Consider the following 72,089-nt stretch of genomic DNA (forward strand, 5'->3'; position numbering starts at 1 on the left):
ACCAAACATAGTCACATTGGGTGTTTCGGCTTCAACATTTGAATTTTGGGGAGAAGCAATTCAGTCTATAACAACTCCCCAAACTACATCTCCAGCCTGGACCTCTCTCCAGAGCTGAGATTCATGCATGCAACTTCTAACTAGGCATCTCGACTTGGAAGTCTGATGGGTGCCTCGGATTTATCAAGTCCCAAATGGCACCCCTAATTCCTCGCACCAAGATCCCCTCTTATAACCTTTCTCATCGCAAGGGCAAATTCCTTCTTTCAATTACTCTGGCCCAAAATCTTGGAATTATGCTCAATTCTTTTCTTTCTCAATTACCCCATAACCAACCTGTCCCTTTCTCTTTGCTTTCAAAATAACCCCGGAGTCTAACTTCAGTTCAAGCCATTGCCATCTTTTGATCTGGATTGTGGCAGTAGCCTCTGACCTGGTCTCCCTGCTTCAACCCTCATTCCCACTGTATTTATTCTACATCCAGCAGCTGGAGAGTTCCTGTAGAAATTCAAAGCTGGCCCTGTCCTCTCTCTGGTCTAAACCCACCAGTATCTCCCACCGCACTCGGAGCAGAAGCCAGAGTCTTCACAATGATCTACAAGGTTGTGTGTGATCCAGCCCTGGGGTATCTCCCTAATAACATCTTCCTATTGATCCTATCTACTGGCTGTTCCTTAAACCCACCAAGCAGGAGTCCACTTCACAGCCTTTGCCCAACCTGTTCCCCGTGCTTACAACAATCTTCTCCCATATGCCCCATGGCTCCCTGCTTCATCTTGTCCAGGTGTTTGCTCAAGAATCACTGCCCAGTGAGGTGTTCATTGGTTACCCCATTTGAAATTGCATCTCAGCACTCCCTTCTCCCTTCTCCCTTCCCTGTTTTATGTTCCTCCATAGCAGTCATCACCATCTGACATACCACACATCTCTCCCCAGAACATGAGATCATGAGAACAGGGACTTCATTTTGTTCACAACTGCACCCCCAATCATAGTGACTCACATTGCTTGTACCTTGCCATCCTATTTTAAAGGGCTTTACTGCATGGCTCATTTAACCTTGACAAGAGCCACATGAGATGGGTGTATCAGTTAGCTATTACTATAATTATGTTGCATAGCAAACCACCCCGAAAGTCTTTGGCTAACAGAAGCAAATATTGATTTCTCCCTCTCTCATCTGCAGTCATTTGGGGTTTGGCTGATCTTGTCTGGGCTCTGCTGGGCTTGGCTCCAGATCAGGCCTGCTACATGTGTCTTTCATTTTTCTGGACCAGTCTGTTTGATGCTGAGGATTTAGGTATGAACTACTGCTTCCCTCAATTGACACAGAACATTCTCTTCCTACCTATTTAGGTTCCTATCATTCAAAAGAGATGGGGTTCATGGGGAAAAAAAAAGAGAAAGTAATTTGATATAAACTAAACACCAAAATAGAAAACTATTCTTAGCATATACTTTCCTGTAGCAGCTTTGACTGGGATTCTGTTTCGAAAGCTGCAATGCACCAATGCCAGCTCTACCTCTACGGCAGAGGTAGAAATTCCAGGGTAGGGGGGCAATTAAAACCGTAACCTGATTTGCCTCAAGATATGTCATGCTATATCCCCTTTTCTCTCTCTCTCTCTCCCTTCCTTCCTCCCAACCAAACTACTTCTCTCCCTCCCTTCCTTTCTTCTTTCCTTCCTTCCTCCTTCCTACTCCCTCCCTCCCTCCCTTCCTCCCTCTCTCTTTCCTTTCTTCCTTTCAACAGATGAGGGAAATAAGGCCCAGAGAAGTCAAATAACTTTTTTGTCCATGATTATACTGCCAGAAAATGATAGAGGTAGATTCCAACCATGTTGGAGTCAAATTTACAAATGCCATGTATGCCAGACCAAGGGGTTTGGACTTCCCCAGAAGGCAATGCACTGCCACTGAAAACTTTTGAGCAAGAAAGAAACATGGTGGTTAATAAACTTTCCTCCAGCTACAGTGTGCAGAATGCGTGGGAAGGAGGGGAGGAGGAGCTCCCAAGGCAGTCACAGAACTTCAGGCCAGAATTGATAATGGGCTGGGCTGGGGCAGTATCGAAAAAAGGAAGAAAAAAGAAGCCACAGGAAAGGTAAAAATCAAAACGAAAAGACAGAGGTGAGAGACATTTTTAAAAGATTCTTTTTTCTTTATGGAGTGTTGAAATAAATATTCGTTTGTTGTACAAAACTGAAAACAAACCAAAAAAATGTGCTTAATGCAGACAGACATGTTTAAAGTAAAAGTTCCCTTCTCCTCCTCTCTTTAGAGATAAGCTCCCTTAATAGTTTGTGGTAAATCCTTCCTGCTTTTATGTAAAACTATACAACACATATACATCTACTCACTTTTAATGTGTTTTTTTAAATGTGTTCTGACCAAATTTTTGTTCTGTCTCTTGCTTTTTCTCTATGGCAGGGCCAGTTTTACAAGTCAGTATGTTATATTGTTCTCAGTTTTTTTGAATGGCTTTGCCACTTACTAGCTGTGTGACCTTGCAGTTTATTTAACTTCTCTGAGATTTGGTATGCTCACTCTCTAATGCTCAAAAAAAAATAGCTCTTATTGTTGTTAATAACTCCATATACAGCTATATCATAATTTATTTAACAAGTTATATAAATGGTCACTTAGTGTGATATGTTTTGTGCAAAGATGGCCACAATAATTCCGTCCATCCCTGTACACATGGCTATTTGCAATGTGACTTGATGCTTTTCCCATCAAGAAACAAGAGTCCAGTTCTTCTCTCCTTAAATGTGAGCTGGCCATATTATGGGCTTTGATCAATAAAATGCAGTGAAAGTGATCCTACAGCACCCCTTGGCCTAGGCCTCAAGAGGCCTTGTTGCCTTTGTTCTCTTCCTTTTAGAGGCCATCGTGTAAGGAAGCCTGAGCTAGCTTGCTGGAGAAGCCTCATGGAGGAGAACCAAGGCACTCAAGCCACAGGCCCAGTCAGCAGCCAGACCTGTGAATGAGGTCATGTAAGACCAGCCACCTTGCCAACTTGCTGACTGCAAGTGCAGGAATGAGCCCAGGCAACAGAAAAGAGCTGTCCCCTCTGAGACAAGCCCAAACTGCCAATCCACACAAACCACCAAGTAAGTGATTGTTGGGTTAAGCCACTCTGTTTTGGGATGGTTTGTTAAACAGCAACAGAGAGCTGATACATTTACATTCTTAGTGCAGTATGACCCAGTTTGAAATGGAAGTTCCATCTCTGGCATACGACCTTGCGCATGTCCTGTAATCTCTCTGAACCTCAGTTTCCTCATCGGTACAATGGGATACTTTTAGTTCCTATCTCTTTAGGCTGAAGTAAGGATTAACTTGGATGATGAACATTCAATGTGTGGCAGAGGGCAATTACTGTCAACATCTTAACTCTGGTTATTGCTGTTGTTGTTTGAAGGAAGTGTAGCCTGAGAGTTGTGATGCAGGGGGTCAGAAAGAGTAAATGTGGAAGATAATCGAGCTGATCTTTGGAGCCTCCATGACTAGTGGACATTGGAGACTGGGAACTTCTTGGGATCAGAGACCTATACCAGGCTGGCCTGGGAGATGGCAGGAGCTGGATCTCAACTGTGTCCTGCATAGTACAAAGGGACTATATGTGTGTGCCTGGGTAAATCCACTGAATTAGGTCATGGATAGAGGCTGGAATTGGGTGAAAGAATTAAAAATAACACTGTAGGAGGGGCTAAGATCATAGGAAAGGTGTGAGGGCTAAATCTTGGGAAATACCTGCATTCTTTTCAGATGAAATCCCAGACTCCAGTAAGAAATGCCCTTCCCACCTCTCCCACCATATTTTCTGCCTTCTCTCCCACACTCACAGTATATCAGCCACCCTGGGCTCCTTCAAATTTATCAAGTTCTTTCCTGCCTCAGGACCTTTGCACTTACTGTTCCATTCTCAGAGCAATCATCTGAACCACTCAGGCTAAAGTTCTCCCCCTTCTTATCTTCTCATCTACTTATGTTTTTCCTTCATACCAGTTATTGCTACCTAAAATTACTATTTTTATTCATCTGTTTACCTGTGGATTACTTGATTCTCACTTCAGAAGGTGAGCTCCATAAGGAACTGGTATCTGTCTTGCTCATGCCACATCCCCAGCACCTAGCACAATGTCTGGCTCATAGCAAGTGATTAATAGCTATAAACTGAATAAATGTGAACAAAAGTGGAGAAAAAGGAAACATGAGAGCCAAAAAGACATGGTCCAAGAGCTTAGTGGAAGGCTAGCCATTTCTTGAAAGACAGCTTCACAGAAACATTTGGATTATCTTCTCTAACTTCCTCAGTCCACAGGTGGGAAAACAGGCCCAGAGAGGAGGACTGACTAGCCTGGGATCACTCATTATTGTGGGTTCCCAGTCTACTGAGATCAAATGTCACAGACCTGCCTGACAATGAAGCCCAGAAAAAGAAAGTCATGGCCAGCTGCCACCCCACCCCCCATGATATCCCATGAAGTAGGAAATTGTCTCTTTGGGAGCAGAGGTGCCAGCCAGCTGACAAACTGCCATAGGAGGGCTGGAGCCGGTGGGAGGTTCATCCCTTGGCCAGGCAACTATTCTGGGAGAATAGCTGGTAGTACCAAAATAGCCCAGCCTCCACACCCTCGTTCCAGCCCTCACACCTCTGCCCCATCAGAGGTAAGACTACTTCTTAAATTCCTCTAACATTTACATATGGCCAGCTTTTAGCAGGGCCTGCAGGGGGCAGGGGACAGACCGAGCCCAGTCCACTGGGGGCTCACAGTCTGATGGAGGAGGGAGGCTAGGGACCAGTTAGCCTGCTGAATGATGGTCTGGGGGAACTCAAGCGAAGCAAGAGAGGAAAGGACCTTTCAATTATTTCAATGGACTTTTGTAAGTTAGCCAGTCCAGTAAGTAACAGCAACAGAAGGAACTGCCAGTGCGAAAGGAGTGAGGCAACACGAATAAATTCGAGGAATAATTTGCAGTTTGCAGTTTTAGTAGGTGGGAGCATCAGAATTTGAGAGGGGAGGGACAGAAATGGAAGGGGGGGGCTGTCCAAGTGATGTCGGTACCTGGATGTCAAGAGAAGAGATTTGTTGTCATTGGTGCACAAAGGAGAAGCTTAGGAGATTTTTAACCAAGAAGACGCCACGATCAGTTTTGCACGGTAGTAAGTGCCCTGTGGCTGCTCTGGGGATGTAGCCCGGGCAAGAACGGGGGTGGGGGCAGACCAAAGGGAGAAAACGCTATTCTGGATGAGAAGGTCTTAGGTCTCCTGTAGGAGGCAGGAATTGGGTATCAGTTTCTAGAAGGCCAGTATCGTCCCCTCCTCGACTTCTGTGCCACACCACTCCCGGGGTCCAACTTTCGTTCGCTTGCTCCGAACTCGGTTTGATAAGATAAAAATGTGTTGCTGGAACCCTAATCCTGGACGAGGGGTCCAAGCAGGAGACTTCAGCTCCCAAAATGCTTCGCTCTACGGCTCTGCAGGTCGCGCATGCTTCTTTTCAAGAAAGGCTGGCCGGCTTGAAGACTGATAGGACTCGTCAGCTTGGTGAAGTGCGGGAAACATAAGAACCGCCATCTTAGCTTGGGTCAAACCAATCGTACACTTAGGGGGAGGTTGGTGTTCACTCTCTCATCAGTTCTTAAAGTTACTGGAATAAAACGCGCTTAATTATTGCAAGTGTCTTTATTATACTTTACGTGGAGAACGCCTTCCAATTTTCGCCCTCGTTCGGAAGTGAACCCCAATGCTGCAATAAGACATGCCAGCATGGCCGCACTCACCGCGATTCTGCTAGGGGAGGAGTTTGAAGTAGTCCCGCCCCCCCGCCTGGTAAGAAGGTGTTTCCGCTTCCGCTAGCGGCGGGTGCAGCCTCGCTTTGGTCCCTGTGGCTGGCGGCCGAGCCGTGTGTCTCCACCTCCGCCGCCGCCATATTGTCTGTGTGAGGAGCGGGGAGAGCGGCCGCTACCGCTGCCGCTTCCACCACAGGTACCCTGGGAGCCGCCAAGCGAGGCCGTTGGGGGATCAGGGGTAGCCAAGGGTGGGCAGCCGCACGCGGCTGCCCCCTTGTTCTTCCAGCAGACTATCGATCGGCCCGTCGCCTTCCCCTGCCCCCCCCTACACACACACTAGCGGAGGCGCCTGCAACCCATGGGGGAGGCCTGGGGGGTACTCCACCTCAACGCAGGGCGGGGAATGAGACTTGGGGACAGAGGCTGATGTGAGGGTGGGAACTAGCTCTCGGGAGTCCAGTTTATTGGGGGGAAAGAGGGCTGCACTGGGGCGGGGACTAGGGGCCAACTTGAGGAGGGGGCCACTAGAAGAGGATGGAAGCTTTAGGGGTGGGGCCGCAGGGGGATGCTGGGGTCGGTGCCTAGGGGAATGGTGCCTGCTGGGTAGGGTGGGGTCGACCCCCCGGGGAACCTACCAGCTGGAATCGGGGCCTTCCAAGGGTCCCTGTGGGCGAGGCTGGGCGTCCCACCTGCTGACTGGTCTGCAAGGTGGAGGGAACTCGGGGCGAGGTCGGTGAGAAGAAAGGAGGGAACAACGAAGTGGGGGTAGACTGGGTTGGAGTTGGAGTTAAGGGGTAGTTGGGAGCCTGGGTAGAAGAGGCGAGGCGAGATATGTAGAATGAAAGGCTGTCTTAAGAGTATACATATTAGTTTTGACCTTTTGAAAGAGCAGGACTTTTATTTCGTCTCCCCAGCCCTCCCAACCCCCGGCGTTGGAACATTTTTAGCCGAGGCAGGTGATGGGTGGAGCTTCTGTAGTTGGTTTTTGGGAAGCAAAGTCAGGGTCAGGAGAAGTTGCTTCTTGGCTGTTGCTATTGTGGGAAGGAAAGAGTTCTGAAAAGGAGGTGGCAAATTAATTTGAGAAGACTTGATTGACTTTTGAACTGCTAAATTCTATGAGAAGGGTGTGTGGGGAGTGGGAATGAAAAGAAAGCTAGAAGGGGAAGTTTTTTCTAAGAGTTGGGAGACCCCTTCCATCTATGGGGATACAGGATAGGCCCAGTGGTAAATAACCAGACTGCCTGGGTTCTCAAATATCTGTGCTAGTAATACACAGTTGTGTGACCCAACCTCTGCAAACCTCGATTTTTCTGTCTGTAAGATGGGAGTGATAGTATTCTCTAGAGTAAGTTTATGGTGAGGAGTAAATAAGATTTGTGTCAAGTGGTTGGCAGGTTGTGCTGGATAGATCTTACCGTAACTAGTATTACAAGGGACTAGCTAGTATATTTGGGTAAAACATATAGTCAAGAACCTGACAGTGGGTAAGGCTTCCGAGTATTATCTTTGTAGTTGTTGCAGTGTTTTTGTTTCATTGTCTTTTGGATTTGGCTTTGTGGACCTTGAACTGAAAGATCACGACCAGTACTAGTTCTCCCTCATATCATTTTTAAAAGCTCACCTGCAGTTTTACCTGGATAGGCTTGTCCTCTTGTGACTTTGAAATAGGTGAGTTGCATTTCTGTTGGAGGGTGTCTGGTTTGAGTAAGGAACGAAAGCTTTGGAAGTTTGCTTGGAATGATTACAAAGTTAGGTCACCCTGGGGCAATTTAGGTCTAGTTGTGTCCTCTCGTACAGAATACAGCAGAGAAGAGAAGCATGCATTTAAGGGGGTGCAATGGGTTACATTCTGCCTAATGGATTAATTAATTGCCTTGCTCTTTGGGGATGAAACAAGTGGCAGCTTCTTTTCCACAGTGTATTTTTAAGCTTTCCTGTCACCTAGCCATTCTCTTCAGGGTGAGTCCTTGATTTTACTGTTGTCTCTATCTGAACATACACCTTTCTTTACATACTCTTGGTGAAAGGAGAAATTTTCTTTAGGAACTGAATTTAAAGCCTTACATAGGGTTTGGGTTTGTAGTAGGCAGAATGTCCTCTGCCTCCTGAAAAAATAAGGTGTTCATTCTCTAATCCCTAGAATATTTACATATGTGACATGGTAAAAGAATTTTGCGGATCTAATTTGGGTTAAGAATCTTTAAAATAGGACGATCGTCCTGGATTTTGTGGGTAGGTCCAGTCTAATCACATAATCCCTTAAAAGCAGAGAACTTTCTCCAGCTGGGAGTTAAAAGAGAGGGACAAAAGGGGAAATCGGATCTGAATCATGAGAGGGACTTCACTTACTGTTGCTAGAGGGGGCTCACAGAAACCATGAAAAGGAATGTGGGTGGCCTGTAGCAGCGAAGACCGGCCCTGACTGACAGCCAGCAAGGAAATGGAGACCTCAGTCCTACAGCCATAAGGAACTGAATTTGGTCAATGGCCTGAAAGAGCTTGGAAACGGAGTCTTCCCCAGTTTCCAGCAAGGAATACACCTTGATTTTGCCCTTATGAAACCCTAAGCAGGAGACACAGCCAAGTTCACCCAATTTCAGACCCACAGAAACTGAGAGAAATAATTTCTGTTGTTTTAAGTTATTGCATTTGTGGTTATTTGTTATGGCAGCAATAGAACACTGGTATAGATTTTGGTACCAGGAGTGGGGTACTGTTAGCTAAAAATGTGGAAGTGGCAGTGGAGGCCAGGAAGTTTTTGAGTATGATAGAAAGGCTTAGAACAGCAGATTGGTACTAGCAATATGGATGTTAATGCCTCTGCTAGTGAGGGCTCAGGTAGAAGTGGGGTATGCATTTGGGGACTGGAGGAAAGAGGATTCTTATTACAGAATGGCAGATAAGCTTAAAATTGTGTCATGTAGTTATGTGGAAAGACAATAAGTGATAAACATGGATATTTGGCTGAGAATATTTCCAAGCAAAGTCTTGAAGTTGCACCCTGGTTTGTTTGTGGATGTGAGTCTGTCTAATGGAGTGAACTCTTACGAAATGAATGTAAAGCCTCTGGCTTCTTAAGAATTTATACTAGCAGAAACAATGACAGCTTGGGTTGAAAGTGACAGTAGGAAGTTAAAGAGGGCTCTCAATCCCCTAAATTCTGTGGCTGGAAGCAGGCTGGTAAACTACGCAGGTGTAAATGTGCTGCTTTTTAGGATTTTTTTTTTTTAAAAAGTGGAACCAAGGGCACACAGAGGTGGAGCTGAATGCTACTGAGTTTTCTCTGGTTTTGAAATGGAATGGAGTTTACTCATGTTTTGAAACCGCTTTGGACTAGTGAATCTGTTTTCTTTTATATTTTCCCTGTTTGGATTGAAATGTCTAACATTGCTCTGTACCTGACCCACTGGGGGTTGTAGTTAATGTACTAGATGCAGAGCCTCATCCACACCTGATTTAGATGATGATATTTGGGACTTTTGACTTGATGAGCTTTAGTTGGGAGGCCAGAGGGTGGGTGTGGTAGTCAGAATGACATCCCCCACCCAAAGATGTCCATACCCTCATCTCTGGAATCTAAATTATTAACATTATGTGGCAAAGGGACTACAGGTAGAAAATTATTTTATTGTAGATTATCCTGGGTTTTCTGGATGGGACTAACTTATCACATGAAAGTAGAAAACTTTCTCCAATCACATGAAAGTAGAAAACTTTCTCCAGCTGGAGTAAAATTTGAAGCATGAGAGGCACTGGGCCTGCCATTACTTGAGGGGGCCACATGGAAAGCATAAGAACAAATGTGGGTAGACAGCCAGCAAGGAAATGGGCACATTAGTCCTGCAACCAAAAGGAACTAAATTCAGTCAACAATCTGAATATGCCTGGAAGCAGATTTTTCCCAGTTTTTAGTAAGGAATATAGATAGCCCTGTGGACCGGCCTTGCACAACCCTAAGTAGAGGACCCACCCTAAGTAGAGGACCCACCCACCCAGGCTCATCTGACTTATGACCTGTAGAAACTGTGAGATAATAAGGTTATATTTTATGTCTGTGGTAATTTGTTATAGCAACCGTAGAAAACCAATAGAACTGTTTTGCTGATTTTATTTAAGAATCTTTAGGGGATTCTTTTCTAGAGAACAAAAGAGGCAAAGATTACTCTGTGAAGTGATTTGGCCCTGGAAGACTTTGCAGAATAATGGGGTTGAGTGGAACCTATACCTCTTCCTTAATGTTTAAGTATCCTGTTACTGTCCTTATATGCAATTTGAGGAGGCTAGATGACCAGCTTGGTAGAATGTAGATTTTAGAGCTACAGGCCATTTTAGTAGGATTTCTATGAATTGTTGATTCATCCATGCCTATGATAAACATGTTGGGTAAAGGACACAATTTCTTCATTAATTTTTATTGGCTGAATAAAGCAATGAGTTTATGTGACAACCGTTTAAAGACTTCCTGTTTTTTTAGAGGAGATAGAAATGAGTGATTGTTTTTATGAATTGTTAACCACCAATACATATGGTGATCTGTCCTTTCACCCCTCCCATCCCAACCCAAAGGTGTTATGAGGTCTTTTCTCCCTGTTATTGATGTTAAGAGTCACTTTTCGGGATCATAATTGCAGAGTGGCGTTCTAGCTTTTACGAAAAAGTACCAATTTTGTTCTTCAGTATCCTATTGATTAGATTCATAACATGTGAACTCGCAACTTTACTGAGGGATACTTCAGAAAAGGGAGGAAATGAGACCGTATCCTTTTGAATTAGTTACCTGATTGCAAAATTAGAACATTCCAGGGTATGAATGATTTAAGATTATTGTTGGACTTTTGGGTTTAGAATAAAGGAAATTGGGTCACATGAAGGTTAAGTGGCCCAACCAAGTGGGTATCTCAGCCCTAGAGCTGGCCTAGAATCCTGGTCCAGGCAATGGAGATTCATGGCTTTTGAACTATAGCAGGTCCTCGAATAACATCCTTTCGTTAGAAGGTTGGTGAGATGACATTGAAACTTGTCTCCTGTTTATATCAGTTAGCCTGTGGTAAAATTAGATTACCTTTTTTTTCTTTTTAATCCTCACTTGAGGATATGTTATTGATTTTAGAGATTGAGAAAGGGGGAGAGAGACTGTTGGTTGCCTCTCGTACTCGCCCTTATTGTATGCACTCTGATCGGGAATCAAACACAAATTTCTGGTGTATGGAACAAGTACTCCAACCAACTGAGCCACCTGACCAGTGCAAAATTGGGTTTCCCTGTATGTCGTTTCACTTAAAGTTGTAGAACTTACAGGTGACATTAAGTGAGGACTTACTCTATATCCTTGTGCACCATTCCCTTTTGTCCTTTTTCTAGATTTTACCTTGTGCAGATGACCTCTCTGTGCCTCAGTTTCCTCATAGAGTTCTTGTTAGTATTGAAATAAGGCATGTAACATATATAGTACAGTACTTAACATAGTAAGAGCCCAAAAGATGTTAACTGTTATAAAATTTATGATTATTGTTTTAACAACTATGGGACAACTTTTGAATAAATATTACAGTTTGCATAAGTTCAGAAATTAAGAACTGATATGATTGGATTAGGTAAAGACTTGGCGTTTTAAGGTAATAATGCTTGTGATACTTGGTTTAAAATGAGAAAGTGGCCCTGGCTGGTATGGCCCAGTGGATTGAGTGCCAACCTGCAAACCAAAGGACCGCTGGTTCAGTTCCCAGTCAGGACATGTGCCTGGGTTGCAGGCCAGGTTCCCAGTTGTGGGCATGTAAGAGGCAACCACACATTGATATTTCTCTCCCTCTCTTTCTCCCTCCCTTCCCCTCACTCTAAAAATAAATGAATAATCTTTTTTAAAAAAAGAGAGAGAGTGGATTTGATCCTTAGTCTATCACATTTCCTTTGGTGACTGGGCCAAGTTTGTTTCACAAGAGTATTAGTGTATTCATACACCTAAATTTTCTTTGAACTCCTAAGATGGATAATTTCAAAGGTAGTGTATCATTTAATTGTTTCTTAATAGAGAGAAATCTAGGCCAGCTAGCTTTTCAAATGAAGAAATTCCTCTAGGACTATTAAGGAACTGCTGTCATTTGAACAAAGGATGTATTTACATTGGGTTATAGACCATTGGCAGTTTTTCTTAAATATTTGGTATGCTCCAGGGTAGATATCAGCAAATTTAGTTGTTGACCAAACTTTTTTTTTTCTTTTTACATCATAGAAATCCAGGATTGAGTCTTTAAAAGTTTAAGGCATTTCACTGGTTTCTACAAATTCTGTGTCTTAGACATGACACCTACTTAGCAACAGTTGCTATGGTGGGCAAGCTTTTTTTATATTGGTGATGTTAGTGTTTTCTTGCATAGAAAATATTGTGTTATCTTAAGTGAGAGTTTTAGGGTTAAATACCAGGGTATACTTAGAATAATTTTTTGTTTTTTTATGTGTACATCTTAATATTGGCCACTTTTTTCCTTTCTTACACTTCTTGTGGATTTTCCTAACACTTATTTGTTAGCTGAAACATTTTAATCTGTTTGGGCCGTGGTGGGGTGGGTCAGTTGGTTGGAACATCATCCCCATACATCAGAAGAATTGTGGGTTCGATCCCTGGTGGGGGGATTTCCTGGATGTTTCCCTCTCAGAGCCATGTCTGTCTTGTCTGTCTGTTTCTTTCTATCCCCCCCACACCACCCCTTCATTCCTCCCTTTCTCCCTTTCTCTCTAAAATCAGTAAGCATATCCTAGGGTGGGGGATTTTTTTATTTTTATTTTTAATTAATCTGCTTGGAAAAATGAACACTTGAAATTTTCTGAAGTTACAACTGATGCATTAATGGGCATTTCTCAATTTGGTTATCTCATTAACATTCTACAAAATTAAGAAAGCTCTGTTAAAAACAAATTGGTAAATTATTTTCCTAAAGAAATGAATCATGTTATATTACAAAGTACAAAATAGCTATTTTGGGCTATTGAATTTATAACCAGTCAAAAGATGTTACTCATTCAACAGACCCTCAGTGCCTACTACATTTCAGGTAGGTGCTGTACTAAGGATCTCTAGATTGTCCCTGTCCTCAAGTTTACAACTGAGGACGTTTTGTAATGTCTATATCATTCCACAACTTAGTAGTTTTCTGAGATGTTTTCTTATGAAAACTGCTACTGGCTTTATATATCAGGTATAGTTTCCGAAACAGCTATAGAAATTTGGAGGCGGGGAATGGAGAATTTCTCATTCTTAATGGAATTCTTTAACTGACATTGCTTTGCATAGAGTTCTTGGCATGTTGGAAAGAACTCTAGCTTTGGAGTGAGACAGACCAAGTTTGGGGACTGTTACTTAATGTCTCTCAAGCCTAGATTTTTGCCATCCAAACAACTGAGATAACTACCTTGGATAACTTAATTATTAACCTGTAAAATGGCGGTTAGTAGCACAAGTGAGGGTTAATAACTAAAGCAGCAGATAATGTTGTCTCAGGGTTACTGTGAGGATTAAAGGAGATAAATTATGAAATGCTGGGTACCTGACTAATAGGAGTTCTTTCCCTTGTCTGTCAGTGAAGACAATGTGTTCATTGTCAGTGCTGCTCCCCTTTTTTCTTTATTTTAATTTTCTGCTGCCAGTAGTTCTTATTTTTTTAATGAGGCCTATTGACCTTTACTTCCTGTATCTGGCATGGCCTGTTTGATGGGTGAGGTCCTGAATTGCTGCTGTTTAGGGGTGGATCATTATGTAATTTAAGCCCAGTGTTGATGCCTCGGTTACTCCTGTACAGTGCAAATTACCAGAGTGGTTATCTAGTCTTCATGAATATTGGGTTCTGTTGCTTCTATGTGGGAAAAATTTCAAAGTTCACTCACCTATAGTCTTGTGAACCTAGATCAGAGGTGTTATTTCTCAGTGGCTTTTTGATTGCAGTTTGGGGACTACTTGAACATTGTATGTTTAGGAATGTGTTTGAAGAACTTTATCTGCACTGGTATCATCTGTTTATCTTGTTCTCTCAGATAATGTACTAATTTGCTTCCTTGTTTGTGTGTATTGTTAAATCATACACTCCTTAGGTAGAGAGGGAACCTGTCTTTATCAATAATTTAAAGCAGTTAATGTGTTCTGTGTGTTTATGTTTCTATAGCATGAATACAAATAGCCATCAGCCTTGGAGTTTTTTCTTCCATCATTTAAGACCTGAATTTTATACCATAGTGGCCTCATGGAAGAGAATAAGGAAGACTCCTGATTGTTGAAACTCATATTCTCCAACCTTCACCTTGCCTCCACATTTAAATCAACCTGTTTTATTGTATTTATGATATGCTATTGAATCAGTGTGCAGAATTAGGGAGAGTTGAATTGGTGAAAATAATCTGTTTAGGTTTGAATTTAAACAGAGTGGGTTCAGATCTGGCCCTAGCCATTTAGTAATCCTGTGTCTTGGTAGGACATTTAATTTATAGACATGTTTATTTCTCAGATGGGTGTGTGCATCTAATACCAGGCCTGGCTTGTTAGAGGCATTCAAATGATAGCAATAATTATTACATAAATGCTGGATTATATTGTAGATTACTTTAGGTCTCAACTGAAGTTTTCTATATTTTGCTTCTAGAGAGTTGTGGACACTGGAATTAAGTGTCACATTGTGACTTTATTTTGCTTTGCTTGTGTTGCCTGGTAAAAATTCATACAATGATGTCTTTGCCCATCATTCATTATATTCTGTATTATTGGAGACAGTACTGGACTTCTGTCAGATGTTTAGGGTAGAACTGTATTAATTCATATCAAACTGCTTGGGTTTTCTTACAGTACTTCCCTTTGTTGGAAGACCTCCCACTGTTGCTATATTATTTATGTAACATTGGCAGTTTGGTTCCTTTTCTGGTTTAAAGGTGGAGAAATAAAATTCACAGAGAGAACCAAAGGTTTTTTAGTCTTTTTTGTTTTGTTTTGTTTTTAGTTTTTGGTTTTTTTTGTTACTCCATATATGCAGGTTTGTTTTATGGAAATGCTTGAGCCCCGGCTGGTGTGGCCGAGTGGATTGAGCCCTGGCCTGGGAACGGAAAGGTCACCAGTTTGATTCCCAGTCAGGGCACTTGCTGGGTTGTGGGCCAATCCCCATTTGGGGGTGTGGGAGAGGCAACTGATCGATGTATCTCTCGCACATCTATGTTCCTCTCTCTTTCTCCTTCTTTTGCCCTCTCTCTAAAAATAAATATTTTTTTAAATCTTAAAAAACAAAAATGCTTGCGTGTTTTACCTTTTAAAATAAGAATGTTGTAAATTTTGTCAGTGGGAATAAGAACAGAATGCTCAATGATAATGTTAGAATTATAATGTCTTAAATATCGTACAAGTTTAAGCAAGCAGTAACTTAATGAGTTGTCAGGTGGTACCGTGAATGTTTATATTCTGGTTTCAGCTCTTAGCACAACCAGGAAAACTTACATTGTTGGCTTTGAACAGGTTGTTTTCTTGCTTTACTCAGTGCGCACTTGGAGTTTGAGATTTGAAGGTCAGAATGAGTATGGGGAACTGTCGAGGAGTTTGATAGATGAGCAAGACTGTTCTTGGGCATGTTTACCACCTTAAGTTGAGACAGGAAAGGAGAATCATAAAGTGGGGGGAAAAGATATTTTTTGGGGGGTGGGGGGCTTATTCTTCCACGATAGGGTTAAAAGATTTAGTTTGTGTTTGTTTTGGGCTTTTTGTGCCAATGGCCTCCAAATAAATGATCTCCCAAAAGAGATGGTTGCTCATTAGTGTCATATCTGGACTAGAAGTTGCAAAGTTGATTGCATAGCTTTTGAAATAAAGGGAGTTATGAAATAGTTTTCTCAACCTGCATAGATTTTAACTGTTTAGCTCATGATCTCTGTAGGTCATTTATACCAGAAATTTTCAGCCAGTGTACTATATCAGGAGTTACAGATGTGTGGAGATACTGGTCCTGTCAGTCCTCTGGTCACTTATGGCAGGGTACAGGGCACCCAAGTCAATCACCTTAGGTCTGAAAGTCTTTTATCATTTATTCCAGTGTGCCATACAGATACTACTTTCTCTTGTGTTTTGACTTTTTAACAGGCTTTGAGCACTAATTTAAAAAGTTCAATAATAGTATCTTAACAGTTTTAAGATTCAAGAGACCACCAGTCTTAAAATAATCTTGGCTTTAAGTTCAGAAAAGACCATTTTTAAGTACCTCTCTGACCCTTAAGAAATTCTCTTTTCACATATAATTCAAGGGGTATACTTAAAAATGTAAGATACTAAATGATTTAAGTTTGGACACTTATGAAGAATTCAAGTTCTTATTTTTTTAAGCAGTAATGTGAATCAAAAAATAAAGTTTTCTTGTGTAAACTTGATGTCCTCACCTGACTGACTCTACAGCTGACATTTTGTTAATCATTCATCAAGCTTGGGGCTCATGCTGGAACATAAACTGAAGCCTAAGATACATTGTCTTCTCTTCCTTGGGGACAGAATGAGGTATACTTAGTTTGAGAAATTTAATTGTTTAATATTTGTGTAAATTAACAAGTTAACCTTTTAGAATGGATATTTTACAGTATTAAAAATATATGTTTCCTTTTGTCTGGATTCTTAATTCTGCTGGGGTTTACAGATTTCTCTGATCCTGTAGTAAAAGCCATAGACCTTTTCTTCAAACAAACAAATAAACAAAAACGTACCTGCACGTGCTGTTCAGTATATACTTGTAAGGGGTTTATGGACCTCTGATCTCACTGATGAACTCCATATTCAGTGTCATGGTTTGCATTGTCCAAATAATAGTTTCCCTGTCTTATTACTTTTAATACTGTAACATTTGCCTGATTTTGTATCTGTCACAGTGTTATTCTTTCAACAAATATTTCTGGGCCATGTTTACATGTCAGTGGTAGACTCCTGAGGACAGTTTTCTGCCCTTAGAGTTTTGTTAGCTAGAGATGGATGTGTGAACAATAATGGCAGTGCTAGTTGGAAGAGGTAAGCAAAGAATGCTGCTGGAATACAGAGAAGGGGTCTTGGCTATTTTATTTTTTCTGTAAATCCGTAGTCAGTTCTGTATTTCTTCTTTTCTTTTTCTTTATTTAAAGATTTTATTTTTTTAGAGAGAAGGGATGGGAGGGAGAGAAACATTGGTTGGTTGCCTTTCGTACACGCCCTGACCAGGAATTGAACTGGCAACCTTTTGCTTTGCCAGACGATGTCCAACCAACTGAGCCAGATGGGTCAGGGCAGTTCTGTATTTCTTAATTGACAAAAAGCAGTTGTGAACTGCTCTGATCTGTCTTTTTGAGGTTCTAATTGGACTGGTAATGGAAACTTAAATCAAGGAGCAAATAGTCTTAAATTGAAAACTTCAATGTGCTTGCCTTTGCATGTGATCATGCTGAACATTTTCTTTGCCCATATTTTTTCCCAGTTACCTTTTTTAAACATGTCAGTTTATTTATAAGTTTTTATATTTAGTATAGAGCAAGGATTGCTAACTCAAAACATCCACAGGATTTGGGCCAGTAAGCTAAATTAATAGAATTGCCCAAATTTACCTGTGTCATTTCCAGTGGTTGGGTTATAGAGTCCGTTGTGGGATACTCACAGCTCAGTAGATCAGAGTGATTTTGTCAGTGCAGGAATACAGAATCATTGTTGCCAGGTAAACCGACCCACGTCCTTTCTTCTTTTGAGAAACTGAGGTCAGTGTGGGCAACTAAGTCACACTTTAAAATAAGTTATCACAAGACATTTTTTAAAATTCTCACCCAAGGATATTATGCTCATTGACTTAAGAGAAGGGGGCGGGACAGAGGGAGAGAGACAGAGCAGAGACATGGATCGGTTGCCTCCCACATGCTCCCTGACAGGGGATTGTACCTGCAACCCTTTTTGTGTAAGAGACAGCTCTGGAGCCAACTAAGGCACCTAGCCAGGGCTATTAGAAAACATTATAACACATAATCCAACTTAATAGCTGATTCGCTTTCTAAAAACTTGAAAAACTTGTATAGGAATGTTCACAACAGCACTATTTGCAATGGCCGAAAGTGGAAACCCGAATGTCCATCAGCTGATGACTGGATGAATAAAATGTGGTGTACCCGTGTGGTGAATTTAGCCATAAAAAGGAATGAACTACAAGGAAACTGCAACATGGATGAACCTTGAAATCAGGCTAAATAAAAAAAAGATACACAAGGTCACTCACATATTATATGACTTCATTTATATGAAATGTCCAGGATAGGCAAATCCATGGAGACAGAAAGCAGACTAGTGGTTGTTGGGGAGTAAAGATGGGGGCATGAAGAATGGCTGCTGTGGGTTATTGGGTTACTTTTTGGGGTGATGGTAATGTTCTAGAATCAGATAGTGATGGTGGTCGCACACTGAATGTGCTAAAAACCACTGAATGTACACTTTAAAATGGTGGTTTTTATGTTACATGGGTTTTACCTCAATTTTAAAAACTGGGGGCGAAACGTACTGTGGGAGCCAAATAGGACATAAATGTTTGCTGTAGAGCATAGTGAATAGGCTGTAAATCTAAACAGACTAGTTTCAGATCACCTCTCTGACATTACAATTACTCACATATATTTGCCTTCTGTAAAATGGGAAGAATATTACCTAGGTCTTAGACTTGTTAGGTTTAGAAGTAATCAATATAATTCCCAAGAAGAAGTGACTGGCTCACCACAGGCATTCACATATATTTATAATCAAAAGCCAGCCAGTGTTTGCTGCCTTCAGTTCCAGCCTGTGTTTTGTTGGCAAGTCTAGGAAGACCTGCACTATTAGTTATTGTTTATCCCTCACCTTAGGAAGTATGGTTATCTCCTTTGTAATCTACCTCCAGGACAGTAAAGGAAGGAGTGGGAAAGAGTATTATTCCTTATATTCTGCAGTATATTCACTGTAATCAGATAGGTGAAATGACAGATCCAAAGTCATATTTGTTCTTAGTAGTTCCAAGGTTCGTGTCTTCCAGTAACAGTTCCTGCAGCTCTAACAAGGATTCTTGGACACTCTGCTCATCACATTAGGTTAAATCACACAACCTCATAAAAGCTTATGGCTCCAAAGAAGCATCTTTCACACACTGACTGGTTTCACATTTCTCTGGGAAGTAATAGCATGACTTTTACCTCTGGCGTTAGTTATGTGCATGATAACATTTATATGTAAGATTGAAGAGTGTCTTCAAAATCAGCTTCATATTAAATATCCACCATACAGCCAAACTGCACAGAAGGTCCATATGCAGGCAAGGTTAATTTTTGCCCAAAATATTATCTTATATTGTCTTGATACTAAATTCTTCAAACATTTTTGGAACACCATGCTAGGCACTGATAAATACAGGGCATATACCAAGAAAAATATGAGTCCAGGTCCTTGAGTTCATTACCTGCTGAAAGAGAAGTGTATAAACAAAATACATGTGATAACATAATGAGTATGTGGAAGTGCTTTGGCTTGAGAAGAAGTGCTTTACGTATTTTGGTGGGGTGTGGAAAGGCTTCATCTGGCTATAAAACTGATTCTGAAAGGGTGAGGAATTCCATTAGCAAGCAGGATTGCAGGGCATTGTAAAGGCACCGGTGGGGAGTGAGGGGAGGAGTGTATGAGTGTTTTGGAAGTGTTAAGCTATGCAGCAGAAAGGCATTAGGATAGAACAGAGATTGTAAAATGATATCCAGCTACAATACTGATTGAACTGGTTATGGGACTACTCGGGTTTTTTTTTTTTTGCGTGTGTGTGTGTGAGTTATGGTAAGTCTTTTTCCTTTAGGAATTTCAGATTTACAGGCATAAAGTTGTGCATGTTATCCTATGTTTAATTCTATGTTTTAGGACACAGGTTATGATAGGATTTTTCCCTTTAAATTTAATTTTTACAATTAATTACAATAAAATTGGTTCTAATTTGTGTTTTCAGTTCTATGAATTATAACACACATAGATTAAAGTAACCACCATCACAGCCAGGAGGACACTGAGCCCTTTTTAGTCCACCAAGTCTTCCACCCCTATTCTCTGGCAACCATTATTCTGTTCTCAGTTAATACAGTTTTATCTTTTCAAAAATATATAAATGAAACCAAACTATATAATATTTTGATACAGGCTTTAAAATTGTTTTTAAATTATATTTTATTGATTATGCTATTACAGTTGTCCCAATTTTTCCCCCTTTGCTCCCCTCCACCCAGCACCCCCTACTCCCTCGGGCAATCACCACACCATTGTTCATATCCATGGATTATGCGTATAAGTTCTTTGACTATTCCATTTCCTATATTGTACTTTACATCCCCATAACTATTCCATAGGTACCTATTTGTACTTCTTAATCCCCTCACCTCTTGACCCATTCATAACCCCCCACCCCCTTCCGATCTAGCAACCATCAAAACATTCTCTGCATCTGTGGTTCTGTCTGTTCTTGTTTGCTTATTTTTTAGATTCTGTTGTTGATAGATACATATTTATTGCCATTTTATTCATAGTTTTGATCTTTTCTTTACATAAATCCCTTTAACATTTTATATAATAATGGTTTGGTGATGGTGAACTCCCTTATTTTTCTCTTGTCTGGGAGGCTTTTTATCTGCCCTTGGATTCTAAATGACATTTTGGCTGGGTAGAGCAATCCCGGCTGTAGGTCCCTGCTTTTCATCACTTTGAATATTTCTTGCCAATGCCTTCTAGCCTGCAAGGTTTCTTTTGAGAAATCAGCTGACAATCTTATGGGAACTCCCCTGTAGGTAACTAATTTCTTCTCTCTTGCTGCCTTTAAGATTCTCTTTCTCTTTAACTTTTGGCATTTATTATGATGTGTCTTGGAGTGGGCCTCTTTCTCCTGACAGCCCTATGGTGCGAGTGTGAGACCTCTTAAAGTTGTCCCAGAAGCTGATTACACTGTCCTCAGTGTTTTGGATTCTTTTTTCTTGTTCTGATTGGTTGTTCTTTCGCTTCCTTATGTTTCATATCAGTGATAGGATTCTTGGTTTTATCCACTCTACTGTTGTTTCCCCGTAAATTGTTCTATACTTCAATTAGTGTATCCTTCATTTCTGACTGGATCTTTTATGCTGTTGAGGTCCTCACTTAAGTGTCTTGAGCATCTTGTAACCAGTATTTTGAACTCTGCATCTGATAGGTTGCTTATCTCCATTTCATTTAGTTGTTTCCTGGAGTTTTGATCTGTTCTTTCATTTGGGCCATATTTCTTTGTTTATTTTGGCAGCCTCCCTGTGTTTGTTTCTATGTATTTAAGTAGAGCTGCTATGACTCCCTGTTTTGGTGGTGTAGGCTAATGTAGGAGGTGTCCCGTAGGGTCCAGTGGCACAGCCTCCCCTATCACCCAATCTGGGTACTTGAGGTGCACCCTTCATGTGGGCTGAGTACACCCTTCTCTTGTAGTTGAGCCTTGGTTGCAAATGGCTTCTTTTAGTAGGCATATTGCTTTTGAGATTCATAGAAGTTGTATCAATGGTTAGTTCCTTTTTATTGGTAAATTTCATTCCATTGTATGGATGGACCACAGTTTATCCACTTAGTTAACATTCTTTGATTATGAATAGAGCTTCTGTAAATGTACATGTATAGGCTTTTATGAACATAAGTTTTTATTTCTCTAGAGTAAATAGCTATGAGTGGGATTGCTGGTCATATGAAAAATGTAATTTTAACTTTATAAGAAACTGCACCACATAGAGTTCCCACCAGAAATAAATTACGGAATTTGTTACTCTGAATCCTCTTCAGCTTATTGTCATTGTTTTTCATTTTTGAAAATTGTAGCCATTTTAATCTGTAGTATATCTCATTTTGATTTTAAAGATTTGTATTTATTTATTTTTAGAGAGAGGGGAAGGGAGGAAGAAAGAGAGGGAGAGAACATCAATGTGTGGTTGCCTCTTGCACACCCCAAACTGGGGACCTGGCCCATAACCCAGACACGTGCCCTGACTGGGAATCGAACTGGCAACCCTTTGGTTCCTGGGATGGCACGCAATCCACTGAGCCACACCAGCAAAGGCCTATTTTGATTTTAATTGGACTTCCCTAATGACTAAAAACATTATGCATCTTTTCATGCTTATATATCTTTCATGAGGTGTCTTCAGATCTCTTGCCCACTGTTTAATTGGGTTGTTGTTGAATTATTTATTATATGTTCAATTTCTTTTTTTATCTTTTTTTTATATAAGGTGTGAGGTTTAAGTTGAAGTTTGTAATTTTGCAAATGGATGTCCAGATTTTCCAAAAACATTTATTAAAAAAATTATTCTTTCTCCATTGAACTGCCTTTGTGCCTGTGTCAGAAATCAATTGTCAGTATTTGTGTGGGTCTTATTTCTATGCTTTCCATTCTGTTCAATTGATCTGTTACCCCTTTGCTAATATCACACTTCTAATAACTGTAGCTTTGTAATAATCTTAAAAAGTAGATAGTGTGATTCCCCCAGCTTTTTTATTTTTTTAACTGTTTTGGTTATTCTAGTTCATTTGAGTTTCTGTTTTAATCCAGTCTGTCACAGTGTTTATTTTACCTGGCTAATTTATTTCATTTATATTTAATATAATTAGCCATATTTCTGTTTAACTTCTCTCTGTGTCTATCTTATGTTCTGTGGTTTTTTCTTATCTTTTTCCTGTCATTCTTTGGATTCTTTTTATACTTTCATTTTTCCCTCTAATTTGAAAATACATGGCATTTTTGTTCAGTAAATAAATACCATCATCATAGATATTATAACTTGGAGCCATACATACTAAAGTCTGTTACTAGTCAATGACAGTGTTTATTTGAACTTTTACATAAAAGTTCCTCATTTTTGGACCTTCTTTTCTCTTTCAACTCAAACTTTACAAATGAGATTTTTCTTTATCTATTTTTAGAGATATTTACTGAATATAGAATTTTAATTTGGCAGGATTTTTTCCCCCTCAGCACACTGCAGATATTAAACTGTCTTGGCTTCATTGTTGTTTTTGGAAGAAATGTACTGTTATCATATTGCTCTTTTAATGTAATCTGTTTTCTCTGTTTGCTTTTTAGATTTCTCCTTGTCTCTTTTTCTGCTATTTTGTTATTACATGTTTAGTTGTGGATTTCTCTTTATTGATCTTACTTGTAATTTGTTGGTTTCTGGGATGTGATTGTATATGATGCTTCTGGGAAATTCTCAACTGTTACCTATTTGAATATTGCCTTTGTCCAGTCCTTTTTTCTTTGATTCTAGTACTAATTAAAAGTATATCAGACGTTTCACAGTGTTATTCCTTTCTTACTTATCCATGGTTTTGACTTACCTGCTACATTGTGGATAATTTCTAGCCTAGTTTTTTAAAGTATCCTGTTCCCTGCAGATATTTGGAAGCATCTCTTACTCCTATAAGTATAGTTATTTCATAGTTTGAGTCTGATAAAATCAGAGGTTTCTGTGGGTCTATTGTTTAGTCTTTTTCTGCCGGTTTTTACTTTGGAGTCTTTTCTTCAATGCCTAGTTATCTTTGATTACAAGCTGGATGTTGTATTTGAAAAATTCTTTGTAGGACTCATTTGTAGGAATTGTTGATACATATGTATTAATCGCCATTTTATTGTTCATAGTTTTGATCTATTCTTTACATAAATCCTTTTAACATTTTATATCATAATGGTTTGGTGATGGTGAACTCCCTGAGTTTTTTCTTGTCTGGGAAGCTCTTTATCTGCCCTTGGATTCTAAATGATATTTTGGCCGGGTAGAACAGTTTGGCTGTAGGTTCCTGCTTTTCATCACTTTGAATATTTCTTGCCAGTGCCTTCTAGCCTGCAAGGTTTCTTTTGAGAAATCAGCTGACAGTCTTATGGGAACTCCCCTGTAGGTAACTAACTTCTCTCACTGCTTTTAAGATTCTCTCTTTCTCTTTAACCTTTGACATTTTAGTTATGCTGTATCTTGCATCCATCTTGTTTGGGACTTTGTGCTTCCTGGTCTTGCAGGTCTGTTTTCCTCACCAAATTAGGGAAGTTTTCCTTCATTTTTTCAAATAGATTTCCAATTTCTTGTTCACTTTCTTCTGCTTCTGGAACCCCTATGATGTAAATGTTGGACCTCTTGAAATTGGCCCAGAGGCTGCTTACACTATCCTTGCTTTTTTTTTTTTATTTTTTCTTCTTGTTGTTCTGATTGGTTGTTCCTTTGCTTCCTTCTGTTCCAAATCAGTGATTTGATTCTCAGTTTCATCCACTCTACTGTTGTTTCCCTGTAAATTGTTCTTTACTTCAATTAGTGTATCCTTCGTTTCTGACTGGATCTTTTTTATGCTGTTGAGGTCCTCACTAAGTTCCTTGAGGATCCTTATAACCAATGTTTTGAACTCTCCATCTGATAGATTGCTTATCTCCATTTCATTTAGTATGTTTTGTGGAGTCCTGATCTGTTCTTTCATTTAGGCCACGTTTCTTTGTTTATTTTGGCAGCCTCCCGGTGTTGTTTCTGTGTATTAGGTAGAGCTGCTATAACTCCCTGTCTTGGTAGTGTGGCTTAATATAGTAGGTGTCCCGTAGGGTCCAGTGGCACTGCCTCGCCTATCACCCAGTCTGGGTACTCAAGGTGCACCCTTCATGTGAGCTGAGTACACCCTCTTCTTGTAGTTGAGCCTTGATTGTTGTTGGCAGGTCATTGGGAGGAATTTACCCAGGCCAGTCAGCTTCAAGGTTTGGCTGTGAACACTGATCACCAGCCTCTGCCTTTTGTGGAGGATCAGCTGTGCAGGGGCAAGGTAGTGTTGTTGTTCAGACATGGTCTATAGCTGTCCACTGGGTATGCAGGCTCTGAGGTTTCCCGGGTGGTACAGGCCAAGGTCAACCCCCACCTGTTTTACTCAGGGCCACCCTGCCTGAGCTATAGAGCAATCTGAGATGGCTGATGGCTGCTACTTGTGCTGGGCTTGGCACAGCCAAGCTGTGAATCTTGGCTTGTTGTTGCTAATGCCTTGCCTGGGGCCACTTAGCAAGAGGTAGACTGTCGGGGGTGGGGGAGGGCTTGGGGCTCACTGAGTCCAGCTGTTGCTTGTTGGAAAGGATTTAGAAAGTTATGAATCTTGAGCCAAGACCAGCTATTCATATGGAGGAGCTACTGTAACAGCTGTAAGTTAGATGGGGTGGAACTTCAGGGGCTATCCGGGGCAGGTCAAACAGTGTTAGTCAAGTTAATGGAGTCTCAGATATGGCACCAGCCTGTTAGCTCTGGTTCTGCCCACCTTTCTGTCTGGGAGAAAACTGTCGCCCAGCTCTCACCTTGATGCCAGCCACTTCAGTTCCTCCCAGTATGGAACTGGTGTCTTTAAAGCTGCTACCCCAGTGCTGGAGCTCAAAGGAAGTGAGTCTGAGTAAGTTTGTGTGTGGGTTCTTTAAGAGGAACTGCATGGGACTCTTACCTGTTTCTTCCACTAACTCAATCCCTGCTGGGTTTTGCAGTCAGAAGCTATGGGGACTTATCTTCCTGGCACTGGAACCCTGGACTGAGGGGTGTGGGGGGACTGGTATGGGCCTGGGACTCCTCACTCCCGCAATATACTTCCTGAATTTTTATCCACCACGTGTATATGTGGGACCAGCCTGTTCCACGTCTCCACCCCTACCACCAGTCTGGATGGATGTGGTTTCTTTAATTCCACAGTTGTCAGACTTTTCCATTCAGCTCGATTTCTGACAGTTCTGGAGTGACAGTTCTATATTTTAGTTGTAATTTTGATGTGGTTGTGCAAGGAGATGAGCCTGTGTACCTATGTCACCATCTGAACTGGATGTCCTTTCACACGTATTATTTTTACACCATAAATTTTTGTTCCTCATTATTAGTCCACTTGCTTCCGTAGCTACCACCACTGGTCAAGCTTCCATCATCTTTCTCACCTAGGTGACTGTTAACATCCTTTTGTCTGTTACTAAATCTATTCTCTGTCTGTCCCATACCCAGCCAGAGCAAACCTGAATCACTTTTCTGCAGATAAAGGCCTATTTGTCTTACCTCTGTTCTGCCTTGCTTGTTATTATATTCCCAAGGCCTAGCATAGTACTTTTTCATAGTAAATGCTTATATATTTAGGGGATGAACAAAGGGAGGAATATATGAAAGAACCAAGCCAATAATTGAGAAATTTAGGCTGTCCTGTTTCCTTCATGGTAGGTTGCATGTGAATATATGTATACATTTAAAGAGGTATGAGTGAAATATTACTTCTGAATGTTTATCTCTGATGACTTCTCTTTCCTGTCTTTTCACACCCCCATCTTATCCCCATCTCACCACCCTCCCCTTCCTTCTTTGCACCATTTTATTTATCTGATGTTGCTGAACTCAAGAACCCTGTTATCTTCTCCCCTTATAATTATTGAAGGCCAACCATTTGAAATTCATGTGAATGACTTCTTACTATAAGCAAATTTGGTATGTATGACAGTGAAGTGAGGCTTGAGGGAAGGGGGTGGGTTACTGCAAAATAGCTAGTTGTCCTCCCAGTGGAGAATCAAATCCACTGATTCATAAATTAGGTTCCAGCTAATGAGGCAGAAAAAGCTGCAAGGGTCAGTCAAACAAGTACTTGAGAATCTCAAGAGTTTCATTAGTATAGTCTGTCTCTGCTTTTCAGAGAGAATGTCAAGGCCTTAAGAGAGCAGAGCAAGACTGGGTGTTAAGAGTGTGATATTTGGCCAGTAAATGGGAGTTGGGGAATATTTTCCATGTGAGTCAGGTAATTTCCAGGGAGAAATGACATCTCATTTTGTAATGCCATATCCACCCATGAGTTGGCCTTCAGAGGCTTGGAGTTAACCACAGCTTCTGTAATTTTTGTATTTTACCAAAAGCTAAGAATGAAGAGTAGTCCTTTAAAGAGAGGTTTCTTCCTATTAGTTTTCACTAAGGAGCCATGGTGTAATAATAATTTACATATGTTTGGTGTTTCTGAGCCCTTTCTGGAAGCTATCTCAGTTGATCTTCTCTTTAGTCTACAAGTGCAGTTAGGCAGGTTTTGTAAGTGATGAACCAAAGCTGGAAGAAGCCCAGGAGAGGTTCCATAGCCAATTAGGGGTTTGAAACCAGGACTCCACTACTAGTTTCATCACCCTGTTACGTGTAATCCCAGTTACTATATTTGTGTTGATGTAACAGATTTCTTAAGATGATAGAAGGGCTTTGAGATCCGCAGATAAAGGGTGTCTTATAGGTTTAAAGTACCAAGCAAAAGAATAAAATGCCTATAAAGGAATATGATGACTGAAGAGAAAGATACTTTTTATCAGAGAAGCTAAGAAAGTTCAATATCATTTCATTAAAAGTCATAAATACCTGGGGACAGTATTTCTACGGGTTTCAGCTGTTGTTTATACTGTTCTGGCTGTTTGCACACGCACATGTACACACCTTTACCCGTCTCTCTAGTGTCACACTGTTGTAAATGGTGGCATATAGCCACCCAAAAAAGCCAGCAGTCTCAGCACAAGGACCTTGTTTCTTGGGAAGAGCAAAGGTTACAATAAAAGTGTCTGCTTTCTGGTTTTTCACTTGTTTAGAGGATGTGTGTGTGTTTTACATTTAACCAATATTAGATAAAGAAATTAAATTACCATCACCCTGGTTTTATAAAACCAAAGAAGTAAATAATTGGAAAAAGTTTTTTAAAACTGTTTTGGTTCACATTTTAATAAGTACTTGAACCATTTTGTTTTTTTTCTGGCCATTTAAATTTATACTCATAGGACCCCAGAGTTAAAGTGTATATTTGTGGGACTCCAGAGTTTAACAGAGGCAAGTTACAGGAGTTTTGTGGATGGGAGAATTCATAAATAGATAATACATGGCTCTTCTGGTTTCTTGTATTTTAGGGCAAGTGTCACGGACTGTGTTTGTCACACTTACCAATACAGCATTAATCCCTATCCCAGTCTCTTACTCATCCTCTTAAAGCTTTAGCCACTGAAACCATGGTCATCAGGAGACATCTCTTCTGGCTTATCTTCTTTGTGTATGGTAGTTAAACTCCAGGTTAAATACAACATTGGAAAACATCAATGGGTCTCTTAGAGCTCTCAAATAGGCACAGTTCTAAACAGTTTTTACTCGTTAACTCATTGAATCCTTGCCACAAACCTATGAGGTAAAAACAGTCATCCCCATTTTAATAGTCTGGTGGAATGGCAGCTCCTCCAACTCTGTTTTTACTTAACCTTTTTTTACTTCAGTTTCCTCCTCTGTAAAATGGGGGTAATAACTCTCACCATATGTGTGGTGAGGATTAAATGAAATCCATGTGAAGCACGTAGTGAATGTGCATATCTGGCTGACACACAGTGAATGCTTATAGATGGTAGCTGTTGTTAATCTTGCTATAATAGTTTATGATTACATGGCAAAAGAAATCACTGTCACAAGAATCAGAAGTTTGGTTTCTGGTCCTAGCTCTTCTATTTAATATGTGATTACAGGTAATTATTTTTCTTTTTGGGTCTTAGTTCTTTTATACCAGTTTTATTTTAACATTTGATTTGGAAGTAGCTTGGATTTCATCAACATTAAAAGTTGTGTGCATCAAAGAGAGCACCGTCAACAGGAAAAGGCAACCAGTAGAAAATATTTGTAAATCGTGTATCTGGTAAGGAATTAATAACCATAATAGATAAAGAACTACAACTCAACAACTAAAAGAAGAAGAAATCCAATTAAAAAATAAGCAAAGAACTTTAATAGTTTTCAAAGAAGATAAACAGCCAATAAGCACATGAAAAAATGCTCAGCATCACTGATCATAAGGGAAATGCAAATCGAAACCACAATGAGAGATAACCACTTTATACCATTAGGATGGCTACTATAAGTATAAATGCTAGCAAGGAGGTGGAGAAATTGAAGCCCTTGTGCACTGCTGGTGAAAATATAAAATGATGTTGCCAATGTGCAAAAGAGTATGGTGGGTGGTGGTTCCTCAAAAAATTAAACATAGAATTACCATATGATCAGCAGTTCCACCTCTGGGCATACACTCAAAATAATTGAACACAAGAATTCCAAAAAATATGTGTACTGTACATCTATAGCAACATTGTTCATGATAGCCTAAAAGTTGAAATAGTCCAAGGATCTATTGGCCAATGAATGGATAAAGAAAATGTGGTCTGTATATACATAGATGTATTATTCAACCTTAAACACCATGAACACATGCTAAGTGAAGTAAGCCAAATGTAAAAGGTCAGATATTCTGATTCTACTTATATGAGGTACCTAGAGTAGTCAAATGCATAGAGATAAAAAAGGAGCTGGAGGGAGGCGGTAGTTGGTGTTTTTAGGGGGTACAGTGTTTCGCTTTGGGGTGGTGAATAATTAGAGATCAGAGGATGTGGTGATGGTTGCACAAGAAGTGAATGTACTTAATGCCACTGAATTATATACTCAAACATGGTTAAATTGATAAATTTTATGTATATTTTACCACATTTTTTAAAAATACGTTTCAACAAATTAGTAAAAAGAACATTTGTATCCCCTTTACCCAGATATACCTATTGCAGTATTATATTTTGCTTTATCATGTGTGAGTATATACTTCTTTTTAAACTGATTTTAGAAAGGAAGAGAGAGAAACCATCCGTATGTTATTCCACTTATTTATGCATTCATTGGCTGCTGCTCGTATGTGACCTGACCAGGGCTCAGACCCTCAAATCTTGGTGTTACGGGGATGACGCTCTAACCAACTGAGCTCCCCAGCCAGGGCCAGTATGAGTCGTCGTTGGCAGCTGTCCGTCTCGAGAGACGATGGTGTAGCTTCTTAAGAGTCTATCTGCACCGCCGAGAATGGCTGTGCAGTCCGACTCAGGAGTGACACGGTATCTGTCTCCTCCCGTGTTGAATCGACATCTTGCGATGATGCTGGAGTGTCCTCTCCAGTGAAGCTGAAGCTACAGAGCCTGGGCAGGGTGATATGGAGGGTCTGCTGTTGCCCATGCAGCAGACCCCCCCATCTCTTCGCAGCTGAAGGGTCCAGTATGAGTATACTCTTGAATATACCTAATCTACACTCTATTTTAATTCCAGTTTTGTCATTTTATCTTGATAGTATTGTTTTTTAATAGCCTTTCCCCTTCCCCCAGTCCCGCTCTAGTACAGGATAGCATAGGACATTGTCTTGTCTTTTTAGCCTTCCATTATCTTTTATAATGACATTTTTGAAGAGCACAGAATACCCCCCTCCTCCCCTTTTTAACAGAATCTTCCTTGTTTTCTGTTTGTTCGGTATCTCCTTGTAATTAAGTTGAGGTTACACAGTCTTTATCTGAAAACTCCATAGGTGATGATGGCATATTTCTAAAAATTTCACAGATTTTTATCAGTTTTTATTAAACTTGCACCTGTGTTAAATCAATTAAGAGGAAATTACTGATTTTTATTTTTAAATTTAATGAAATCAAGTGTCTCTTTCAAATGGTGGTCAAGGGTCAATTGATAATTACATAAGATTCCCCAAATGATTTGCATCCACATAAAATGACATTGAACTTTGATATGTGAGAACAAGTCTTTATTTTCTTCTTGGTTTCATCAAATATTAGAGTTAGACTGACAGTTTGTACTCTTGGCTTTGCCACCATTCCAGAGCCTTTTAGCTGCAGAATGCTGCTAAAAGAAAAGTACTGTTTTTGCCAGTTTTCTATGGAATGTATAAATAGTAGTAATGCTGGTAGGTCTGTTCTGAATGCCATTTTTCCCTTCCAGGCTATCCAGACTTTAGCTGAGGAGGTAACAAGCTACTTTGCAGAATAGGTTTAGGGCTAATAATGAGGTTTGCTTTGTTTTGTTTTTAAGATTTTATTTATTTATTTTTAGAGAGAGGGGAAGGGAAGGAGAAAGAGAAGGAGAGAAACATCAATGTGTGATTGCCTCTTGCACACCTGCAACCCAGGCATGTGCTGTGACTGAGAATCGAACCAGTGAAGATTTGGTTCTCAAGCTGGCACTCAGTCCACTGAAACACACCAGCCAAGGCATAGGTTTTGTTTTATGTTAAGGGAAACACTGTAACACTGTTGGAATATGTTCATTGGTTTAAAAGATAGGAGAGCCAAAGGTATATTTAAGGCCATTGTTGTAAGATGATTGATTCTTCTTTCTTCTCACATGCTTTTAAAAAAATGATTCCTTGGCCCTTGTGCATTTTGTTTTCTGCAGATTGAAGAAAACCAGTCTGAAACAAAGTCTTACGCCCCTCACCCCAACTGCCAGATCTCCAAACATCAAGTTCAGCTTTGTTCGCCAACCTGTCTGACATGTCGGGACCCGTGCCAAGCAGGGCCAGAGTTTACACAGATGTTAATACGCACAGACCCCGGGAGTACTGGGATTACGAGTCACATGTGGTGGAATGGGGGTAATTGTTTCCCTTTATTTCACTATACTCACCCAGAGGGCTGACTCTTGTGGATTTGTTGAGTAATTTATGTCAGGAAATCTCTCTGGCTGTGCATTTATAAATCTCAAGATTGAAGTCTGATTTGTTTTTTTCTTTTACAATGAAGAAGCAAGGTATTGTTTTGACAGGTTAACAGTTTGATAGACTTATTTAAGAATCATTTCAGTTTTATTCTTTTCTTTGATTTTTATAGTCTATATATAAAGCTGATAACCAAGAGTTACGTATTAGCTTGCATCAGCTAAGGGCTTTGCAGTTCTTAATTCTTAAGTACTTTGAAAACACCAGACTCTTACATAAAGTGTTTTTGAGGTCAGAGAATATTGTCCCATGGTGATTCTGAAGGAAGAAACAGTTCTCCAAGAAAGGTGTCCTCTTTCTAATGAGGAGCAAAATTAAACCCTAAACATTTGCCCTTATCATGAGACTAGGCATGTGTAACATGGAATTCAGCCCAAATTCCATCTTGAACAGTTGCACTGTGCCTGAACAGCTGTGTTTGTCCTCCTGATTCTCGGCAGTCTCATTTGGGCGTTTGCATTTCTTGTCCCCACATGGTATGTATTTAATTGATCAAGTCATACTTTTTGTGATAAAAGCATTTTGACATTCAAATGCAAAAGAAAACCATTTGAAAACTCATAGGCTACATTTATATCTGTCTGCATGTGATGTCCATGGCCTATAAGTGGATAAATATAGGCTCCCAAAATTGTTGTGGGTATATTTTAATCATATTTGGATACGTTACCTTTACCCAAGGATACACAGTGTGCTTTAAAGATACCATCAAGAACCAGTGGAACAATACCAGTAAATGTTACCATTATTGATAAATGTAACCATTGCCCTTATATCATAGGCTTTGGGCTCTAGGAATACCTCTGTTTTACAGACATTTCAACTACTCTATTCAAATTGAGTGCTTTGCACTTAGTTCTGCTAAAATGGTACTAAATAGCTCTTTTGAGTTTGCGTGGTGCTATCTGGTTGCTTGCTTTTGTTCCCTGTGCCTTCCCACAGGAAGAGAACTCAACCAGAACCAAGAGGTCCCTTCCCCTAGACCTGCCATGATTCTTATGTTGATCTTTGTCCTTAGTACCATTTACCTTCTCTGTTCATTTACTTTTTAGCTGCTTGAGAAAAATGAATGGCTGATTTGTTACATGTTGGATTCTCAGCGTCTCTAGCTGGGAGTGAATAGAATTTAGGCCTTACTAAATGGACAATGTTTGTCCTTCTTTAAAGTTCTCTTAAGCTGTAAGCAGAAGCAGAGAGAAAATATTGGCAATTTTGTTATTTTTTTACCTCTGAGGTTGTTTAGTGGTCATAAAATAAATATGGACAAAAGTAGCGGAAGGAACCCACTAACTATGGTTCATGATCTGTAATGTAGTTTGCAAAACCTCATTATATGGACTGTCCCCAGGGCTTGCCTTGGAGGACAAGTGGGAGGTCAAGCCTATATATTTGAAAGCCACTTAATCTGCTGAAAAGCTCATTAAAAAATCAGCTGTTCCCAAAATGTGGCTTATAACATGTATTTACTTCCTGCTAAGTGCCAGCCGGCAGGAGATAGGAATATATAAAAATTACTCTTCAAGGGAAAGCTGTCTATTGTTGGAAGCAAGCATGCATAACAAACCCTAAAACAGGCTGTCTATGTGTGGTATGCCAATAGAGATGTAAACAGTTTGGGATTGAAAGGCTTAAATTTTTCTAATTTGGGGATTTGGAACACACACGTTTTTAATTGACCCAATTAAAAAAAAATACAAAGAAACCTATTTGGGAATAATTTGAAATATCTCTTCTGTTTCTTTTATTCTTACTGGTAATAGTTTTATAAGTTGAATTAGTGCTTCATAATTTCAGCTTCTTAAATCATTATGACTTTGACTCTTTGTTCACAGAAATCAAGATGACTACCAGCTGGTTCGAAAATTAGGCCGGGGTAAATATAGTGAAGTATTTGAAGCCATCAACATCACAAATAATGAAAAAGTTGTTGTTAAAATTCTCAAGGTTAGTACAAGAAGAGAGAGATTGTAATTTCAGAGATCTTGGGAATTTAGATTTGTTTTAAGTAATAGTGATGCCGTTTTTAAAGTAGCATTTGAAGGTGTTTTTGGAATGCTTCAGTGTCTTTATTGTATCCTCTGAAATCAAGAGATTATCTTCATTTGACAGGTCAGGAAACTAAAGAAAGAGAAGTGATTTGATTCAAGTCATATTGCTAAATTGTGGCAGAGGAAGGCAGTAAAAGTTTAGTCTTCTAAGTCTAATACTGATTTGATCGCCTGATACTGATTTTCTCTATTTAGTTATATTTCTTGCTTTTGTTTTCAATAAATTGTTACCTCTGTTGTGGAAGGATGAGGATTTAATTGGGGGTGGGGGTAAAGAAACATCGATGAGTGAGAGAACCATCTATCAACTGCCTCTTGCCCATGCCCAGCTAGGGACCTGTCCTGCAACCCAGTCATGCGCCATGACCAGGAATCGAACCAGTGACCTTTCAGCTTGCAGGATGGTGCTCAACTCACTGAGCCACAGCAGTCAGGGCATGGCTCAGAGTTTTTAAAAAATACTGTACAGATTCTGATTCAGTAGATCCAGGTGAGTCAGGAGAATCTGTGTATTAAAAAATCCAGGTTATAGATCATCCAAGTTTAATAGCCACTGATCTTGTTAATGAAGAAATTATATATACTTAAAGCAATTTTTGAGAATTGTATCTAGTGTGTCAGTAGTCTGAGGTGACTGGCACCCTAGGAAAGAGCTGCATGGTCCGGTATGGTAGACACAGGTCATGACATGTGGTTGTTGAGCATTTGAAATGTGGCTGGTCCAAACTGAAATATGCTGTAAGGATAAAAATACACTAGATTTAAAAGGCTTAGTGCAAAAAAAAGAAGAAGAAGAAAGAAAATAAAAACGAATATAAAATTGCTCATTTGTAATTTTTTATATTGATTTACATGTTAAAATAAGATTTTAAAGTATATTTTGTTAAATATTAAAAGTAATTTTGTCTTTCTTTATCTGTTTTTAAATACATATGTGGCTTGCATTATATTTCTTTTGGACCAGCACCATTTTAGACTAGGAGGAAGATTCTGTGGAGGAGGTACAGTTGGACCAAAGCCCTCCTCAGAAAAATGAAAAGCTTTTCTGTCCCAGGACAGATGTGGAAATGATGGGTGAGGACAAAGGGATATGGAAGATACACTCAAGGGGCTCTGCAGGGTGGTCTTTTTAGAATAGAGAGAGGGGAATACTGATCATAAGGCTAGGTAGATATCGTGCCCCAGTCATATTCTGAGATCTTTTCATACATTTCATCTGGTTCTTGAAACAATCTTATGAGATAGGCACTGTTTTTGATCATTTTACCCATAATGAAAGGCTTAGAGAGGCTATGTAACTTTCCCATAGGGACACAGCAGGCAGATAATGAAAGCAGGGTTCACATTAGGCAGTCGTGACTCCAAGGCCCATGTTTAACCCACGTTTGTGCTGCATCCTTAGTGCTGGTCCCGTCTCCCTCACTTTTGTTGGATGCTTATAGTCTTACAGGAAGGAATAGAAAAGGCCCATGTTTCATCCTAATTGATAAAGAGATTTTTCAAGGTATACCTTAGTAGTATTACCATTTATAATTCTGTATAATTATAAAAAGTTAACGTATTAAGACTGATGATTAGAATTAAATGCTAATTCTTCAGAGGAGGTCTGGTCTTCGGAATGGAAAACTTTTCTTTCAGTTCAACATATGCTAAGTAACCTGCAGAGTGCCTGGCACAGCTAGGAGAAGGGGATTCAGAGATGAGTCTTGACACATTTTCTTCCTTCGAGGAGCTCATAAGGAAGCCATTTACATATTACATTATCAGTTGAAATACTCTGAAATACTTTATTTCACTGATGTACTTTTACCCTTTTAGCCAGTAAAGAAGAAGAAAATCAAGCGTGAAATAAAGATTTTGGAGAATTTGCGAGGTGGTCCCAACATCATCACACTGGCAGACATTGTAAAAGACCCTGTGGTGAGTATAGTAGATGCTAGCGAGGCCCACCAGGGCTGAGGTGGTGTTTGACCCAGAGCACAGCTGCCTCTCTGTTTGCCCCTCTACCGTTAAGCGCTGCTTTAAAAGTGCTTAATCAGTTACAGCATTTAACTAGCTTGGGTCTTTCTTTCAAAGAGACCTCCACCCACAGACTGTTCAGACTATTTCTTATTCTTCTAGGCTAAGAGACTGATAGCACTGGAAACTGAAATTGTTAATCCATTTTGCAAACTCAGGTCCGATGCCGATGGGCGATGGGTGCATTGTCGGGCTGCCTAGAGCCTGGTGAGACTTCAGCTCCATGTCTTCTGTTTGAAATCCATCCCAAAAATGACCTAAGTGTGATGATGATCAGAGTGGGGAGGGCTTGTAGCAATAGAGGGTTTCCCACTACTGAGGCGAGGACTGCCAAATTTACCACGTAGCATCTGCAAACGTTGTGCCCATTGAAGCTGCCAGGACTACTGCTAATGTGTGTTTTCTTTTTCTTTTCCCTAGTCACGAACCCCCGCCTTGGTTTTTGAACACGTAAACAACACAGACTTCAAGGTATAAATATATAACTATTTCAAGTTGTTCGGTTTTTAGACCACATAAGCCATTTAGGGATGTCATTATTAGAAAACCTTCCTCTAACTTGCTTAAAAAGAGCTTTTTCATCTTCACAGTGTTAAATTTTAAGATAGAAATACTCCTGGTACAAACTGCCACTTTCCACATCCTGGTATTTGCCCTTTTATTTATTGTGTGCTCTCCTTAATGACCAATATGTTTACTTCTGACCACCTTTACCATTCACTTAACAGTTTCCACTGATGTCAAACTTAAAGCAATAACACCTGTTGAGTCATTCTGGCCAAGGGCATTTCACTTTAAAATGACGGTGTTCTAGAAGGAATATATTGTATGTAAAAGTGAGGTCTGCTTATACCTTAGGATTCCTCAGAAACTCTTGGCTCCAGGTCTTAAAAAGGAATGGGTGGGCACGGGTGTAAATTCTGCTACAACATGTACCTCTACAGCAGATCTCTCTGACTTCCAACCCTTCTAGCAGCCTACTTCAAACAACTCTCACTTCTAGTATAATAGAAAAATGTGGGCACTCTTGGGTTTCAAGTTGTAAAGGTATCTGAGTTGCCTTTGCAGTAAGTAGTCCATTATCAAAAATTTTAGGTATCAATAAATGGGTGAATTCTTTTGCTGAGATAGGAAAAAAGGAAAGAACTATTTTAGAATCAAAATAGTAACTTCAAAGAAAATGTCAGATGACATCACTAACCATTTAATGACATATGCATATTTTTTTTAAGACCGTAACTGGAAACTGGAAAGGATACATAACAGTTGTTCAAAATTCACTTTCAATTTGGGACAGGAATAATTCTGATAATTGGCTTGACAGATTTGTCAGCAAGCCATCTGCATACCCACTGGTGATCTGCAGATGGGGTAGTTCCCTACTAAGGAGGCTGTGTATTTGCCAAAGCGCCTTTTATGAGAAGGTCTGGAGGTAAATGAAAAGCAAACTCAGTTGCAAATGTTTATCAATGCATGTTGCTTATATAAATTGCTATATTCCCAACAGGAGATAATAGCTTCAGGAATACAAGTTCAGTAATTCTTGACTTTTGCATGTAGAGTTAAAGACTCAAAGCATCTCTCTAAAATGAACGTTTGTTGGAGAAGTAGAGACTGGTGTAGGGAAAGATCTTGGAACCACAACAAATAAGCCAAGTCTTGGTTTGAATTACTACAAATGAGGGTGAGAAATTGCCTTCCATCAGCAGTGTTTCATGGCTTAAATGTTGCATTTGTCTTTAACAGCAATTATACCAGACGTTAACAGACTATGATATTCGATTTTACATGTATGAGATTCTGAAGGTAAGGGAAACTTGGATACTAAATTTCTTTAGATTGATCTTCCCTTTATTAAATAACCCAAATGACTTTGTAAAGTATGTGAAAAGAAGAGGCCTCTTCATGCAAGTTTTTAATAAGTTAATAACATTAGAATTCCTCTACTAATGTAGATATTATAGAATAGGGCTTAGTAAGAATATAATTTAGAATGCTTTGGAAAGGTTATTTAGAAGAGAACTGGGGCCCCTTAAATATTTGTAATCTCCATCTTGCTTCTATGAAAGTTAACAATTAAATTGTTCAAACTTATAAAAATAGCTCCTGATGTGCTAGCTTCTGGAGTACTTTATTTCACTTAAACTTGAACAAATAAAACAGTAAACTTAACTCAGCTGTCAAAGAGTCATTGTCCTAAGGATTATATAAATCTCTGCTTAGAGATGGCTGATTTAGAATGGACTTTGATTTCTAAAAGGAGATTACCAAATATCTTGCTCCTAGTAGTCGTAAGATCAGCTTTAGAGATGAGAAAATTGCTAGGAGTTGGCTTAAAGTTTCTTAGTAAATGAGGGTTGACATAAAGCCTGCATTTGAACCTTAGAAGTACCCTAAAGAGACTGTGCCAGTAGAGATGTTTATTTGCTCTTTCCACTGACTCATGCAGTCTTGTGTCAAGCAGGACTTCATAAAACTAAGGGTATGCTTGCCTAGCCCTGGAAACCATAGGAGTTCAAGTTGCCCTTCAGGAAGGACAAGGAATTTGGCCAATGACATCAGCTGACTTAAAAGCTGGGATTAGCAAATCCCAAAGGTTGTACTACTCAATTCACCTTAGTTTGAGATTGGACATGGTTTTCAAATTGGATACGATGTCAAAAATGAGGAGTTGGCAAACTTCTTTACAGGGATAAACAGTAAAATGTTTGATTTTCTGCTCCATGAGATCTTTCTCGCACTACTCAGCTCTGCTGCTATAGTATGAAAACAGCCACAGACAACATGCAAACAAATAGGTGTGGCTGTGTTCCAATAATACAAACACTCACAAAAACAGGCTGCAGGCCATATATGGGCCATGGCTTACCAACCTCTGTTGTAAACTCTTTAACTGCTGAATTATTGGTCTATGGCTAGCAGTTTTATAGTGCAGATTAGTTTTCTTCTTTTGAGGGGCCTATGTTTGTGAAAATAATCCAGGCTTTGGTAGAGGAGAGAAATTGGAAGTGATGCAATTGGTGTACACTTTGGGTCTTTTTTAACAGAAAGAATGTTGTAACAACTGTTAAAGAACACACTTGATGTTCAGAGGCCGTGATTTTGACTTTGGGGTCTTGAGCAAGTCTCTGAAGAATGGCTGTGGGAGTGATTGTCCTAACTGTGACTCCCAAGGGTGTTGTGGGGCTAGAAAGAAAACAATGGAGGAATAAGTAAGGGACTTGAACTAGAAAATCACTCTTATGCAAGCTAATTCTTTACCTGTTTCTTTAACAGGCCCTGGATTATTGTCATAGCATGGGAATAATGCACAGAGATGTGAAGCCCCATAATGTCATGATTGATCATGAGCACAGAAAGGTAATGTGATAGACTGACAAATTTCTTCATCAAGTTGATAGAATGAGCAGCTCATCTTCAATGAATGAATAAACAAATAAGAATGTTTAAACCATTATTCATTTATTCATATTCCTAAGAGTACTGTCAAGAAGGAAACAGATTAGTGTAGTAGGCAAAACAGTAACTCCCTCCTCATTTGCCTCTTTCTTACCTGTATGATGAGTATAATATTCGCCAAGCATTGCCACTAGGTTATTTTGAGAATTATGTGTGCACAGTTGTGAAATGAATGAAATAATCAGAAAATACTGCTGCTTATTAGCAAGTGCCATGAGGCTCCTGAGCACTGCAAGTGCTGTTAATGAGAGCTGTACTGACCACATGCTTTATAACATTTCAGTTCTGTAAGATAACCAAGCCCACCTTTTGTTGGCAGGGATGACTTTCTGTTGTAAGCTTTGGTGATGTAGATGATTTGTTCATCCAGCTAAAATTTTTTAGACACTATGAATGATTGTTGTAAAGGCAAAGGATGTATGTGTGAGGCAGATAGTAAAAAATTCTTGACCATAAGGAGCTTGCCTTTGAGGGAGGCTAGTGGGCTAGAAAGTTAAAAGTGATGTGGAAGAAAAATAAAGAATAGGGAACAGCAGAGGGTGTTGCAGTTTTAAACAAGGGAGTAAAGTGAAGATTTCTTTGGGAAGGTGACATTTTTAGAGAGTACTTGAAAGGCATCAGCCAGACAACCTTGGGAAGAAGTGTGTGTCAGGTAGAAGATGCAAAAGCTCTGAGGCAAGAATGTGCCTGGGTTGTCAGAACAGTGGTAAGGATAGACCTGGGATTAGAATGACCTTGGGAGAGAGGAAGGAAATGGGATCAGAGAGGTAAAGAGAACCAGATCATGTAAAACCGTAAGGATCATTGTCAGACCTTTTCTCTGAAGATGCAGATATTTTGCAGGGTTTCAGGAGAGGGTTGCCAAGCTCTCATTTGCATTTTTTAAAGTTTACTACACATCGCTCTGGCCAGGTGGCTCAGTAGGTTGAAACTTCATCCCATGCACTGAAAGGTTGCGGGTTCCATTACCAGTCAGGGCACAGACCTAGGTTGTAGGTTTAGTCCCCCCCCGGTAGGGGCACATACACAGAAGGCAACTGATCGATATTTCTTTCTCATATCGATGTCTCTCTCTCCTCCCCCCACCTCCTATGCAGAGAAACTCAGTCTCTCATACATGGCTGGTGGGATTGTAAGGGGTACAGCCATTTTGGAAAATGCCAAACTGTTCTTTTATAGTTTGTCAGCTTCTTTAAAAGCTAAATAAATAGCCCTGGCTCAGTTGGGCATCATACCACAGAGTGAGGGGTTGCTGATTTGAATCCTGGTCTCGGCATATGCCTGGGTTGTGGGATCAGTCCCACTTGGGGTGCATGTGGAAGGCAGCCAATTGATGTTTCTCTTCCTCTCTTTCTCGCTCCATTCCTCTCTAAATAAATAAACGAACAACAAACTTTTTTTTTAAGCATACACGTATGCTTACCAAACAGTCCAGTGGCATTTATCCCAAATAAACAAAAACTTAAGTCCACACAAAAACCTATATATGAACGCAGTCTTTATTTGTAATAGTTGAAAATTGGGAGGAAAAATGTCCTTCCATGAGTGAATGGTTAATCAAACTGGTATATCTGTACCGTGTAGTGTTACTACTGAATAATATTACTCAGCAATAAAAAGGAAAGATAATTCCACAACCTGGTTGGATCTCATGCTAACTGGGGAAAAAAATCTGAAAAAGTTGTACTGGTTATTCCATTTATAACAACATTCTCAAAATAATAGAGTTAGAGAACAGGGGTTGCCACAAGTTAGAGAGGAGAGAACAAGTATCACAAGGGACATCTGTGGTGATGGAACAATTCTGTGTCTTATGGTAGAAGTTATCGAAATCTACACATGATAAAATTATGTAGGACTATATATACAAAAACATACACACCAACATGCAATGTTGGTGAAAAATGAGGTCTGTTTGTGAATTGTGCAAATGCTAGTTTCCTGGTTTTGATATTGTACTGTAGTTACATAAGATGTTACCGTTAGGGGAAATGTAAAGCTGGGTGAAGGGTACACAGAATATCTCCAATTTCCTTTGAATTTGTAATAATTTTTAGATATAAAGCTTTTTAAAAGGAGCTTTCTGATTGCTGTGTAGAGAATAGAGGGCAATAATGAAAGTAGCTGACTAGTTAAGAGAAGGGGCTGTTGCAGTAAATCAGTCAAGAGATGGGTAGTAGCAGTGGAGGTGATGATAATGGTCAGAATATGGTAGAGTCAATAGGGTTTGTTGACAGATGTAGGGTGTTAGGGAAACAGGAGTCCAGGATGAAATTTTTTGGCCTGAATAACAAGATGAATGGAATTACCTTTAACTAAAAAGAAGGGGGAGGCTGTGGGAGAAAAAAAATAATCAGAAGTTTAGCTTCGAGATGTTTGTTGGGTGGTCAGAGACAGAGAGATGGCTGGTAAGAGACTTGGGCTAGAGAGTGTAGGTGAGAAATGCCGATACGCTGTGTGTGAAGCCACAAGACCAGAAATAGTCATCTGGGAATGCTTGTTGATAAGAAAGGAAGCGCAGGGATTGCTCTGTGGAGCCCTTTTATTAAGGGGTTGAAGAGAAAAACTAAACAAAAATTATACTTCCTTTCGTACCGTTTGTTGTATTTCCCTTTGTTTACCAAAACAAGGAAACTGTATCTCATTAACAGTGAACTTATGGAAACAGTGACAAGAGTAGTCGGGCATTATTCAGGCCCTACTACCCACACTTCACATCACAGTTATGTTTTGCACAATGGACATATAAGATTGCCTCTTCTAGTACTTTCAACTTTCTGGATACATTTAGATAAGGGCAATTTTGTGTGGCTTTTCATTCACTCAGCAAATATTTTTCTCGTGTACTGGGCAGTATGTTGAATTTTTAAATTACAGAGGTAAATGAAACAGTCCCTACTTTCAAGGAGTTTACAGTCCATTTTGAAAAAGAAAGGTAGAAAACAAAAATACAGTAAGGAGTCGTGGGTTTGCCCTGGCCAAGTAGCTCAGTTGGTTGGAGCATCAGCCTGTATACCAAAAGGTTACGGGTTCCATCCCTGGTCATGGTGCGTATGGGAGGCAACTGATCAGTTTCTCTCACATTGATGTTTCTCTGTCTCTTCCTTCCTCTCTAAAGTGGATAAACATATCCTTGGGTGAGTTTTTTTGTTTTGTTTTTGTTGTTATTTTTAAGTATTACAGGTTCTATAAAAGAAGTATATCAGAGGTTCAAGGAGGGCTAGAGGAATGGTTCTGCTTGATATTTAGAAAAAAACCAGTAAAGTGGCTAACTTAAATATCTTAAAAGATAAGACTTTTACCAAAGGAGTCTAGGCTGGATAGTCTTGACATTCTACTCAGATGAGCAGTTTAAGAAATTTGCAGAAGCGCAAAATGAAATTGTCTTTCAGCAAGTTTCCCTGGAGCACAAGAATTAAGTCGTGGGCAGCCCTGTACATCAAGCTAAACAGAGTCCTCCCGAGTTTGACTTCCACTTTAACTACAGGGGCGAGCAAAACTAGGTTTACAGTTGTGAGTACGTGAAACATAAAGTTGATTTTTGTATTATATATTTTTTCATACGGACAACTGCAAACTTTCTTTTGCCTACCTCTGTATAGTAGGTAGTCACTGAAGGGGTTTCATGAAAAGTGACATGGCTGGTATTTTTAAAAGAGTACTCTAAAGGCAGTGTGTGGAGTAGTGGCTTGAAAGATAAAATTGCTCATGATTTCTCTCTCTCTTTTTTTTTTTCTTTTAGCTACGGCTAATAGACTGGGGTTTAGCTGAATTTTACCATCCTGGCCAAGAATATAATGTCCGAGTTGCTTCTCGATACTTCAAAGGTCCTGAGCTACTTGTAGACTATCAGGTGAGAAGAGAAAGGCAAATAAGACTTTGGTTTATGTTTATTTTTACATAATTTATGAAAAATCATTTTATGCTTTTGAGTAGATCATTTATATACATCATGGCTGTCCCTTTTATACAAATGTAAAATACAAAGTATGAATCACCTCAGTTTATCTACCATAATTTATATTTTTATTGTTATTATGTGAGTAGAATATCCATTGATCTGCATTTGATGATAATTGAAGAGTAAGTACACCAAAGCTAACTTTCTAATTATAAACTCCAGAACTAGTTTGAGAATGGTAAGGGTTAAACCAGCTTAAGGACTAAACTTAAAAATGCCCTCTTATGATTTGCATAAGTTGTATTCTATATATAAAGACCTTTCCCCTACTAAAAGAAAAGCCCTCTTTCTCCTCACATGAACAGAATCCTTGGGAGTCCTTTAATGACCAGCCCTCACAGGTGTTATTATCAGATACCTTAAAAAGTTTGGATTCTAGCCTAGAAATTTTTTTCCTGGGATCTTGACGATGTAACCCTGAGCTCAAACATTTTATGCATAAATATGTTCTTTATAATACTATTTATAGTGGTGAAAAACAAAACACTATCTTATTGGAAAATTAAAGATTAAATTCTGAAACATATGCAATAAAATAATGCTACACATAGGCTAATTTGAGATGTTCTTATGTGAGTGGAAAGGTAATTCAAAATAATATGTACAGATTGTTTTAAAATGGGGGAAATGTGTAGAAGACAAGACTGAGAAGTAGTACATGAAGATGTTACTGATTAGACTTTTTAGTGGAGTGATTTTCTTAAAATAATAAAGAGCAGTTTTTTATTTTGAAAGTATAAGATAATTCACTTGTTTTTTCATTTATAACTGACTTCTTTTTTACTTTAATGCAGATGTATGATTATAGTTTGGATATGTGGAGCTTGGGTTGTATGCTGGCAAGTATGATTTTCCGGAAGGAGCCATTTTTCCATGGACATGATAATTATGATCAGGTGATATACGTTGTTCCCATTAAGGAGCTTACAGGTCTAAGCTAGTGATGGCCAGATCTGATTACTTAGTAGAAACTGCAGTGGATTTTGCTGAAATACAGATGCCCAGCCCCCACCTGAGGCCTGAGACCTGTTAATTCAGAATCTCAGGGTGGGGCCCTAGAATAATTTTCAATTCACGGCTTATTTAGCCAGCTCAACATTGAATTCTCATGTTGGTATTTTGAAATCACTTGAATTTTTCCGCTAGTCTTTTTCATTTGTGTTGCTTGTTCTATTTTAAATTATATGTGTAAAATAGGACATTACCTTAGAATTTCCTAATGCGAGTTTTCATTGGAGTTGGGAATATTTTCTTCAGCTGGTTGGTTTATATATGGTATTTCTGTGACCCTTTTGTCTCTATAGATTGAGTTGATGTAAGTCAGTAGAAATACAGATGATATTTTTTAATACTAGCTTCACTTCCCCTTGAGATCAGTTAAAATCAGCACTTTTATCAGGTGCCATGCAGGGTTGGGGAATGTATTTAATCCTTTGACTGCCATTCTAAAAGTCGTGTGAGAAATGCCAGGCTATTTTGCTAAGAAATGCAGAGCTTATGAAAAATGTTTATAAAAACATTATTATTCATAATAATTTGCTGAAACTTTCACAACATATAGTGAACACAGTCTTCTTTTGTAAGCAGTGTTCTTTGATGCAATTTAGCAAAAATTGATTGCATTAAAATTATTTTATTATAAGTTATTTTAGAAAAAATAAATTATTTTGTTCAGTATGACTTTTGAAGTATGGCATAATATAAAACCTATTATTATAATTTGAAAAAACACATAGCAACATGGATAATAAGCAGCAAGTATGCCAAATGTTGCATAAAATTTTGAAAAAGAAAACTTCATAATGTACAAAAAATGAACACAAATGGCATTCACACTAGAGATATATATCAATGGATATCAACAGGAAAAAGTTTATAAACAAAATGCTAACGCTATACCGTGAAGTAATGAAAATGTCAGTTAGCAAAAGCTTCCTTATCATGCACACTGCATAGTTTCGACGATTATTGTGAAGATAAATGAAATTAAAGGGACTGTTTAAAATGTAAGTAAAAATTATAACAATATGTAAGTATTTGAACAAGCATAAAAATTTGAAATTGGATCAATATGAGAAAAAGTTATATCAATATATAACCTGAGGTACAAAAAAAGAGAACAAAACATAAAATACGAATTATTCCATTGTAATTTACATTTACAGCCATTGAACAAAGAGTCACTGGGAGCGACGCTGGCACTTTTGGGGAAATTTGTCAGCGTCACGCACAGCAACATTGGCACTCAAAGGGTTCAACACGATTAGTTAAGCCTCTCAAGTAGTTCATAATCTATCTAGTAAGGGAATCAAATGTATAAGGACATAAGTTACAGTTTTATAAATGTCAGAGTAGCAGTGTAGACATGGTACAAAAGGCAGTTGTGGGAGTGAGTGGTCTGAATGCTTCCCAAAAGAAGTGACACCTTTAGCTGGGTTGTTGGGGGAAATCTAAAGACTTCACCAGGGAGATACTTCAAGGAGAAGATTATAATTGTTTTGTTTCGTTTTTTGACACTGTCACATTAAGTACTGATTTAGGGAATTTTATGTGGAAATCCATTTGCCTGCCATGCATAGAGAGTTTAAGTAAATTAGGTGTAATGTTCTTGCCTATAGCCATGATGATTCCTTTCTGTTAATCTAGTCATGGTTAATTATTTATTCAATCATGTAACATGTTTGTGTGGGGTTTTGTCTTTTCTTCAATCCTAGTTGGTGAGGATAGCCAAGGTGCTGGGGACGGAAGATTTATATGACTATATTGACAAATACAACATTGAATTAGACCCACGTTTCAATGATATCTTGGGGAGGTGAGTCATAAAATAAAATCTGTGCATCTGTGCCTTAAGCACTCAAAGGCACACTTTGTAAATTGACATTTTTGGTCCTCAAAAAATAGTTAGGTTCTCTTTGCCAATATTACCGAAGCATCAGTGGGTCCATGCTATAGATGCTGTTTGGGCAGTCCTGTGATAAAAACACTAGATTAAATGGCCCTTTTCCCAGGTTTACTTACAGGAGTCTGCATGTGGAGATTATAGTCAGAGAATTCCTATAAAATGAATGAAATGTAGATTCTAATAGAAGGATATAGTTGACTCAAATATCAAATTATCTTGATTCAGCTTGCTATTCCCAATGACAGAACCTACTCTAAGCGAAAGAAATAGTAATAGAAAATGCATGCTCAGACTGATTTGCAGACAGTGGACCCTGAAAGTAGTGACTAGACACAGTACTAACTCATTACCATTTACCAGGAGCTGGACTTTCCTGATGCAAAGGCTTTGCTGGCCCAGTGACAGAGGTGCCAGGAATGTGTGCGAGGATGGGAGAGAGGCCTGGTTAGCCTAACCACCTCACCCTCCTAGCATGCAGAAGTATTCAGTCCTGTAAAGTAACCTGAATTACGTTTTATAAAATTGAGAGGACCCAGAATTCTCTTTTGTGCAACTCTGCTGTTTTCAGTCTCTAATTAGCTTGGTTGTATCCCCAGTGACAAAGTGCTATAAAACTACTCTCTTGAGCTTTGATTTCTTTTTGTTAGTGGCTGGGCTCCTCTGCTGCCCCTTGATTCATTTCTCATTACCCCTTTTGGCTCTGCAGACACTCCCGTAAGCGATGGGAACGCTTTGTCCACAGTGAAAACCAGCACCTTGTCAGCCCTGAGGCCTTGGATTTCCTGGACAAGCTGCTGCGATATGATCACCAGTCACGGCTCACCGCAAGGGAAGCCATGGAGCACCCCTACTTCTGTGAGTCCTACAGTCCAGTCCACAGAGCCTGTGCAGGCCTGCCCAGCAGACTGGGCAAGGCAGAAGAGAATGCATCCTGTGAAGAAAGGCCCTACAGAAGAGAGTTGGAATCCCAGCTCTGCTTAGTTCATGGCAAAGTTCTTTCACCCACAGTGAGCCTCGGTTTCTTCAACTGCGAACAGTAATGGCAACTGTCTTACAGAATTATTGGAAGGGTTCTTGTCTAACAGGGTGCCTCATATGACTGCTTCTAAATAACTGCTTTTCTTACTGTGGGTGACACTTCTCAGTGGCTAGATAGTCTGGAGTGGTTGGATTATAACAGATAGTCCTATATCTGTCCTGTCTCTGGTTATCATTTATCGGAGAGAGCCAAGGAAGGTTGAAAGTCTTTTTTTTTTTTTTCCAAGTATATTTTGACCCCCTCCACCCGGTACCCCCCCTCCCCTCCAGCAATCCCGTCCCCTTAGTTCAAGTCCATGGGTCATGCATGTAAGTTCTTTGGCTTCACCTTCTCCTGTACTATTCTTAACTTCCCCCGTCTATTTTGTACCAACCAGTTATGCTTCTTAATCCTTGTACCCTTTTCCCCTTTCTTTCTCTTACCCCTCCAAGCTAATAACCCTCCTCCAAATGATCCCCGTACCTATGATTCTGTTCCTCTTCTGGTTGTTTACTTAGTTTGTTTTTGTTTTTGTTTTTTAGATTCAGTTGTTGATAGTTGTGAGTTTGTTGTCATTTTAATGTTCATAGGTCTGATCTTCTTTATTTTAAATAAGCCCCTTTAACATTTCATGTAATAATGGCTTGCTGATGATTAACTCCTTTAGCTTTACCTTGTCTGTGAAGCACTTTATCTGCCCTTCCATTCTAAATGATAGCTTTGCTAGGTAAGAGTAGTTTTGGTTGTAGGTCCTTGCTTTTCATCACTCTGAATACTTCTTGCCAGTCCCTTCTTGCCTGCAAAGTTTCTTTTGAGAAATCAGCTATCTTATGGGAAGTCCTTTGTAGGTAGCTCTCTGCTTTTCTCTTGCTGCTTCTAAGCTTCTCTATCTTTAACCTTTGGCATTTTAATTATAATATGTCTTGGTGTGGTCTTCTTGGGATCTAGGTTGTTTGGGACTCTGTGCTTCCTGGACTTGTATGTCTACTTTCTTTGCCAAATTAGGGAAGTTTTCTTTCATTGTTTTTTTCAAATAAGTTTTCAATTTCTTGCTCTTCCTTTTCTCCTTCTGGCACCCTTATGATTCAGATGTGGGTATGTTTAAACTTGTCCCAGAAGTTCCTGAACCTCTCATTTTTTTCAGTTCTTGTTTCTTCTTTCTGTTCCAGGTGAATGTTTATTTCTTTTGTTTTAGATCGTTGATCTGAATCCCGGCTTCCTTCCCATCACTGTTGGTTCCCTATATATTTTTCTTTATTTCACTTTGTATAATCTTCACTTTGTCCTTTATTTCGTGGCCATCCTCAATCATTTCTGAGCATCCTGATCACCAGTGTATTGAACTCTGCATCTGATAGCTTGGCTAGCTCCAGATTTTGCTTAGTTCTTTTTCTGGGGTTTTGTTCTATTCTTTTATTTGGGCCATATTTATTTGCCTCCTCACTTTGGCAGCCTCCCTGCTTTTGTTTCGGTGTGTTAGATAGAGCTGCTTTGACTCTTGTGTCTTGGTAGTGTGGCCTAATGTAGTAGGTGTTCTATAGGGTCCAGTGTCACTGCCTCACCTATCACCCAAGTTGGGTACTTGAGGTGTGCCCTTCATGTGGGCTGAGTACACCATCCTCTTATAGTTGAGCCTTGGCTGCTGTTGGCAGATTGATGGGAGGGATTTACTCAGGCCAGTCACCTGCAAGAACTGGCTTGACCACTAACCACCAACCTCCACCCTCCATGGAGGATCAGCTGTGCAGGGGCAGGGTGGTGGTGCTCTGACGTGGTCTGTAGCTGTCCACTGGGTGTGCTGGCCCTGAAGTTTCCCAGGTGGTGCAGGCCAAGGTCAGCCCCCACCTGTGTTTTGCCCAGGGCCACCCTGCCTGAGCTATAAAGCAATCTGAGATGGCTGCTACTTAATGTTGGGCTTGGAGATTCCCAGGCAATGCCAAGCTATGAATCTAATCTGGCTGCAGCCTGTACCTGGCCTGGGACTCACTGAAGCCAGCTGTTGCTTTTTTGAGAGGATTTAGGAAGTTGTGAAGCAAGCACCAAGACTGACCATTCATATGGAAAAGTAGCTTGGGTGGGCCTATGAGTTGGATGGAGCAGAGTCTCTGGGGATCTCAAACAGTGTTAGCCACGTTGATGGAGTCTCAGATATGGCACCAGCTTGCTGGCTCTGTGGGGGTAGGGTTTAGAAAAGAGACAATGGCCTCTGCTCACCTTGATGCCAGACACTTCAGTTTCTCCCAGTATGCTACTGGTGCCTTTCAAGCTGCTACCCTGGTGCTGTAGCTCAGAGGGAATTAGTCTGAGTAGGAGAGTCCATGTGTGGGTTCTTTAAGAGTCACTGCTTGGGGCTCTAGGAATTTATTCCACTGACTCAGTCCCCACTGGTTTCTGCAGCCAAAAATCGTGGGGACTTGTCTTCCTGGCACTGGAACCCTGGGCTGGAGGGCCTGGTGTGGGGCTGAGACTCCTCACTCCTGAGCTGTCCCTCCCGAACTTTTGTCACACGTGGGTGAGACACCAGCCTATTCCACATCTGCGCCTCCCCCTACCCATCTTGATGGATGTGGTTTCTTTAATTCTGTAATGGTCAGACTTCCGTTCAACTCGATTTCTGACGGTTCTGGTTGATGATTGTTCTCTGTTTTAGTTGTAATTTTGATGTGTTTGTGCAAATAGGCAAGCCATGTTTCTACACCACCATTCTCACTGGATCCCTCCTGAAAATCTTAACTATGAACAGTTGGTCTTAGGTTTGTAAATATAGCTAAGTGTTCTGTCTTGGGTGAAAATGTCACTTAGACCCACCCCATCCTTACTGTGATGTTAGCTTCAACACTGGATCGTTCCTTGGATTGGTGGGGTGGTTTTGTAGTTAATCAGTTATACTGTTGCCCAGTCTTCTGTACCTCAAGCAGACTGACGTGGAGTGTATGGTCATAGTACTAATTTGCACAACCTATAGCTTTGTCCTGTATGGCACCGTGCTTGACCAGCTGAGTTGTGGGCTGCAGTATCACTCTCCAGGCCACATTAGATTATATTATCTTATTAAAGCCTAAACGGGATCAGTTTTGCCTTAAATTAGTTCTACCATGGATAACTACCTCATCTTCCTACTGTTTACTTTAAGAGGTTGCCTTTACTAGTTTGACAGGAAAGATAATTCTGTTTTCTATTACTTGTCTAATTCATGGTGAAGACAAGGCCACCTTAAGTTCTTCTGGGAATAATAGGAAATATAAATAAAATTCAAAGAATGAGGGTCCTGCTCTAAGGCCATTAGTTTAATCGTTAAGCACAACGGAACCTAACACTTTTATCTCTTTCTAGACACTGTTGTTAAGGACCAGGCTCGAATGGGCTCATCTAGCATGGCAGGAGGCAGTACGCCTGTCAGCAGCGCCAATATGATGTCAGGTTGGTTCATTGTTAAATTTCTTTCTTTCTTTTTTTTAAGAGTTTATTTATTTTTAGAGAGGGAGAGAAACATTGATTGGTGCCTCTTGCATGCCCCCAGCCAGGGACCTGGCCTGCAACCCAGGCATGTGCCTTGACCTGGAATCGACCAGCAACCTTTTGGTTCACAGGGCCATACCCATCCCACTGAGCCACACCAGTCAGGGCTTTTCTTAAATCTCTTTACAAAAAGGTAGAAGTCTATTATTATTTTCTGTTTTTGTGTTTGTGGCCTGATTTAGTCCCTGTTTGTAGTTGATTTCTTGTGGGCCTCCTCTTCTCTATAATGACTACCTAACCTGTGTGGCTCTCTCTCCACTAAGTTTCAGGATGCTTTTGACACCTGGTATATTTGAGTAGACTATCAACAGGGTCTTCTAAGCCAGAATCCTAAAAATTTCTCACAGTGGGACATGAACATGCCAACAAGTCATGAAAAATAAAAAGTGATCCTTTTATCCCACAGTTCAGAGTGACAGTACTTGACATATATAGTCCTCAGGAACAAGATTAAGAAATTGGGAGTAGGGGTGAAGTTTCTACATGGGGTATATACGTGTATAAGAATGGTTCTTTGATTTTCTTTTTCCAGAGCAACTACAATGTGCCTAATAACTTATAAAGATTTATATGAAGACTTTGACTGGAATGTCATGCCTAAAGGAGACATGTTTGGGCTTTGGTTGTTACCAAAAAGCCCTGAGGAACTGGAATTGACTTTAAATTAAAAAAAAAAAAAGAAAAAGATTTATATGAAATTATTTTTTATTACTGTTGGGTCACTATGATTTAGAGCACGTTTTTGTACAGAGTACACAGTTATTTAAAAGATTATAGGCCCATCTTCTAAGAATTATACATATAGTCAGCACCCATGTGGGTATCCTTGTGGTAGTGAGAGCCTTTACTCAGACACCCTCAAAGAATTGCTCTTATCCCAATTGTTTTTTTAAAGAACTAGCTGCCTTCTAGAATTTATCCTCTTGAGTATCTTGCCTATGTGTAAAATGATGTATATCCAGATTTATTTGTTGTATCCTTATTTGTGATAGGGGAACACTGAAAACAGCTCTTAGTGAGGAACTGGTTAAATCAATTATGGGACATCCTTTCAGTGGAATGCTGTACAGCCAGGGAAAAGAATTGAGTGTTTCATGTTCTAGCTCCAACTCCAAGATAATGTGAAATGAAATACGCAAGATGCAGAGCCATGTCCAAGACCAGGAGTGGGCAAAAGTATATACTCACATTCCTAGATATGATTCTTATATGAATATAAGAATTTGATAAGAATTTATCAAATATATTCATGTATATGTGTTAAATATTTCTGTAAGGATATACCCCAGAAATGGTGCTATGAATTAGCCAAGCACCAGGGTAAGGGAGATTTTTTTCATTGTATACTCTTTTAAACCTTTTGTATTTTGAGCCATGTTAATATATTGCCTGTTCAAAAAAATTGAATAAGTGGCCGATTGAGGGCAATTAACAGGTAATTCTGACCATTAGATGAGTGGAAGAAACGAAATGGAAGTAAATTCTCAAACAGTATTTTAGCTTAGACATGGGTGCTCCTTTCCCCACAAAAAAGGACTTTCAGTAATTTTGAAATTTTAGCTGCCAGCTAATGTAAGCACATGAGCTTTGACTCCAGCCCTCTGCTGTTCAGTATGGTAGGAACTGGCCACATTTGCCTATTGAAATTAATTAAAATTGAATAAAATTTAAAAATCAAGTTTCTTAGTTGCACTAGCTGCATTTCAGGTGCTTAGTAGCCACATGTGGCTATTGGCCACCGTGTTAACACAGGTTACAGAGCAGAAAATTTTGTTGCACAGTGCCACCTGAGACAGGCCTGGGTTGGAATCCAAGCATAGTTGCCACATGACTAGCTTGCTTACTTTGGACAAACTGCTTAAACTCGCCAGTCATGGATTTCTTTACTTAAATTTCCTAAGTTTTTTAAAACTTTCCATGTTAATTTAATTTGAAATTAGTTTAATTTGTAAAAATCTGGCTAAGGGGATGCCTTCAATAAACAGAATTATTATTGTCACTTTGGAGGTAAGTGCTATGAAAAACTGGTGACTAACATTTCCATGGTTGGTGTCTCTGCCTCACTGTCAGCTGTTTTCTTTCAGGGATTTCTTCAGTGCCAACCCCTTCGCCCCTCGGACCTCTGGCAGGCTCACCAGTGATTGCTGCTGCCAACCCCCTTGGGATGCCTGTCCCAGCTGCCGCTGGCGCTCAGCAGTAATGGCCTCTTCTGTCTCCTGATGCCTGAGCAGAGGTGGCGGAGTCCACTCTCCCCTTGATGCAGCTTGCGCCTGGCGGGGAGGGGTGAAATACTTAAGAAGCACCGTGTCTGAACCGTTGCTTGTGGGTTTATAGTAGTTCAGTCATAAAAAAAAAAAATTATAACAGGCTGATTTTCTTTTTTCTTTGTTTTCCTTTTTTTGTTTCTTTTTCTTTTTATTAACTCAAACTTTTCATAACTCAGGGGATTCCCTGAAAAATTACCTGCAGGTGGAATATTTCACAGACAAATTTTTTTCTCCCCTTCCAAATTCAGTTCCTCGTTACTAAAGAACAAAGATAAACCAGCCTCAATTCCAGCTGCTGCAGTTGGGTGGAGATTTCTTCCCATGCCCACCATTGCTCCCCCACCATTCCACACTTTTCGGGGTTTGTATCTCATTTTGTTTTTCAGAGATTACAAAAATGTAGCTTCTTCAAGGGAGGTAGGAAGGGAGAAGAACCCAACTATGAAAGCAGTGTCCTGCTAGTCATTTACATCACTTAACTCCAAAAGTGCTTCAGTGGGGTTATCCTGGTGAATCTAGTGGAAATATGTCTTAATAGTTACATTGAGATGCTGAAAAATTACCCCAAGTCCTGAAAACTTCTGTTCAGTATGGATCATGTCTTACTGACCTGACCCTAAATCTAACTCACTTACTGGTTTAGTTTCAGTTTAGTTGAGAACTTGAATAACCTTCCCTTCCAGGCTCCTTACTTTGGTCCTCTCCCCTTTCATCTCCCAACATGCTCGATAGCTGGTAGGAGGGGGACGGCAAAATCTTTTTCAGTTTTCTTTGACTTGGCCATTTTGAATTCAGTTAGTTGCTGGGTATAACTTAACTGCTTTTTACAAAAGAAAAAAAAACATGGTTTATATGGGTTTCATGTTAACAACACTTTGAGAGCTAATGGGAGATGTGGCCACACTTTCATTTTAAGCTTTCTACCTTTTTTCCTCTACCTTCCCCTTTCCTCACATGCCATCCAGTGAGAAGACCTGCCCTCAGTCTTGTAAATGTATCTGAGAGGTAGGAGCAGAGCCAGTGTCTGCAGTGAAACTAAAATGGTAGACCTGTAATTATGGGAAAACTAGAAACTCTTGTTACAGCCCTGCCACCCCTTGCTGTGTGTATATATAATACTTTGTCCTTCATATGTGAAAGATCCAGTGTTGGAATTCTTTGGTGTAAATAAACGTTTGGTTTTATTTATCAAGGTTAGATTTAAGTTCCCTGTGTAAAGGTCTCGCTGGGTGGGTGTCTCACGTTCACATCTGAGGGGCCTGCAGCCCTGTACTGTGGAGGCTTCCCGAGGCCCCCATTTTTACACACCCCTCGTTCAACCCATGGTACTGGGCAGGGCAGAGAGGCCTTAAAAAAGCACCACAAGCCAAAGCGTCTCTGGGGATTAAGGATCCTTTGCCATAAAACTCATTTTGTGTCTCAGCAGAGCAGGGATTGAGGATGGAAAAAGTCGCCCGTTTTTGTGTGTTTGTGTGTATGTCAAGTGGATTTTCCACTGTAATCCAACCACCTAAGTTTATCAGGTGCTTCACTGAGGAAGCCTAGTTTTTTAAGCACAATAGCAAAACCATCAGCTCTGTATTTTCTCCTGTTATTTCATTACAGTAGCTGCTTGTGGGGACTAGGAGGAATTCTTCCAACATGTTTTAAAGCCTAAAGTCTTAGTTCCCCATTCTCCTACCTTTATAGAGTCATAAGCCTTTCTCACCTGGGCATCATAGATAAATGTAATTATTTGAAGAGTTGAATTTAATGAACTTACCTAACTTTGTAACCCATCTTGGCTCTAGTAACTTTATCAAGGTGATGGCTTTAGTGAATATACTGATGAACTTTAGAGAAAGCTAAAGCCTCCTTTTATAATGCTTCTCAACTGTAGGGAAAACATTCTGACTGTGTGGCCAGGTGGTTTTTTTCCTTATGGCCACTTATAGTGGATATTTATTGTTCTTGACCCTTTTATGCCCTAGAATGCTGTAGGGGTTACCGCGTTGAATTTGTGCAAAAGCTAAAAGCACCGGATGTGCCAGAGATGCAATTTGTGATTACATTTGCACTGGATTGTGAATTGAACAGGACACTTATGACTAATAAATTCTTTCTTTTTAGGTGGGGAGGAGGGTTGTTGTAAATGAAGACTTCACACCCCACCCTTGTAGCGCAGAATCTAGGTGTAGCAGAGGCTGATGTGGGGAGCTGCAGACAGCTGAACCTCCTGACACACATCAGACCTTGCAAGAAACTGAAGGTGAATGCGGAGGACTGAAATGCCACCCGAGAGCCTTTTAAAAGAAATAGAAGTTTTTTAAATTATACTTAAAGAGTCACTGCAGAAGCATGAAAAAAAAAGACCCAATTGGGTGGGTGGGGGGAGGGGCCAAGGGTTTACAGAGTTAACAACTTATTTGTTGTTGTAAATTACCTCATCTGTATACCTTGTATTGGGACACTATTTCTCAGCACTATCTGTGTCTGCATTGATCAGAGAGCAGGAAATGGAATGCCAATATAAAACAATTGTGTTGGCAGTTGCTCTGAAAGGTTTTTTTAAGTAATTTTTAACTTTGTTTGAAGTGGGCTCCCTCCCATTTTTTAAGTTTGAAGTCAGAAGTCCCCCTCTGCCTCTTGATTTATTGGTTGTAATTGTATTGTAATTGGTATAACTAAAATATAACTGTGCTGGGAAGAAGTTGTGCCATGAAGGTCTCTAATTTTTTTTTAAATAAAAACATTTAAACAAATGAAATGTCCCTGCAGCCTGAACAGTATGCTTCTCCAACCGACACCGTGTGTGATAGATGGCTTAGTTCTCACATACTTTGAATTTAATATTGGGTTGATGGAGATTTGAAGTGGATGGCTTAAGATTGGTTGAGGAGCACCAAACTAGGAGTTTTTGACATCGAGATACAGTGAAAGCAGGCATGACATTGTTACTAAACAGGGCTGATCTCATTCCTGCCCTTGTCTTGTACTTGGCTACTTGACAAGTTACTTAACTTCTGATCAGGTTCATCTATAAAATGGGGCCACTGCTTCCTTGGGATTGAATCTGTAAATGTCAAGTGTTTGGCACCTGTTAGGCCCTTGATAAACCTAATTTCCTTGGCCCCCTGGTATGGAGGATTAGTTCTTGGTCCTTACTTGGCTAGTAATTGATTATAGAATCTCTGGGCCTCTCCAGACCTCTGTGTATGTTCAATCAGGAGACTAGGTGAGTTGCCTTCTGAGTTCCTTTGCAGCTCTGACACTGATTTTAGAAAGTTTGAGGGATGCTTAAATGAAAAGGTCCATGGAGACAGCTTGTTCACAGCAGAAAAGACCTCCCTCCAGAAGGTCAGTCTTGGACATACCCCCAGCCCTGGGGACAACAGGGCAAAGTTTCAGTGCCTGGGATGAAGGTGTGCTGGTGAGCTTTGGGGAACATATTTGGCATCTTAAATCAAACCTGTCCAGAAGGCTGGTAAAAAAGGTGAAACTGAGTTTACTTGCTTATCAGTGCCAACTGAGTAAATTCTACAGAAGTGTATACTTAAGTTGCCTTTTGTTCTTTCTCATTTAATGACAGTTTTCAAAAATTAAATTCAGGAAATGCTGTTATCCCAAATTTCTAGTTTCATTTAAATCTTCATTGCATGCTTTTATGGCACTACCTGTTATCGACACTGGAAGTTGAGGAGTATGGTTTAGATAGAAGGAACTATTGTGTAATATCTTGTATCTGAAATGCCTAACATGAACTTGAATTTCTAATATTCCTACTTTATACATGAGAAATACAGGAAGATTACATTGTTAGAGACAGGATTATATTTTGTAAAAGTAGATTTTCAGAGTATGGTTAATTATTATAGCCCTAAAAGCAGTAGAGAAATTGGAGATTGGTTTATTGGTTGACATACTGGGAAATTTTGTTTCCTCAATCTTTAAATTTCATTTTGTATCACCTGTTGTCAAGTGTGGTTATAATTAAAACTGACAGCGTCTCTTGAAAAACCTAGTTTTGTCATCACTGCCTGAAGATTCCCACCAGCAGATTCTCTCCTTAGATTAGAGTTGGGTTTAAGTAGTTGTTTAATCATTAGTCTTTTCCTACCTCCCTGCTAGATAGATAATTCTTCCTCCTTGTGACTAAGTTTTAGGGACTGTGGCTGATCATTGGTGACATGCATGCTAGAGAGGCTGTCTCCCCGGGGCCTTTTCCTGCTTGAGGAAGAAGTTAGCCAAAACGCTTTGAAGTAAAGTAGTCCCCAGTTCCCTCCTCAAAATGGGTCTAAAAATCTTTATCTTAGCCCTGACTGCTGTAGCTCGGTTGGGCATTGTTCTCCAAACAGCAAGGTTGCTGGTTTGATTCCCAGTGTGGGCACATGCCTGGGTTGTGGGTTTGGTCCCCAGTCTGGGCATTGGAGAGGTAACCAATCGATGTTTTTCACATTGATGTTTCTCTCCCTTTCTCCCTCCCTTCCCCTCTCTCTAAAAGTAAATAAAATTTTTTTAAAAAATCACTTGATCTTAGCTGATGCTCTGCCATATCTAAAGTGTCTCCCTGCTTCTCCCACTGCCATCACTACCACTGCCCCATTGCCCTATTTTCTTAACACCTGAATTTTTAGGGTACTATTTTGTTTTTTTATTGTCTCCCACCTGCATATAAACTCCCTGATATAAACTAATCTGTGCATCATTATGGAAACCTTTTTTTCTTTAAAGTGTGCCTGTATTCCTCAGGACTGAAGAAGAGTGAGTGGAATAGCACAAGGACAGTGCTTAGCACCACAGCAGACTCAAAGTAGATAATAAATGGTAAATTTATTCTCTATTTCTACTTCCACCTACCCCCTCCCCATCACACAGTAAGTTAATAGAAGTACTGTTGCATAAAGAGCATCTCAGGATCAGAAGAAACCTGCCCCTAGGCCTGCAACTGTAATTTAAGCCACAAGCCCCAGACTGAATTAACATGATATGATAAAATGTTTGTTTAATGAGCCCTTGGTGAAATTATAAGTGACTGAAGGCTAAATAATGATCCTGATCAAATATCTGCCTTCCATCACATATATAACGATATGAAATTCGGACTATTTTCCAAGTAGAACAGATACATAGAGGGTGTTACAGATAGTTTGTTTCTGTAGTCCTACTGTAAACAAGTACTTTATAGATTTTATAGCCTTCCTATGATTCTGTGCTAAATTTAACCACTTCAGAGAAACAACCTAGTAGAAGTGCACATGCTCCGGTTCTAATAAGAATTCTCTCTGGCTGTGTCGTTTTAGATCTGTTATTTAACCTCTGAATCTTCACAGTGACTTAAATTATTGTAAATCATTTTAGACACGTACCAAGTTATAAAGAAGCTGTAACACACCCATGAACCTACCGCCCAAGTTAAGTCCCCATTTAGCAATACAGATGAAGCCCCTTTTGTCCTTTGCAGGCCATACCCCTTTTGCCTCCCTGCCCTAGGGGTCCTCGTATTTTTTTCATCTATAAAATTAGAGTGTAAATACCTGTTTAGTAGGATAATTGTTCAGATTAGATGACTTGTTTGAAAAATGCCCAGCACAGTATCTGACATGGAGTTGAACTAAATGTTTGTTAATATTCTGAATTTTTGTATAGTACAGATTATGTGTAGAAGTTGCCAAATCTATAGGGATGCTATACATCTGTGCGTTTATTCCTACAATTTTACAGTAGATGGCAGTAAAGCGTCTTTCTCTAGAAGAAGAAAAAAATTGCATGCATTAAATATGTCAGGTTTTCAACAAATGCAAGTCAGGTTTCTAATGCGCATTGCCCTGTTGCCACCAGCTAAGATTTCCCTCTAGGATTCTATCACTATGTCTCCTCTACATTTTTAATTTCTCTACTAAAAGCCAAATATTTTTGCACTGTAGCAAATTATAATCTGGGATTTGCCTCTCTATAGCCATAATCACCAGGGATTCTTACTGGCCTTAATGTAAGAAGGTGTCCCCCAGGTACCTCCAGATGGGAGTTTATAGGATGGCCAATCTGTTTCTTGGTGAAGTTCCTAAGGGGATTGGGTATTTCTGAGTCAGCTTCATTCTTGCATCACCTGCTTTGACAGTGCTTTCTTGGCTGATCTAATGAGAAAAAGAAAAAGCAACAGCAGCTGGTAAGTGGTTTCCTGATTACACCCTGTGAATCAGAGTCAAACATTTGTAGACATGGACAGGCAGGTCCTGTGTGTGAACCAGTTCTGTGAACTGCACCATGAACTTCTATGAGTAAGTCCAAATAGCCACAGCTCTCCCCATCTCCTGATGTATACCTCATTCTGTTCCCTGTTCACCCGCTCACCTTCTTCCTCTCAAGCCGAGGTTCCTTATGCACTCACTTGACTGGTCTTTCCAGTGTTCATTTATGTAAGATGCCCTTCAATAAACTTTGTTGGTGTCCACAAGCTTAGTCCTGTGCCTAACTGGAGATTCTGAGAGAGATGAGATGCAAGCCCATGGAGAAATGTGTTCTTTTCAAATACAAAAGCAGGAAACAAAATTGTGTATATGGAATCATTTTGATTGTATTAAGAAAACAAAAAACGAAAAAAAACTAAGTTCCCCAGGAAAAATACCAGGTTGTCCAGTCAAAGTGGTACACAGCTAACTCATGTAAGCACCCACCTCCTGCTCCAACTATGGGAGCATGCTGTCTAAAATGACATCATTGACTTTCAAATACATAACCAATTTCAAAGAACTGGAAATCCCCAGGTGGCAGAAAGGAAGACAGGATGTATCCTGGAGATAAATGGATATTGAAGTCACAGTGGCCCCAAGACACCTGCCTTGGGTACAGATGGGCCTTAGGGGCTAGGGTTTGAATGCTCCCAGAGAGATAGGACACAACCTCAGGCTTCCAAGGTAGAAACTCAATCCCCTGGCACTTGAAAAGATTGTAGGAAAAAAGGTTGAAAGAAGAAAATACTAACCTTTTACTTTCATGAGCTTTTGCCTCTGGTCCTTTCAGCAAAAAATTTTTATCTTCCTGCACAATACAGATCTCTTGGTCAGCTGATCTAAACTGGATTCAGCCAAGCCGCTCTGAGGATTGGCGGGGCTGTGCAACTGTGTTGATTGGACTTGGGTTTGCTCCATGTAGTGGCTTCTGGGTCCCGTGCTGAAATTGCAGCAGCTACCCAAGGCATGTTCTTCTCGTGAATTGCTGGAGCACAAGAGGCTAAGTGAAATCACACACACAAATATTTGAAGAAATAAAGGTTGGGGAATTTCCAAAATTGACAGACACGCATAGGTCCAAGAAACTCGAACACCAAGCATAATAAATTTACACACACAACTAGGCATATCATGTTCAAAATGCTAAAACAAAATTTTACAGGCAGCTCAGAGAATCAACTGACACATTACATACAGAGGAAACTAAGAATTACCAGAAACCATGCAAGCTAGAAGACAACGAAGTGACTTTAGTGCTGAAAGAATGAAACATTAGCCCAGAATCCTATACTCTGAAAATACCTTTAAAAAATAAAGGAGACATAAAGCCTTTCTCAGACAAAACAAATGAAAAAGAAAAAAAAAATACATTGCCAGGTCTACAAGAAGTAGTAAAGGAAGTTCTTCAGGCATAAGGAATATAATACCAGACAGAAATTTAGATCTACACAACAAAATCAATACTGGAAGTGGCCCTGACCAGTAGCTCAGTTGGTTAGAGAATTGTCCCGATACACCAAGGTTTCAGGTTCAATTACCAGTCAGGTCACATACAAGAATCAACCAATGAAGGCATAAATAAGTGGAACAACAAATCAAAATACTGGAAGTGGAGTAAGTGAAAGAAAAGGAATTTTTAATTACCTTAAATAATTAAAGTAGGAGGTCAGCAAACTTTCTGTAAAGGAGCAGACAAATGTTTTAGGTTTTGTGGGCCATGATTGCTACTGCAACCACTCTTAACTTTGTAACATGAAAGCAATCTTTGACAACAGGCAAATGAGCATGGCAGTGTTTCAATAAAACTTTACTTATGGACAGATTTAAATTTCACACCATTTTTATGTGCCACTAATCTTTTTATTTTTTTCCCCCCAATCGTTTAAAATTGTAAAAGGCCATATAAAATCAAGTATTGGGCTGGTTTTGGCTTGCAAATGGGCCACCCTTTGCTAACCCCAGGTCTGAAGCAAAAATATTAACAATGAATTGTATAACCGTAAAATGAAATATTGGGCAATAAAAAGAAATAAGCCTGGCTGATGGCTTAGTTGGTTGGAGCATTATCCCATACACCAAAATGCTGTGGGTTTGATTCCCGGTCAGGACACATACCTAGGTTTTGGGTTTCATCCCCAGTCGGGGCACGAATGAGAGGCAACTGATCAATGGTTTTCACATCAATGTTTTTATTTCTCCCTTCCTCTTTCTAAAATCAATAAACGTATCCTTGTGTGTGGATTAAAAGAAGGACTTAAAAGAAATAAACTTGATACATGCAACAACATGAATCAGTCTTAAAATAATTTTGCTGACTGAAAGCCAAGCCAAAAAGACTACATAGTGTATGATTTCATTCATATAAAATTGTAGAAGATACAAATTATAGCCACAAAATGTAAAGTGGTTGTCTGCAAGTATGGTGCGGGGTGGGCAGTGGGAGGTGATGGGAAAAAGAAGGGATTTAAAAAGAAAAGTATGACAGTAGCATGAAGCATAGAAGAAAGGAAATGGGAATCTACTGTTGTAAGGTCTTCAGACTTAGACACGAGCAGGGTATTTGAAGACAAACTGATTAATGAAAGATGTGTGTTGTAAATCTGAGGGCAATCATTAAAATTAATCTCTTTCACTTTCCCACACTCAGCCCCAGGGCTTTGGACAGGGCTCCACCCCTGGCTCAGTGGTAGAGCATCCGACTCAGGCCCAATCAGTCAGCACGTGGTGACTACAGTGACTGGTTCAGGCCTAGGCAGGTGACCAAGTCAGCCAGTGAGGCACAGTCAACACTTTTCTTGGAAATGCCAGGACAAAGAATTCAAGGTATTTCAGAGAGTCAGATGTAGAAAGTAATAGTGAGACCTGGAGCTGTCAACATGAAGAGGTGGTAGCTGAGAGATGGAGACAGGGGAGCGGATTGGGTCACTATCCCATAACTACCACAGGCAAGAATCCACCGGCCAGCACAGTAACGAGGGAATAAATACCTCAAATTGCTTGAGTATATCACTCCCAAATTGGGATGACAAATCTTCAGAGCAATAAGCATCTTTTAAGCTCAACTACAATTTAGAATAAAGACTAGAAATGTTTTAAACTCACAATGCTAATATTTTTGCACTAAGCAATCTGTGTAAATGTGATGCTTGAAATACAATATTTAAGACAATTTTGAGAATTCTAACAGATCCTTGTGGCACTTACTACAAATGTGTATTTGGATAATAGATTTGACTTGTTATTTTAAGTTGAAGGCTTATTCAATTTGTACTGACATGTAAAAGAGCTCATGACTTAACATATTTATAAGTTTATTTTATTTTATTTACAAGAATTACATAAGGACTCAAAAGGCATTGTTAGAAAATGTGATACTTAAAAGAGGAAAGTGAATTATTAAATTTACAAATACAATTTAAAATCTTCAATGGAATTTTTAATTAACCAAGTTTATTGATGGGATCAAAGAAGTGATTGTTAAAATTTACTAGATTTATGAATGAAATTGTAAAATTTGTCAGTTGAAATTAAGAAAACTCGATTTGGAGACTTATTTTAATAAATTGAATATTAGTTTAAAAAAATCAATTAAGCGCAAAGTAATCTTTTCTGTTCATGAAAGCTACCCAGAGGACCCTCTTAAAAAGGACTTACATTGTAATGGTAGATAGACCATGGAACTTAGATTGGACAGGAAGGGCATGAAACCAAGAGGGGTCAGTAGGAAACCAAGTGGGCTGGAGGTCTGGGGAGAATAAAGAACTATTTTGGTAGGGGTCATCCAGCAACCAGAATCGTGGGCACTTGAAAGGAGTGGGGCAGTTTATGGCCACAACAACAAGGGTGTGACAAAGGGAATGGGTGGCCGATTGGAGAGAAAGGAATGTCATTAGAGATGAGAAGTTGGTCAAAAACCTGGTAAGACAGATGCTCAGTTTGAATGAGTTACCAGTTTTGTGTAACTCAAAGGGGCAATGGTCACATAATCTACGTGAACAGTGCCTCCTGCCGTTGTGCCGTGAACCTGCGGGGCCATATACAGTGGTTCTGATAAAACCCTGAAGTCGCCAAGTATGACAGGAGTACGTGTCGAGAGGTGAGGCAGGAGGTAAAATCCTTGGTAAGCAAAACACTAGCTTCTAAATTGTTGAGTAGTTACTGTATGTTTGAAAGTAGTCTAACCACTTTCCCAATAACTGAGTTCAGTACTTTTATTATATCACTACCCTTTACAAATAAGTGATGTTATAAATAAGAAATGACAAAATCTGATCCAGAACACACTTGTTCAAGAGTGCCACGCTCTATACTTCAGGTGGAACTCTCCTTGGAGCCCTCCCTGCGCTTCCGCTCTCGCTTTAGGGCGCCTGCTCGCGTGCCGAGAGGCCGCCGCTCGCTCCAGCTTAGCAATGCGGTCACGTGCCGGCGCGGGGGCGGGGCCCCTGCGAGGAGGCCTGCGCGCCTGCGCGCAGCTGGCTACCGAGCCCAGCCTGCGGGGCGGTGCGGGCTCTGGGTCCCGCGCCGCGGCCGCGTCTCCTCTCGGCTCCACCACCAGCCGGGGCTCGGGCCCGTGCCCGGGCCCCCGGGACATGGCCTCCCCGAGTGCGCAGGGCGATGGCCCCACCTCCAGTCGCTGGGACGACGACGCAGAGACGGCAGGTACGGAAGCCGCCGGGGCGTCGAGGGGTGGCCTGCGAGGACGGCCTGAGCGACAGGGGCGACCCTAGGGGCTGGGGACAGCTGTTGGAGCAGCGGTCCCCGGCGAAAGGGGCTCCCGTGGGGGCGCGCAGGGTGCACCCAGGGCCGCAGGCAGGGGTCAGGACGGCGGGAGAGGAAAAGGCTGAAGGGAAACAGAGCCTAGAAGCGGGGAGGGGGTCCACGGATGCTGATGAGACCAGAGAAACCGTGGTGGCAGAACCACGTCCCCAGTGGGAAGAAGGGGCGGGGACTCTGCGCCCGGCCTCATCACGTTTAAAAGGGAGAATTTGATCTCAGAACTGAGGCCAAGCCTCACCTCCGGCCTGAGACTGTCCAGCCACGTCCGCGGACTCTTGGTGCCGCCTCGCTAGTTGTAAGACAGGTTCCCAAACTTCATTCACTTGTCGCCGGCTTGATTTGCATGGTGTGCATGACCACCTATTTCAATTAACATAAAATCAACCCCTTTTAAAGTGTACGGTTCAGTAGTTTTTAGTACTTTTCACAGGGTTGTGCGATCATCATCCTAATTCCAAACATTAATTTTCCAAAAAGCCCATCACTCCGCTCTCCCCGATCTCCACAGTTACTGGCAAACACTAATCTACTTGATATCTCAATCCTGCCCCACCTATTTTAACGTTATTTAATTGTGTAAAATGCAATTTTCTATTTTTATACCGTTTAGTAATTGTTTTATACACTTCTATGAAGTCATGCTTTTCCTTTGGGAAGACTAAAGTAGCTTTCCCACTTTTCCATCCTCTAATAGGTGGTATCCATAATAGTGTAGAACCAATTGACATATTCAGCCCGCATATTTTGATGAAGCACCTGAGAGCTATGTCTGTTTTTCTGGCTTATTTTCTGTTATCCCTGCTTTCTCCTGAATGGAAGTGGAGCTCACTCATCATAGTAGAATACTTCCCTGGGCCCTTTGGCCTTGTAACCTTTTGCTGGTGTTTGTATGACATCTTTCTTCATGGCGTAATAGTCAATTCCCCAAGTGGTAATGGGTCTTGTGACCTGTTGTAGCGCAACTGTGCTTAGGTTTTGAGACTTGACCTCCCAGTTTCCTTGATTTTATTTCTCTAGATGAATAGGAGGAACTTAGAAATCAGAGTATTTTTGGAGGATTGACAAAGTTACTAACACTAGAAGCTGTCCTTTGTAGAGTTCGTGATCAGATTGGTTTATTCTCTAGAATATTTTTCTGCATTGTTAAAGTAAAGCAGTCTTTCTTAATACGCACTTGTCTTTATGTTTCAAGTAATGAATCTCTGCTAACTGGTACCGTTCCTTGAAACTAAATAGGACCTTCAAAAACAGAGGCTACTTTGTCTTATATTGTTTTTAATGGGAACCTTACTCAGAAAAAGGTAAGGCTGTTTCTCTCCTACTGTCTTTCTCTGGTACGGATATTAAGTTCAAACATAAAAAAATTTTTTTAATCCTTACCTGAGTAATATGTTTATTGATTTTAGAGAGAAAGGAGAGGAGGGAGAGAAACGTCAGTGTGATAGAGGAACATTGATTGGTTGCCTCCGGTACGTGCCCCGACTGGGGATGGAACCCACAACCTAGGTGTGTGCCCTGACTGGGAATCGAACCCATGACCTTTTGGTGTACAGGACAACACTCCAACCAACTGAGCCACCTGACCAGGGCTCAAGTATAAAGTTTTAAGTTAATTTTTAATATCACATCAAGAGTTCAAGGGGTGGGATAGGATGGTGTCTGTCTGAGGGGATCTCTCTCTCGCTGACTACCTCTTCCATTATTTTGATTAAGGCTAGCATTGCTTAGTTTAGCTTTTGTTTAAAGACTGCAGAGCTTTCTTGATATGCAAGCTTAAAGCAAATAATTAGTATGAAATCTTGTACTATCACATAAGATTCCATTATTAAGTACTCATATGTAGACCTTTTACCTGATATAAGTCATTAATACGTATTTTGCTGATATGGAAAATGTTTTAGTGGAAGCATAGCTAGTGTTCTTTAGTCATTGTTCAAGTGCTTTTGGAGATACCTGTTGCTCTGAGGAGGCAGAAATCTTTACCTGGGTTCTGTAGCTATAGTTGGGAAAGGTTTGAGACAACGGGCTCAGCCATCTTTATCTGAACTGTTAAGAACTGCTTCAGTGCCCCTTATTAAAATGATTGTTTTAATGGAGAGCAGGCCAAGTAGTGCCTGTTTCATTTTTTTCCTGTGTTGAATGGATTGCTTTTCAGGCATCAGGGATTTATTTATAGCAGTGTCTTATATTTTGCAGTCAGCTGTAGGATAGTCATTTCATTTTGTCGTGGTTATGATAGCCAAGACCTCTTACTGTAAAGGATTTTGGAAAGTATCAGCTTTGGGATATGTAATGCATCTCTTTTATAAGGGGGGCAAAAAGAAATTGGAGAAGAAATGATTCAGGGGGATTGAGATTACGTATGTGCTACCTCCTGATGAAATGGGGGCTTTTATCTCAAGCCCAAATAGAACATTCTCAAGCTCAGAAGTGCGTGTCCCACCGCAAAATCCATATATAAAGTTTATCTTAAAATAGGTAGTAAGAATTAATTTTAATCTTTTCCTGAGAGTAGCCCAGAAATAGCTGTATGATTTTTCTCTGAGATGATGAGGATATGTGTAAATTAGTTTCAATTGAGACTTTACTGTAAACATTTTCTGCCTCATTGTATAATCTAGCAGTTGAACTTATTACTTTGTAATTTATACATCTCTAGCTCACTTGAGTTTTCTGTTTTCTCCTCCCTTTTTATGGCACAATGAGAGCTTATATATTAGGTATAATAAATATCTGTGTATGGCAGGTGTGGCACACTTAGGAGTGCCTTCCTTATCTGCCATTCATACTTAATCACTCGAATTTGGGATTGATGAAGGTGATATTGGGGCCTGAACAGACAGCAGGTAAAATTCACATTTGAGCAGCTTCCTACTCTGCGAAGTACCAGTAGCTTTAGGAAAAGGCCAAAGAATCTACAAATCTATAGTCGTGTGCCAGACGTTTCAGTAAGTGACAGACTGCATACATGAAGGCAGTATACCACATAGTCTAGGTGTGTAGTGGGCTATACTGTCTAGGTTTGTGCAAGTGCACTCTATGATGCTTGCACAACAATGAAATTGTCTGACAACACATTTCTCAGAATGTGTCCCTGTTGTTAAGCAGTGCAGGACTCTGTTTAGAGTTGCACCGTGGGCATATTCTTAACAGTAATATAGTGAAAATAATCTAATTTATTATAGGCCAATGTTTCCAAAGGAACAATATCTAGGCTAGTTAGTTATTGTGTTCTCACAGAACACTGAAAACCAGAAAATAGTAGTAAATTTTGAAATGCAGACTTAAAACTAGAATTGGAACAGAGTGTTAAGAGAACTAAGTACTGGAGCTGTGGTTGGGGTTCAGAATTAGTAAAAATTATGGCAGATTATTTACCATAACTTAATGGAAATCCAACTGATTGCAAGCAGTGTTATTTTCTCCCAAGATACAAGCAATGGTTTCCTTTCCGCCAGGATGCTAAATAGCTTACTTGGGAAGAGGGGCAGGCTGGATGTATGTCTAAAGAAATGGAGGAAATTAGCAGGTAGGTTAACAGGATTTCTAAACATCAGCTTACCTTAAGCAGTATTCATATTACCATTTAAGTGTTCTTAATTTGTTATGTATAGACAATACAAGGAAATTCTTAAGAAAAAAAAAACAATTACAGACTATCTGGTACTATATATTTGTTATTGGAAATTAATTCAATTCCTGCTCATATTTTGTCTCAGTCTGTTCTATAAAAAGTCTTCCCTGTATCCTGTGTGTCTGTAATCCCTCTTTGAAAACATATAGCCTTCTCTTCCAAAGTATGGCCCTTTGACCCAAAGCAAAATCCCTCCCTGTCTTTCCTTGACTGTAGAATAAAGCCCAGACTCTTCCATAAGCTACATTTACTGCAGTCGTTCAAGCCTCTGTCCTCTCCCTTTACCTAACACTTCAGCTTCACAGAATTATCTCTGTATTTTCTGGACATGATGTTTCTTCCATGTGACAAGGTCTTTGTACACACTTTTTCATCTCCCTGGAATGCTCTCCCTTCAGCCACTCTTCCTTCTGCAGACTTTTCATTAAGAAGGTACCAGAGTATATTCTTGGTGAAGTCTTTCCTGATGGCATGAGAAGCAGTCATTTTTTCTTCTGGAGTTTCATAATTCTTCATGATTCTGTTATATCATGTGTAATAATTGTGTCCCTCCTTACTGTAAACCTCTTAAAGGCTGGAAGGGAGTCACATTCATATTTTATGAGAGAGGGAAAGGGAGGGAGAAAGAGGGGAAGAAACATTGATTGGTTGCCTCTTGTAGGCGTCCTGTCAGGACCCAACCTGCAACCCAGGCATGTACCCTGACTGGGAATCAAACCCATGACCTTTCACTTTGCGGAACGATGCCCAACCAGCTGAGCTGCCCTAGTCAGGGCTCAAATTAATCTTTTTATCCCTTGTACAGTGCTTACTATAAGTCGTCGTCGGCAGCCGTCCGTCTCGAGAGACGATGGTGTAGCTTCTTAAGAGTCTATCTGCACCGCCGAGAATGGCTGTGCAGTCCGACTCGGGAGTGACACGGTATCTGTCTCCTCCCGTGTTGAATCGACATCTTGCGATGACGCTGGAGTGTCCTCTCCAGTGAAGCTACAAAGCCTGGGCAGGGTGCTATGGAGGGCCAGCTGTTGCCCATGCAGCAGACCCCCCCTCTCTTCGCAGCTGAAGGATCCAAGGGGAAAGACGGAGTCAATACAGCTTGGCTTCAGGTGCGCCGCAGGAGTTGCCGGTGTTGACTACAACGTCAAACCGCCTTAGGGACTCCGGCTCCGGATTTTCTGTCGGGGTTTACTCCCTTAGCCTTGCCCCTGAAGAGGTATGCCGCAAGGCAGCGGAGGTTTTTTGGAGTCAGAGTTTTCCTTCTCTGATGTGCCCTGACTGGAAGATCGAACCAGCGACACTTAGCTCGCAGGCCGACGCTCAATCCACTGAGCCAAACCAGCCAGGGGTTTACTACAAGTAGATGTTCATTAAATGATGGACTGATAAATGAATGGATAGACTAATGGACAAGTGGATAGATGGATGGATAGACAAATGGACACATTCAAGCCAAGAGCTTGAAGCACCTTGTAAACAAACATTTAACTAGTTAGGTGTCGCACTGACGGAGGAAATCGAGACTTTTTATGATTTCTAGGTAGAGTAACCATTTAATTTAGCATTAAAGCTGGGACACTTCTGAAAGTATAGATTGCAGGAGGGGTTTGCTATAATAATTATGTCAGGAGTTTGGCTCAGTGGATTGAGCGTCGGCCTGCGAGCTAAGTGTCGCTGGTTCGATCTTCCAGTCAGGGCACATCAGAGAAGGAAAACTCTGATTCCAAAAAACCTCCGCTGCCTTGCGGCATACCTCTTCAGGGGAAAGGCTAAGGGAGTAAACCCCGACAGAAAATCCGAGCCGGAGTCCCTAAGGCGGTTTGACGTTGTAGTCAACACCGGCAACTCCTGCGGCGCACCTGAAGCCAAGCTGTATTGACTCCGTCTTTCCCTTGGATCCTTCAGCTGCGAAGAGAGGGGGGGTCTGCTGCATGGGCAACAGCAGACCCTCCATATCACCCTGCCCAGGCTCTGTAGCTTCAGCTTCACTGGAGAGGACACTCCAGCGTCATCGCAAGATGTCGATTCAACACGGGAGGAGACAGATACCGTGTCACTCCCGAGTCGGACTGCACAGCCATTCTCGGCGGTGCAGATAGACTCTTAAGAAGCTACACCATCGTCTCTCGAGACGGACGGCTGCCGAGACGATAGGCGTGAACCAGGTTTCTCTCAGACAGATTGAAAGAGATGGTCACTCTACTAGGTTACCAAGGAAAATGGCAGTGTAGCCAAAAAAACAGGTTTACCTAGGTTAAAAGTCACCTATGATATTTTCTTGCCTGCACCTCCAATTGCATGTGACTCCAACCCAGTTAATTTATAAGTCACAGCTCTCATATTAGGTAACCAGGACCATTAGTACCAATTTTCATTTGTGTTAATAATGTGCATCTTTGTCATGGAAACAGTTTGTAGACTGTTGCCTCAGAATAGAAAATTATTGAGGAAAGCTGCTTAGTGTCCCTTCTAAACCTAATCTACCTTTTGATATTAGTTTTCTCTAAAGCCTAAGCTACCTTCTAATGTTATCTTCCACCGCAGTGTATATGCTATATAAATATTTTTAATGAGCCTGTTTACTGTTAAATGAAAGGGCCTGTGTTTCCTGTCTCCAAGTGTTTTTTCTGCTATCTCTCTTCCTCGCCTCTTGAAACCCTCCTTTTCCGTTTGAAACTTCTCAGATCAGTCTGACCACAACGCGCTCTGCACTCTTGGTGTCTGCACTTTTTTTTTTTTTTTTTTGGCAGTTACAGTGCACTCCTTTGTGACAGCTCTTTTATGGTGCCTTGTTCAACTTTTCTTGTGTTTGCCATTCCTGAAATTAGACATTCCATATGAAAACTCTTTAAGAACCTATTACTCCATTATTTTAAATAGGAAAACTATAATGTTAAACATCAACCACAGATTCTCAACTGATTTCCTAAAAAGTAATTTAAACACGGTAAAATGCATGTACATAAATAACCAACCAGCACATAAGGATGTAAGATGCTTAAAACATTACTTTCTGATCACAGTAATTAACATGGTTTTTAAGAAACAGTTGCTTTGTGTGTAGTATCATGCCTCTCTTACCACCCACACTACAGACCCAGGTATACCTTTTTACATTCTGATTTTGAAAATAGGTCTATGATTCTGATGTTTTACCAGTAACGAAACTTTTGTGGTTTTGTTTTAAATGGTGGTATTGAATTTTGGTACATACACATTTTTCCTTTGTAAACAACAGGAAAAAATTATTAGAGAGAGATATATACTCTAAAGCTTGATATTAAGAAAGAAGAGGCATTCTATTAGGAAAACATTAACAGTAACTGTTAGATATGCCTGAATTTACTGGGCATTTATTATAATTATAATTCCTTGCTGGCTACTTAACATGACATATCTTAGTGTTTTGCACATTATGTGTTAAGTAAATATCTGTAGGTTGACTTCAAATATACCTACCTGTACCTCAGACCAAGTTAGGAGACTGAGCCCTGAAGAAAATGTACGCATGCTGAATATGTGCCTAATGTACCCCCACCCCCGTTTTTTTGTTTTGTTTTTGTTTGTTTTTGCAGACTTTAACGCCAAAAGGAAAAAGAAAGTGGCAGAGATATACCAGGCTCTGAACAGCGATCCCACGGACGTGGCTGCCCTGAGGCGCATGGCTATTAGCGAAGGAGGGCTTCTGACTGACGCGATAAGAAGGAAAGTGTGGCCCAAGCTCCTCAGTGTCAACACCAGTGACCCACCTCCTATATCAAGTAAGGGGGAAGGAGGAGGCGCTGCTGTGAGGGGAGCTTATTTAAGAGGCAAGGGAAAAAGTCCAGGGTCTTTGACTTTTATGCTAATGTCAGACCAAAAGTAGATGAGTAAATCTAAAGCATTTGAGGATATGATTGGGTCAAGTCGGAATATAAGGCCAAACTAATAAGTAGAAGTTTATTCAAAAATGAAATGAGCTTTTATTAGGTAGATATTTAGGGAGCTCTTATTGGCTAGGTAGGAGAGTTTATTAAAAATGCATATTCCAGTCTGTAATCACGTAGAGAAATGTGTATTTTAACAAGCACTCCACCTAATTCTGATGTAGATGGACTACATTTTGAGAAACATTAGGCTATGGGGAGAAATAATATTTTTTAAAAAACATAAGAGAATTTTTATTGGGAAATACTGTGATTGTTTGAATTCTAAAATTCTATAATTCTGTGAAAAGCTGTTATTTAACTAATCTGCAAGGCCCCTGTAGTAAAAGGAGTTCCTTTGAATACAGTGCAGAGTACAGATGAAAGTACTGCCGGAGAGTGAACCCACTTTGTCCCTCATTCACTCAACAAACATTTATTGCTGTTCTGCCATGTACGGCAAAAGTCTGGCTGCTGGGGAGTCTTTCACTTATTTGGTAGATATAAGTTGCATTCCTGCTGTGTGCCAGATGCTGGAGATGATTAAGACAGCTTCTGCCAGTAACAGTTCAGTGTCACAGTGCAGCCGAGTAGGTGTTAAGTTAAGTTACCGCATGTTATTGTCCTTGAAACGGACTGCCTCAGAGCGGTCAGTCAGCTTTTTGTTGGAAGGGTAAGGCATTGCCGTGTCTACACGCTGAATCCTGAGATGACTTCTTCTGTCGGATTCCAGATTTCCCATAGCTTTCTAAACTGAAATCTGCATGGGGAAGTTTTGCACAGTCTCCTCTGGTAGCTTTTGATTTTGGTTTGCGAAGGAAATGTAGACTTGTCATACAACATTTGGTTGGGTTTAGGGAAGTATACACTTGTCTTATATATATAACAGCTAGAGACTGCCTCCTTCCTTTCACACTGGATTGGACTTATCACCTGAACACAAGTACTGTCTCCTATTTGCATTCTAGTTTTAGAATTTCTGGATCAAGAGGTTAGG

At 40.2% G+C, this 72,089-nt stretch overlaps 2 protein-coding genes across 3 annotated transcripts in view; both read left to right on the forward strand.

Annotated features, from left to right (window-relative positions):
• The first annotated feature begins 5,871 nt into the window (after window positions 1–5,871).
• Window positions 5,872–52,571, forward strand: CSNK2A1 (casein kinase 2 alpha 1). 2 transcript variants are annotated; one of them, XM_090286178.1, is made up of 13 exons: window positions 5,872–5,995; window positions 31,054–31,252; window positions 33,208–33,319; window positions 35,242–35,343; window positions 35,863–35,913; window positions 37,189–37,248; window positions 38,719–38,802; window positions 42,644–42,754; window positions 43,657–43,758; window positions 45,577–45,677; window positions 46,474–46,622; window positions 50,119–50,205; window positions 50,837–52,382. In XM_090286178.1, exons 2-13 carry the CDS (start codon window positions 31,152–31,154, stop codon window positions 50,854–50,856), a joined length of 1,080 nt encoding a protein of 359 aa, XP_090142304.1. In that variant the 5' UTR covers window positions 5,872–5,995; window positions 31,054–31,151; the 3' UTR covers window positions 50,857–52,382. The 2 variants fall into 2 exon arrangements, with proteins under 2 accessions (XP_090142304.1, XP_090142302.1); XM_090286176.1 differs by lacking the exon at window positions 50,837–52,382 and adding an exon at window positions 52,389–52,571 and having other exon boundaries at window positions 5,873–5,995.
• Window positions 52,572–63,234: 10,663 nt separating this feature from the next.
• TBC1D20 (TBC1 domain family member 20) overlaps window positions 63,235–72,089 on the forward strand; it is a 21,003-nt gene continuing 12,148 nt past the window's right edge. The window contains exons 1-2 of the mRNA XM_090286179.1: window positions 63,235–63,439; window positions 70,763–70,948. Of these exons, the coding sequence (XP_090142305.1) occupies window positions 63,370–63,439; window positions 70,763–70,948 (256 nt within the window). The 5' untranslated portion in view covers window positions 63,235–63,369. The remainder of the gene's footprint in view (window positions 63,440–70,762; window positions 70,949–72,089) is intronic.

Source organism: Furipterus horrens, unplaced genomic scaffold, assembly GCF_987537825.1.
Source record: "Furipterus horrens unplaced genomic scaffold, mFurHor1.1.pri manual_scaffold_8, whole genome shotgun sequence".
NCBI lineage: Eukaryota > Metazoa > Chordata > Mammalia > Chiroptera > Furipteridae > Furipterus > Furipterus horrens.

What these genes read in the sequence shown, in the direction of transcription:
- CSNK2A1 (XM_090286176.1), top strand. Translation starts at nt 31,152, where the DNA reads ATGTCGGGACCCGTGCCAAGCAGGGCCAGAGTTTACACAGATGTTAAT. An exon ending in TTGATCATGAGCACAGAAAG is followed by an intron (nt 38,803 to 42,643) that starts GTAATGTGATAG and finishes TTTTTCTTTTAG; the next exon opens with CTACGGCTAATAGACTGGGG. An exon ending in TTCAATGATATCTTGGGGAG is followed by an intron (nt 45,678 to 46,473) that starts GTGAGTCATAAA and finishes TTGGCTCTGCAG; the next exon opens with ACACTCCCGTAAGCGATGGG.